Source organism: Dreissena polymorpha, chromosome 8 (genome assembly GCF_020536995.1).
Source record: "Dreissena polymorpha isolate Duluth1 chromosome 8, UMN_Dpol_1.0, whole genome shotgun sequence".
NCBI lineage: Eukaryota > Metazoa > Mollusca > Bivalvia > Myida > Dreissenidae > Dreissena > Dreissena polymorpha.
The window spans coordinates 55717237-55789325 of NC_068362.1; the positions used below are offsets into that span (position 1 = coordinate 55717237).

At 33.9% G+C, this 72089-nt stretch overlaps 1 protein-coding gene across 1 annotated transcript; it reads right to left on the minus strand.

The window, feature by feature from the left end:
- Positions 1-5203: 5203 nt before the first annotated feature.
- LOC127841364 (uncharacterized) lies at positions 5204-38918 on the minus strand. The gene is made up of 2 exons (XM_052370172.1): positions 37528-38918; positions 5204-5348 (listed from the first exon to the last, which is right to left on the minus strand). Exons 1-2 carry the CDS (start codon positions 38739-38741, stop codon positions 5345-5347), a joined length of 1218 nt encoding a protein of 405 aa, XP_052226132.1. The 5' UTR covers positions 38742-38918; the 3' UTR covers positions 5204-5344.
- Between the last annotated feature and the right edge of the window lie 33171 nt (positions 38919-72089).

Below are 72089 nucleotides of genomic sequence, written 5' to 3' on the forward strand. Positions count from 1 at the left end.
CGTACTGAATTAATTGCTTTTGTCGATTGAAGTGTTCGGAAAGAATGGCTAAAAAGTTGTATAAAAGTTATTTTTTAACCCCGTTATGCTAAGATGTATCTTAATCGTTTTGATTAAACAAACATAAAACGCTATTCAAAACCTTACGAAAGGAAAAGTTGTTCCAATTCATTTCCTTTTGTTTGAAATGAGAGTTGTGTAAAAAGTGAAGCTACAAAAGGAAGAAAAGATGTAACATAAAGTAATTTATAAATGACAAGAGACCGATTGCAAAAAGCCATATGGTCGTTGCAAACATTATTTTAACAGTTTCTGATCGTTACTTTTTTCAGACCACCATTTGCATGTCAACAGGTTTCGGAAAAACCTTCCTAAGCCGTGATTCAAATATGTGGCACGTATGCCTTAACATGCCATTTTTGTCACTGCGAGCTCAGTTTAAATGTCTCATCTGAAAAGTGCATTATAATCACAAAAATCATCCTACCGTGCACGCTTATAAATATTTGTTGTGTTTGTTAAATGCTTAGTGAGGACAGTTTCAAAATTATGAATATATCGATATATTGAATGAAGCTGTTTGCTTTCGGGATAACACCTCGAAATATTTGCTCCGTTAAGAAATGTTCCCTCAGGTCGCCAAAATCGATAGTGAAACAAATATTTTCATTTTAACCTAAGTTTCAAATATGTCACGGTACAGCCCAGAAAGTAATCAGTTGGACATATATTCTAAACAGATTTGAATGTTTCTTTGGCAAATACATATTAATTCTTTCAAAGAATATATTGATATATTGAATACATAATACTTTGTGAATGGAAATAGCGTTTCCAACTAAACCAAATGAGTTGCTGCATGTACATGATACTCTAATATACTATATTAATTATTCTGGACAGTACATATATCATATAATCACTAATTGTTGATACTATTTCATATGTGGTATTGCTTGTATTCGTTAAATACAGGCAAAGATAGATAAGTGGACGCCGTGTGATGTATACAGAATTTGTTAGAGTTTTGTTCTCAAGTCAGTGGACGTATATATCCAATCATAATATGTGATTACCATAGTAATCAATCAGTCGATTTATGATTGCGCTCTCTTCATCTTACGCATCTTTACCAAATATTTAACATCAGAAAGTAAATTTAACTTACGCCACATTTAATTTCTTTGGGGTTAATGTATTGCTTAAACAGTTAATATCTCGTGCGCTATAACTTGATTCTGGAAAGATTGCATGTTATTAATGATACCCACGCACGCTTCGTCTTTTACCGATTCTTACCTGTGTCTTCTAAGCATTGTATTTAAATGAGCTACACTATCTGCTTTTAATTAACCAATTAATTCAAAAATATAAGTGTCCTTGTGTAACAAAATAACGCATTTAAAAACTTGTATTTGAACGCACTTAATCGCGTAGCTCTACTATTCTTTATACTTTCAAACCGCATCCAATTCAAAATCCATCGAAGTATGATGCATTTATCTGCATATGTGACCAAATATATAAAGTGCCAATAGTTACAACGGAATAATAAGATATGTATAGTATACAAGGACTCTAAATAAGTGTAGAATCGTTTTTTAAATATGAAGTTATTTATATTTTTTATTTTGATTTCGATTCGTCTTTTTATAATTTAAAGACCGCTTTTATTTTCATTATATTTTCGGGTTAAAAGTTTGTAATTTTACCATCCGTCAGTATCTTAGGGATAAATATTAAGCTCAAATGCTAATACACGGCATATACAATAAGTATTAAAGGAAAATGTAGATATTATTTTACTTCTGAAATTCATTAGTTCGCACGCACTTGAGCAACATTATATACTTCACAGATTCATTTCGCCTGCATGTGTGACATAAAAGTTAATGATTTATTGGTGATGAAAACAATACTTTCTGTTTGTTTGGTTTTTGTAAAAGGGATGGACGTTGACAAAGTGCTTCCTTATCTTAATGCATTTATTCCGAGTTAATGTTAATGCACAACACGAAATTACTAATCACAGTTGTTGATAGTTTGATTATGGTCATTATGAAGTGTGTGTTTTATTTATTTCTATATTTTATCTCTCTGCGACGTAAAAGAGCATTTCTGATGCAACATTAATGTGTTAAACCTTGTCGTCCATTACGTGTGAGAGTCGACATTCAAACGAATTGTCGAATGCACTCTTAATATGAATATATGATGTAGCACGTTTCATTTGTTGACATCATGACGGTGTTAAGTGTCTTCATTTGAACTACGGTGTTGTTGCATAGAAAAAGAAATGATTGTTGTTCGTAAAGGCACTTGTGTGTAGCTCATCGGATTTTCCGATGTGTTTTATCGACCTCGTGGAGTAACTGACCACTAACAGGCTGCCATTTCCGTTTGGCATGCAAATTGTGATACATTTTAAGCTTGATTGAAGTTAGTTAATGGTGAATTGCATTTCGTAATTACCAAGTAAGCTCATAATGATAACGAAACTATATTCATTAAAAATATATTAGAGATACACTAATAAACGCAAGTTGTCTTTCGTCAAAACAAATGTTTCAAGGTGTACAGTATATGTAAGCTTTATTTCGTCTGAATGTTATTTGAATCATGAGTACAAGTCGAGATTCTGTTAAATAGATGTTATAGCATGCGCAATGAAATTGGGTAAGGTACTTTATAGATGGTATATACATTTCAGTAAGTCGATTTGAACGTTACTTGGCTTTGCAATAAGGTATATATATATATAACGGACATAAAATGTTTTATATTTCAGTATTAGACTAAGTGCGAATCTGTGTTTTGTTCCTTTTCTTTTAATCAAAACCTCAATCCATAGTTAGAAGTCTACAGGTATGTTTTCACAAAAGCGTGTACGACTGATTGTAAACCATTAGATAAAATACAGTTTTAAAAAATGTTTAATGTCCTGTGCATACGTGCTTGTTTGTTTCGGATGTTCATCATGTTGGTGAAAAAATAATGGTGAATAGATATCGTGTTTCTAATACAATTATCTTCTTAATTTGTATAGTTGTTAACAACATGTGTTGTGCAAAGTTAGCATATAAAGTATAACTAAAAGTATAATTTGCACGAAACGCATTATAGACATCTAATGATCTAGGTATATTCAAGCCACGCATGCTAGTGTCTAATCTGGTATGTGTACTCTAAACAAGTAGTCACACTTAGAAATACCAAGAACACGATTTAATATTAATTTGTGCGGACAAACAAACACATTAGCTGGCTCATTTCCAGATTATGATGTCAAGCTGTATACGAGTAAAATTGTCCGTGCATTATCATAATTAAACAAAGAATTTTGTATCTTAAATTAGTTTTTCTGAGGCTTTACACATTTATGATTGCTTGGACGTAAACATGATAATATAATGCCATTTACTCAAATTACATTGCTATAAAGTATATGTCATTACGTAATAATCGGTTGAGGACCAAACACATACAGAATGCAATATCAAATTAGTATAAATCTAAATATCGGTATAATAAACATTCAAATTTTAAGTATTGTTTGAGTTCGACGGTCTGAGTTTCATGGTTGTGTTGAAGTTAAAAAAAATAACATTAAAATTTGAGTAATGTATCAAAGGTTTATTTTTTACCTGAATTCCGCGTTTCATTTGGGTAATATGAATTGCAACTAGTTTAGGATTTGGCGAACACAATTATAAAACATTTCATGTTCACTTCAAATCTATCTTTAATATCATCTATCAAGGCTAATACGGTTATATAAATAAAACCCTTTTATTTGAACAAGGAAACTTCATTCATTTCACAAAGAAAATGTAGCACTTTTTTATTTCCATAATTATAACGACGAATTGAAAATAATATTCAGTTAAAATAAGTTAAGCATGCATTTGTACACATATTTAAGCATCCTCAATAATAACATATGTTACATTCATTATTTTAATAAATTGCTTTAAACTCACATTCAGTATTATTGTTATACATCTTAAGAGTAACTTGTTAAAATTGATATAAATAACAAATATATTTGTCCGTATTCGTTATGGTTGTACCTTTCGGAACAAAACACTATCGTTCTAAAATTGCCTTATGTTGGCATTCCTACTTCTGTCACGACTCTCAGTATTGACTCTATAAAGCTATTGCATACTAAACAAACGTAATACTTACACGTACGTCAATGAAACCCCATTTACTAATGTATGTCCCCGCCGTTGTTAATATGGCTTTCATACAGAGGCATTAACGGGATTAATGCGTTAAACAAATGTTTCCAAGCACTCCGTCATTCACTTGCTTGGACGGTCATTGGTCCGAAATAATGTCATTAGAAAGAGCAAGTTGAGCAACGGGACATTACTCTAGGATTGCAAAAAACACATTTTGATATCAGGATCTATACGCAGACGTTTGAATAATTAACGATGAAAGGTAAAGAAGAATTACTCCATGGAAACGTTTGTGTATCATGTGTGTCTTGATTTGCGAATATGAACCTACAATATAAGTACACTGAACAATAAATAATACTTTGTCAGTTATTAATGTATATTATTGGAAGTTAAGCTCTTGTCGCCGCCGGACTAGTCCATCCTGGTGGTTTTGTTGACTTTAGTGTTTTCAGAGTTAGATGATAATGTAATGATCTGTTACAATACGTAAATCTTAATATAATATTACCCAACAAAACAACAACATAAAATGATTAAAATATATAAGCCGGTAAATAATACATATATATATATATATATATATATATATATATATATATATATATATATATATATATATATATATATATATATACATATATAAACTGGAACAGATGCTAATAACAGACCTTTTACATACAAATTTATTGAATTTCAACTTTTAAGTAACATTTACGTATAAACCTTTAAATTATTGGTAATATAAACTCTGATATCCTACCGAAAGAAAAGTCGTTTAAAATATGAACGTATCTCAAGGAACACTTTTAATACAGTATGTAATACTCAATATTTTCACATCTCGAGTGCATATAGAGTTCGCAATTAATTAAAACGTGTTGATAGTTTTTGACATATCAGGATTAGAAGACGCAATGACTGTACATATCATTCCACCAAATGATGTTTTATATATCACAGTTAAAAGTATTTATTTAATTACTTCTTTTACTTCTTTTACACATGATGCGCTTAATTTTCAATACCTGCTTTGCTACTTCGTTTTGGTCTACATTAGTGCTTTTATTAAAAAACTCTCGTAGGTAATCTTTATTTTCCCATGAACTGTACAATAAGTTCCTCCAACAAGCCATCGCTCTAAAATGGCGATTTTTTTAGGTATAATACGCGGGAAACATTTCAACAAGGCCACTGTGCCTTGGCAAGAATAGAGTGTGGCTTAACCCAGCCCCGTGCATGCCGATAAGAATGTCTGTCCGTGCAATGATTTCAAGCTGTTTCTACCTTGGCAACGCGTCTATCTGGATGCCTTTCACGTTGTGAGTTGGAAAGCTTTCGCTTATTTTATTCAACAATTCGTCCTCATTTTTTATCTTTCTTGCTACGCTTCCGGTTGGATTGCGAGGATGAGCGACATAATTGTGTCGCCAGATAATTAGAATGTTTTTAACTTATCACAATTTATTTCGTACTTTAAACTTATCCTGTGCTTAGACAAAAAGAATTGTCTAAACTCTTCGAGGTATGGCACAGAAGATAGCCGATGATTGTCTAGTGGACTTTCGTAACCAACAATGCTCCAGACCATGTTTTTAAACTGGACTGGATTTTGCAGTTTGCTTACTCGGTGGACCTTACCGAACAGAGTTCGTCACGTTGCCTCAAGACCACCTTCCGGGTGACCGTCGATCCAGAGTATCGTGGCGTCTCCCGGTTGGATTTGAAAAAACTTCAACATTAGAAACGCATTGTAGAAGTCAGTCATCGTGTGGTAAAGATTAACATATTCGTACCTTGTAATAGCTATCGCAAAATCGGAATGTTTTATGGACGCTGATGAAAATGTATTCAAGTAAGTTTGTAATCCATTTTCCATCCATGCGTTAAATGCTGACTGTCACCCATAAATGAGTACTGTACCCTTTCTTTACAGGGTAACTGAAAAAATCCAGTCTTATACGTATAACACTCTTAAGTCTCTGGTTGGTGTAACACCCCAGATAGCTTCTCACCCCTTTCCGCCCTGTGCCGTAAGAAATATCACCGACCATATTTAGTAGTTTTGCAAACAGACCAGCGTAGCCGACGAAATTCCCGTTGCAAAAGTGTAAGCTTGTATTCAATACTCTATCAACGAATGGATCATCTCCAAGCATTGGCATTGCATTAAAGAATTATTCAACTGTTCCCTCTATGTCATGTCTCCTATGGTTCTTTCTTGATCCTTTTCCTCCAACACGTGTTTTCAAGTAAGGGCCGCATGAAAAGATACTCGTAAGAGAAGTGTCTGCAGGTGATGACTTCCACCAAAGCATGAGACAGGCAAATAATATCATGTTTATTAATATTCCAACACGGAGATGGAATCTTATTTTGTCACCGTAACTGGAAAATTAGTCGATGTGTTTTTTTTCTACGCGCAAGATCTTTGCGACAATCTTCGTTGACCTCTAACCTTTTCATATCACATCACTGCCTAATGTCAACACGATTTTGTCGAGCCATGCTCTTATCTGCATTACATGAACACTATGAACCTCACGTTCCTATTATCATACAGCCAATTAAATGTTACTAACATCTGATGGATGGTTTTATACATCGGTTTAAGCTTGCAAGCTAGTTATTATCATATTGTCCCTGAAAAAACAACTGATATCAACGAAATGTGACCTACAAAATGGGCTATTAAAACCAAACCAGAATATGTTGAAGCAAAATCTCTACGGATCGATGATTATACTTTGTTTGGTCAAATATTGCCTAAATAAAGAAAAGTGTATATCACATAGGAAATTACCGGTACTTACAAGGGAAATACCCTTATATTGTTTGTTTAATTGACGTAATACTGATTGTTTTACAGTTATATATTGCAAAGAAAATAAATTTAGTAAGACTGATTATTGGGTAAAAATGAAACTATTTAAGATCCAAAGGAGGTCGCAAATGTAATGGTCTTGTGGGAGTATATATAGGTTAGGCCACATAGTCTGTCACTCCAGGTTGTTTTGATAGCAGAATTAGATCATCTGCCTAATGTTTTTACGAACACCTTGCTTTATGTTTGTTATTTTTTAAGATATAACCCCTTGTATGGTAATATATGTATTACAAGTTTGTGTATTAGTTCAATACGTATGATTCAACAAACGATTAATAACAATTAACTGCCGTTTTCCTTATAATTCAGCACGATGGTTGTGTGCGATATATAATGTTGAATGATAATGAGCGGATGAACATTTATGCTAACATATCTTTCAACTATTCAGGTATTCCAATTGTGATTTCAGAATGTAACATCAAAAAACGATATATTACGGAAATTATATATTCTATTTATATATGAAACAGCTATAGAGACGTGTCTTGCAAACGTTTTCGAAACATGTTTGTGTTTTCATATATTACATCTCGTTCGCTGGATATTGAAATAAACAGTTTATATGTGATTGTTGTATACAATTAAAAAATTCTCTAAGTTGAATTTAAACATTCGATTTATTATATTTTTCTTAATAATTTAAGACGTTAATTTTTCCCTGAAAGGTTGGTGTCAATAACGGTGCATGCATATGTGCTAATTAATTTACGATATTTTGGATATACTGTGGTATAAATTTGGTTTGAGAAGAGCATTGACAGTAAGACTGCTGTTTTAAAACTTAAATGAAAGCCAATTATCGGTTTTGTTAATTTAGTTTCGTCATATTAAAATGCATTTTTAAAGAGTAGGTACTGTAATGATAACAAAAGTAGACTGGATTTATTTGCATTATAAGTCATTTTGTTTTCGTTAATAGTTTGTGTTCTTGTTTGGTGGCCTGTTGGCTTGATGTGTAAAGACATTTTGCTTTTATGGTATTTGGCCGTTTTTTGATTGCCAGATAACATGTGTAATTTGCTTATCGTTTGGTGAAAGCCAGTTTACCAGATGTGGATAAACCCAGTTGGCGCGTGTAGTTTTTTAACCAAACTTGTTAAAACGTGCGTTAACATTTACATTTTTGTTTATTTAATGTTTTTAAGATTGTACTATTCGAAGGGTATTATATATATATTGGAGAACATTAAATGTATGTTATTAAAGACCAGATTGGCTGATATGAATTAACCGGTTGGCTAGTTTTGTCCGTTGACAGTTTGTTGAAAACAGATTTTTTCAGATGCGTAAAAGCCAGTTTGCTTGCGTGTCAGTTTCACTAAAATGTCTCAAAACACATGTTGAAATTGCATTAACAAATGTTTGCAAAGTTTATTTTTTCAGTAGCTAGACAGTTCGAAGGATAAATAATGAATAGTGTAACATTAAAGTAAGAGGGCAGCTCGAAAGGTATGATTTTTTTTTGTGTAATTATGTATTAGAAAATAACTTGTTAAGATTAATAATGATGATTTTATTGATGATGATGATGTTATTAATGTTGATGATGATGCTAACGTTATGATGATGAGGAGGTATATTTTACAGTATTTTGTGAATGGATAATACTACATTTACGAACTTTGAGTGAATGAAATTATTTTAGGTTTGATGAAAACCGAATGATGTTGGTCTATACATATTATTTAGAAGAGAAAGATAGTATGGTTATGGTTTAGCACGAAACAATGAATGAATTTCTTGGTTTTGCGTTTAATTGAACAAAAACAAGTAACGGTTCAGCAACAGGGATTATTCTCAGAAGGTACATGTATTCCTATTAGAGTCACAGAAATTAAACTTTGCATCAATACCGGTTTTCTTTGAGATTTGTTGTATTGGTTAAAATTCCATAATTTGACGAGTTTTCCGGCCGACCAAGTACCTATAGCTTTGTATTTGAGTGTATTAAGCATTTTACTATTTTCAAATAAGTTAATCAAAATTAATAGGTTTTCTATTATATCAATTGAGCTCATGCTATTTCCATGGAAATTTGGGGTTTCGATCAGTAGCTTAAAGTATGTCTGTGTTGGTGAATTTAACATAAAAACAAATGTCAAGTCGGTAGTTTTAATTTTAAGAGCAGAAAATACGTATTGATTGTGAGAACATTAGTAACTTGTGTTTGGTATTTGCGCATGTTTCTTGTTGTCATTGGACCAAGTTGTTTAAGGCCAATTGGCCTGATTTGGAAAGCCAGTTGGCTTGTATGGTCAGTTGACCGTTTTTTAAAGACAGTCTATATGATGTGTGAAAGCCTGTTGGCTTGTGTTGTCAGTTTACCGAACTTTCTTAGAACGAAAGTCTCATACAATTAACAATCTTTGCCAGTTTATTGTTTGCAGTGCAGTAACTGGAAAGTTCGAATAGTATATTAAGTATTGAAGAATATAAAGGTATGGCTTATTTAGTATGTTATTATTATTACTAGGATTATGATTTTGATGTTTTTTTTTATTTTTGTTTTAATAATTTTTAATTATATAAATAATGTTTTATTATATCTGTTTTATTCTCTTGTGTATTATCTGAGTGGTCAGTTGACAGTTTGTGAAGGCCAGAGTGTGCCTGTTGTTGATTAGTTAGTTGGCTTGTGTAAGTTGACCGTACTTTCTTAGAACACATGTCCACATGGAATAAACAATATTTGCAAGTTTATTTTTGCAGTGCAGTAACTGGACTGTGTTAGTTCGAATTGTATATTAAGTATTGGATAGCATAAAGGTATGGTTTATTTAGTATGTTATTATTATTATTAAGATCATGCTTATGATGTTTTTAATTTGTTTTAATAATTATCATTAATTTTGTAAATATTGTTTTATTATATCTGTTTTATTCTCTTGTGTATTATCCGAGGGGTCAGTTGACCGTTTGTGAAGGCCAGAGTGTGCCTGTTGTTGATTAGCTAGTTGGCTTGTGTGGTCATTTGACCGTTTGTAAAGGCCAGAGTGTGCCAGATGTTGAATAGTCAGTTGGCTTGTGTGGTCATTTGACCGTTTGTGAAGGCCAGAGTGTGCCAGATGTTGATTAGCCTGTTGGCTTGTGTGGTCATTTGACCGTTGTTGAAGGCCATAGTGTGCAGATTGTGGTTGAATCATATATTTTTATTGCTTTTACAAATGTTTGTAATTATATCTTTTCAGTTAAATTATAGTTCCAGGGGTATATAACGTGATGGAGAATATTTAGGTATTCATTTTATGTATTATATTATTTATAATTTGTATTCTCGATTTGTTTTATTTGAAAGTCCTGTCAAATACAAGCACTCACTCCTATTTGTCTTTGGGTTTTTATTTGTATGATAATGATAATGATGTTGAAAGGATGACGATGATATGGATGATAATGATGACGAGTTTTTAATAGTATTTTGAGAATAGAGAAGAATAGAAAATAATAAATTTATTCAAAACAATGAGTAAATTAAATTATTCTCGGTTTGATAAATACGGTATAGTATAGTGGTATACATGTTGTTTAGAAGGGATATCATGGTAATGGTTTAGCGCGAAAATTGCACGGGTTTTGTGTTTAAGATTTAGCGCGAAAGCGCACGAGTTTTTCGTGTTTGGGTATATATGATTTGCAAATCTATTGAGTCGCCATTCGAGGGTGTATTTGACAGGCAAAAGTAATGGAAAAGGAAATCAAAGGGGTGATAACCCCGCCCGCCCGCCTTTAATGGACATATGTATATCTAAAAAATTGGTTACATTATGTTTACGTTTATAATTTTGCAATAATAAACTCAAAATTAAGTTTATTTTCATTTTGTTTTTTAGTCCATGTGAGATGGGATCTAAACAGATTTCTTCACCAAGAAAGTCGATGAGTGTATTTACATTTAAGTTTGAAGCAGCTCAGTTTTCTTGATTATTTTGTTTCATCTTTTGCTTCATATTGTGTTTTAATGTGAATTTTCAAGTTATGTGTTTTATATTTGAGAATCTCACTTCCTGGAGATAGTACTTACTGCATATTTATTGAAAACTTGGTATATTTAAATGTTTGATTTCTTACGTAATGAACGTTTAATTTTAAAAAGGTATTCTTATTTTTACGATTACTTAATTTTTTCGTTTCGGTGTCACTGGTTTAATGTTGAAGTCGGTTTAATGTAGCCTTAAAAAAATCGTCATATGCATATACATATATATTACAACGGAATACTTATGATTTATCAACATTTTTTTTCAATGTTTATGGATTTTATGGCTTGAGTGATTTGTTTGTTTCTTGTTGATGTCCGGGGTGTGTACAGGATGATTTTGATGTTTGTTTGTTATGAAGAATTTGCGCAATAAAATTTATAACGTTTATTTACATGTTTTACTAAAGAATACTTAATTTTTATAGTAAATAATAGCTGCTTATTTGTAGATTGCTCTTAAATTAGAGGTTTCGGGAGGTTATTAAGGCACCTAGACACCGGTCTTGAGCCATGGGTCTCCATACGTCCCCCTGCCATTAAAAGAATAAAGAAAGAAAAGAAAAATGGCAGTAGGGTTGCGTATCCCGCTCGCGGTTTTACCTGAATCGTTTATTTCTACCGATTATTGTATGGGGTGTACGTGAAGTCATGTTCACTTCTCTTGATTGGTGGTGGTGGATGAATCTTGCAGATGATAGCAGCTTCTTTAAACAAATTGATGTTTCACATTTGTACATTTATAATATTTAAGCAACTTAACGTGATCGATGGGCATTGGGGGCGTCCTGTGTGCACATTGGGCATCGGCGGGGATCAGTTTAGTCAAACAGTAACTCTTGATTTTATGTATATACTTGCCGACGAATTGTTATGAATAAATTTGCAATTTTTTACATGCCACACATGTGCACGTTAAGTATTCATAATTACATGCCCTACATAATTTAAATAGTATCGTTTCAGTTCTTTTGACATCTGAACAAAGATGTTACACCGTTTACAGTCGTCTCGAGACTCCTCAACTGAGCGGTGGCACATAGAACACATACGAGCGTCAGAAGAATTATTGTTTGCATTTATATGTCGAAAGTCCTGTCAAATACAAGCACTCACTCCTATATGTCTTTGGGTTATTATGTGTATGATAATGATAATGATGTTCAAAGGATGATGATGATATGGATGATAATGATGACGAGTATTTAATAGTATTTTGATAATAGAGAATCATAAATTTACTCATAACAATGAGTAACTGTTATTATCTGTGTTATCCTGATGAAGGCGTAAGCCGAAACGTTGATAAAAAGGGAAGAAAAATATGTGGATTTGTTTGATTTATCATACTATAATTAAAACTTTGGGACGATTGAACTTTATCGGTACGTGAAAAAGAATGGAAAAGCGTATAATTTTATCGTTGCTAAGCGCGCAACACCTAACACCTATATATTTCCTTAGTGTCGGGGGCTACCGCCCCCAAACCCCCGCTTTGTCGCTGGTGGTAAACAACTGCGTACCGGTAAAACTCAATCTAGCCAAAACTTTACAAACGGAGTTAAAATTAGATTTAATATATTTCTAATTTATGTTGTTTATGTATATCCTTACATAGCACTGTAGATAACCGTTTGTATCTAAATGTTTTGTTTTGACATGCATGCTAAATATGGGTCGGGAATGAAAGTTATAATGTGTTATTTTATTTTACACATAATATTCCCTCATTATCACGCGATTTTGTAAAACCAAGAGTCCAATGTAGGACCACATGCACTTCTACATTCGTTAATACTATTTAATGTCAACCGGTATTAACGCTTACACATATAACGTAGACATACTGTCTAAAATTATATTTTATAAGTCAATTTTGGCCAATAAACTATTGTTTACGATTTTCATGGTGCATGTCTGGATAAAATAAAAATGAAGTAGATTAAGGAGAATACATTTGTTGGAGCACGCAAGAACTGTGTAATTATTTAGTCGCACACAATGGAGTATGTCCATATTAGCTTAGCGCCTAATAAGCTGCTATTATTTTAAATAAATATAGCGGTTCAATTGTTTATCTAATGCACCTACCTAATTTTAATTAATTATAAGTTATATTTGGGTACGCAGCTTGCACATTCAGAATGCGAAGCTAATTTCATTTACATCGCAGTCTAAAATTACATTAAAAAATACCACGCAACGGCAATTCAAATGCAAATATTATATGTGGGCAAAAAACTTAACAATTTTATAATCATGTTGAAAGTAATTTGTTATTGCGTTTCCCTTATTAATAATGTATTTCACATTGACTTTTTTCATCCTCCTTTATGTTTTAGAAGCTGAGTTCTCGATGCCGATGTAGATTTTGTTTTAAGTTAATTATATTTTAAGACGTATCACGTTTCACGCTGCAAACGGTATATATTGGTTACATCAATTGACGTCCATCCAATATCAGACGTTTATTAATAATGAGTCTTTTGAAGTATAACATAGTAACCTGGTTACATAATTGACACTCCCTGCTTGCTTTAAAGAAAAAACATCACATTACATCAAAGCGAACGAAACTCCATTATATTAAATATTTCGCTTATCGGGATGTTGTAATCACAACCCATTTCCTCATGAGTATCTGGAATCAGCAATTAATGTTTCGAAATTGAATCGCCGTGTTTGATTAATCACCGCCTTCAGCGGAACAAACTTTCAAGCGGTCAATAGAAATAATCTTCTCATACCATAATTATTAATGTTATGCTATGTATTGTTTAAGACTTCTACAAACACACATTAAAGGCATGTGTTGTTTAATCTTGTATGATATTTAAGATAACAGTATTAGCGAACCGATTTAGATGTACATTTGCCAGACGACAAACTATAATGTCAATAACAAATACAAAATATTAACCAGAATTGTTATTTGAAGTTGTGTTTTTGCCTCAAATATTTTTGATATAAGTTCCAATCACGAGTTTATATTTTCTGCGATGAACTATAATTTAGCATCATGTTTTTCCAGCAAACGTGTATCAAAGCATGTGTATTAAAAAGATCTTATTTCGTTCTTCACAATCCAATTCAATAGAAAGTCTGTATCTGCTAGCAGGTCAACAAACGTGGATAAGCCCTATCTATTGTTTTGTTAAAAAATTAAGTGATTCAGAGAAACAAAAATGTTAGAGCCAATCGTGTTTTGCCTGATAATTTTCTTCTCAATGATAACTAACCAATACACTTTTCTCCGAATCTCTTGCTTATGTGGAGTATTGCACACACCAGTTAATACCCATTTTCATGGTAAGTATTTTATCACGCCAGAAGCATTGAATGTTATCGTCCGCAAGCTTCTTATAATGTTACATTCCGGCATTAATTTGAGAAATGCATTATACTAATACAACTTCATTACAATATATTGCATACTGATAATAACGGCGTTCCTATCAATATGTTTCTAAGTTCAAGAATATATTACGTATAAATTAGGAAATTAGGTATGCTTTTATGTATGCCTGAATGTTACAGAGAAATATTATTGTTAGAAGATTGGTGGACTACTGGAACAAACCATTAAATGTGACATTGAACTTAAAGAGATAATTCATTGTATAATGGAAACGAGTATTTAATGTCGTAAATAACATCCATGTATAGCACTACGCAAAATTATGTAGTTTAAAACATATAGTGTTGGGTACGTGGCCGTCAAATTGTCCTATTCTTTAGTTAAATTAATTGCATACATACGTTGGTTGCAGTTTTAACGCGGGCTACTTATAAGATGTCAATCGAGATATAGCACTTAATCTTAAAAACTATCGAATGCTCTACCAACGTCATCCATTCCTTTTCGGCGGTTAGTTTGTTTCTCCCTGAATGTATATATTTATTGAAACACTACAAGGCCCCCTTTTTCTGGTATATATTTTTCTATAAAGAAACAAATATTGATGAATGATAACGAAACAATTGTATATTATGCGACATTATATGTTCACCTTACCTCGACAAGAATGCAATAAGAAGTGTACTACAGTAATGTCCCGATATCGAAAGTGTGCCTAAGCATAGCGGAACATCTTGTACATCTAATTTGCACATGTTTTTCAAGTCCTGCTGAATTTGTCACACCCGCTAAAAGAGTCCAAGATACAACTTTCTATAATTAAAAAAAATGATATGTTTTGAGCGTTTATTAAAACGTCGAAAATATGAGTAGCAATAATGTATTCAATAAGACAATATTATGTTTGAAATATTATACTGTCGTTACGGTCGTTATGGCCCTTTAGGCTAATAAAGTCCAAAATAAACAGATACCCTAGCAATTATGATCAAAGGTAGACTATTTTGAACATACAAAAATATTAGTATGCCTTTAATAATATTCTTGACGAAGATATTACGAACTTTAAATCAGTCGTGATTAAAAAGATATTTTAGAAGTAGATCAGTGTAATTATGTGATAATCGTATAATTTTAATCTCATTGTAATCGTAACAAATTTACTGTGTTCTTTTTCATCTTCAAACGTGGACAAACATCACTGCTTTTTGTCCATTATCCATTCGGATAAAGAGGATTATATTCAACAACTGTAGCATACGCAATGGTACCATAATGTTTTATTTAATTGATGTTCTTGTATCAAACATACTAAGAAAACGCAGTAAAATGGTGTTGAGGTTGTTAAAAAATGGCGTAAGCCACCTTTGCTCATTTTTCAAGAGATGAAAATACATGCTTTAAAGGAATATTGAAGTTAGGTATAGCCATTTGTATTATAGCTATCAGAAAGCATGCGGTTTGTTAATTCGTTATCAATGTGGGTGAATCATCCACTATTTGCCCAGTTGCATGTTTCCAATGATTACTGTGTTATTTATTTAGTGTAAAAGAAAGATATTTCAATACGAGCCTTTCTTAACAAATGGATAAATAAAAGATACACAGTTTTAGCAATTACAGTTTTATTTCGTCTATCGTTAACAAGGATTGCTTCTTATGACCATTTGTATTCAGTCTGATTGAATAGCATATCAAGTTTTTGTGTAGGCGATTCGTAATAAACGGCTATTGAAATCAAATCAAAAACATGTTTGTGTCAAAATGACGTGTACGGTTTGCGAAGATCTTTGCCCATGTTTGAACAAAAAATATGTTTAAATCATTGCCTGTTTATATGTCTGTATTAAATTTTAAACGTTTTATTTTCACCAAATAAGGAAGCTGCGTTTACATGTTCGCGCTTAATTGTTCAATTAACACAACGAATTTGCTTTTGTCACCGTAAATACAGAATATAAGAAATAATAAGTCACCTAGCAGTCCCGCTTTCACGCACGTGTTGTTTTTATTGACATGACACGTTTCAATTTAACATGCAGTTAGGTGAAACATTTGTTTTGTTTAATAAATGTATCATTACTATAATTTTATACTTCCTATTTCTTTGCTATGTCGTGTGGTTATCCTTTAAAATACTATCGCGCATCTAACAGGTTTTAATACGAATATTATATAAAATGCAGTGAAATACACACACTTTTAGAAATAATTATAACAATGTTGCTGTTGTTAATTTCATTACACACGAACATGAAATGTCAGTTAAATCAAATGGCTATTTTTTATACACGTCCGTGTGATAAAGCTATTCGTGTCAATAATTAGTATATGTGTAAACGTTCATGAAGTCGTCGTTTGTAAGTAAATGTGGAACACGCTCTTGCCTTTGTTGAAATAATGTGGCTTTATTATATATATTAAACATGCCAGTGATCATGTATAGAGACCCATTTCAGTTTAACATTTATTGAAAACAACGTAATCATAATGAGCTGTAAGTACACTCCTGGTTGCTGCATTTTTATTTTATTGAAGATCTTTAGTTGGTTATAACTGAAAATTGTAATTTACTCTTAAAAATAAGATTTTAAAACGAACAGTCAAAATTATGATATATGTATCGATCCATGTGTTTTAATCTCTTTTGAAAGACACAACTTTAATCATTAATAAAACTTTTATTTCAACCGGTAATTCTTTTCCACTTTATTCTTAAAATTGTTTTTGAACGGCACCATTAATATTGGTAACAGTATTTCACTTACGACTACGACTTTTGTTAATGGCTATCTTAACATCAATTTGCATACACGTGTTCAGTATTTCCTTCTTTACGTCACAGAGAATATCTATATCAGATTAGACATTAATTGCAAATCTTACTTAAAACAAGCATATGATCAGGATAAGGATACTATTCGAAGAATTAAATATTTCTCGGTTCCTTCTTGAATGCAGCGAGTTTGTAAAATTGTAATAAACGCAAGACAGAAGCGAAAGCACTCATACAACGATTATGCAAACTACATCGTGATTTAAAACTGATAAAAAAATTATTATTTACCTTTTTTTTTATTTTTCGTAACGCATTTTAAGTAAATACATCCCCACTTGTGTGCTTGTATAAATATGCAAATGGATATAGTTTACAGTTTATTTTGAAGTTATTGCACATTTATAAAAGTATACTCATAAATACATTAAACCTAGATTTATTTGTTTACAGTCCCAAAATTATATGATTATGTCGATTCATCAATCTTTCGAATACATAATGTTAATTCCGAGCACCGGAAATTCGCTGACGGTGATGTTTATAGCATAAAGGAATTACTAACGAACAAACACGTTCTGTCACGTACACACTTGCTGTGTTGTTCTTGGTTTAAATGACAATGTATATATAGCGCGTACGCATACCAAAGTGCGGGCTTTCTGATAGAGCATACGTAGTGTTGCATGACAGAACAGAACTGTAATGTGTTGGAACTCGCAAACGTGATTGCAAAATATCTTAATAATGTCCGCGGTTTAACATGTAAAGTCAAGAACATTTTTTTGCAATCATCTAACTAAACTTTTCAAAAACATTCAGTTACGGGGCTCAGGAGCGATTCAACACAATTTCTTCGATGTGTTTGTGTATACACAATTTCAGTAAGTTTAAAATGATCATGAATTTGCCGTGGTGATGTGTTCATGGTTAATTAAATGTACACAAACATCGTCGCTAATGGAAATTTAAATTAATCCGGATATGGGAGATTTTGTGAAACTCTTTTAACACGCAATGTCAATTTATATAATTACAAAATGAGTTTAAATGTTCTTCAGAAAAAAATATGTTAATTTAGACTGCATAACGAACCTGTTATCGAACTTAATGAATTTGTTAATATTGTCGTAGAATATGCTTATTTAGTAACAATGATTATTTAGTATTCGTGTAATTGAAAACAAGGTTTGTTTGTAAGGTCATGTCTATCAATACCCATAGTTTACTTTATTAAAATGCATTTTCAGACTGAATTATTGGTAACGAATCCGTCTCCGGAATACCAAACTGTAGCTGTATGTCTTGTATTTATGTTTATCTTTGGTTACGCATTGACTAGGGTATTGTTCAGAAACTGAATTTCAAAATTATTTTATCGTTTTCGAACGCGGTTTGCTGCAAATAATGCTCCTGAAAAGAATAACGTAATTGAATGGATACCTGTCCGGTTTGAATTTTGAGTTTTATTCAAGTCAAGTATTTTTCGACATCAATGCGTCTGGTAAAATATCTTCCATTTACTAACACATTATTAAATTTCCGCTTTGTCTTTGCTGGAAACGGTTTTGATAAACAAACACATATTTTGAGGAAGTACTGAATTAATTGCCTCTGTCGATTCAGGTTTTCGAAAAGAATGGCTTAACAGTTGTATAAAACCTATTTTTAAATCCTTTTATGGTAAGATATATTCTAATCGTTGACAATGATAAAATAATCAAACGCAGAACGCTTACAAATATTCAAAACATTACGAAAGTAAAAAAAAAATCCAAATTTATTTCCGTTTGTGTGAAATGAGGGATGATTGTTTTGTGTACAAAGTGTATCTGTAACAGAGAGAAAAGATGAAACACGAAGTAATTTATAAATGACAAGAGACCGGTTGCAAAAAGCTATATGGTAAGTGAAAACATGGTGTTTCTGATCGTCATTTATTTTTTAGAGCACCATTTGCATGTCAATCGGTCCCATATTAGTTGTATACGTTGAGGAATGCGTTCGGATGCAATACGTTCCGAATTTTCCTAATATAATAAATGTTGTCTATTCGTTTATATCAACCGACGCAAATGTGAACAACAACATGCGTGTGTAGTTGAAAAGGTGATCTAATTTATAATGTATCGTTGAAAACAATTGTTAACGGACAATGTTACATGATATGTCGGTGTTATGGTTTTGTTTTCACAAACAAAATGCCAACTTGTCATTACATCTAAAAATTAGCTTGATATGTTAATAACTTAGCTATAATATAAAGAGGATGCGTGCATTTACTCTAAAAGTTTTCCATTTCATCTGAGTAATATGACGTGTATGCGATATATTAAGATCTAAAACACTAAGAATTTAACGGCATGTATTTGTTTGTCATTGAAATTCACTGTTTGATATTCCTTTTAAGAATGCATAAATATTAATCGGAATCAACAATACAAGCATCCTTAATAGTATATAAACAATATATATTAATTATACCAAACTTAATTACATTGTGGACACAAATAAATACAAAAACAGCAAAAACTTTTTTAAATTAAAATATTACATAAAAAAAGATCTGAAAGTGCCAATAAGTTACCGTTAAACGTCGTATTATATATTAGGTGCGCTACAAATGATGGTGCATACATATTATACTCGTTTATTTATTTTTACCAGGAACTTAATGATATTATACACATAAAGCATTGTTCTGACCACTCGTTTTAGAATCGGCTATCCAATTAAAAAATCACATATTGTATGTCAGCCCTTTATTATCTGTAAAGAAATCTAAAATTTACATTTTTTTCTGAACACTTTTTAAGATTGTTATATTATTTCCAGAAAACGGTATGCGCCGGTTTAACATTGTTATTTCAGATAAACCGACAAAATGTCAATGGTTGAATTTTCAAGAAATCTTTTAAATAAATGTTTGCGTCCGTTTTCTTAAAAGCACAAACACGATATTTCTTATGTCTGATTTTTGCATTATACCAAAGGCTTTATAATGGATTGGCATGCATATTGGAACATTTCACTTGGAAATCTTTGAAATTACAAAACGTGATCTTTCAATAAGATGAGTGATTGATGTCAACGCAGAACGAATGATGACACTGATTTAAATACGAAGGAATAAATATGGAGAAATTTTGAATACAGGAAATTTAATGTATATGGTGTATCACGCTCTGATGCATATTTAACAAGCAAATTCGTTGAATTGATATCCCCCGCCAATATGCTTCTGGACACAAAAGTGTTATATTTGACCCTCAAAAAGCATTTGTTTTAAGATACAAAGGGCCATAATTCCGTTAATAACAGATACTGTACAATGCCATTTGGCGTGCATCATTCTTTTATCCATAGATATACTCATAACAAGTTTCAATGAAATCCGCCAAAGCACTTCCAAGATATGGCTCCGGACGGACGGAAAAACGGACGGATGGAAAGACGGAAAGACGGATGGACGGAAGGACAACGCCAAAACAATATCTTTCCTCCTATGGCGGGGGATAAGAATGTGCATACAAAAGAATATATGTAGTTTAATTGCGAGTTGTTGAAAGTGCATAGTTTTGCTTAGTTCCACGAACACCGGTTTAAGAATATATAATAATACAAATATAATATTTTGTTTGATAAAACGCAGTCTGAAAAATAAAAACAACTAGCTATGTATGTTGGCCTAGGAACTCAATTTGTAATTATAAAAACAAAATTCCTTATGTAAAACACTACAAAATGTTCTGGTCAAAATAATGTAAATATGATACATTGTGGTAAACTGTTGAGTTTTGTTTTCCCTTACTACAATGTGTGCATTGCTTCTAACTTCAGGAATTAATAGAATTATGTTTACAAACACTGGGTCAATGGTTATGTTTGAAAGAAAAATGCCTTTTTTGAAAAGGATATCAAACGAAATATGTTCGAAAAACACAGCGACTAGCAATATCTATCAAATGTGTACGCATGAATTATTCTCGAAATGTATCAACATTAGAACACCGCTGCATAATCATTACTTTTATTCTTTTGTTTGTGGTCTAACATCGCCCATCTTTTGTTTTGACTAATATCCAAAGAAGTTATCAAATACAAAGTATGCAAGGTTAGTTAATTTTGATGGAAAAAGGAGATCGATTACAAAATACTTCAAAGTATGAATTTTCTAAAAAGGACACTACACAAGAGCTATTCGGTCTACAATATATGCATATTTTGTCAGTTATAAATTTATGATTATTTAGGAAGTGTTTTTTGTATCATTTTAAGTAACTGTTGCCATACATTTGTCCATTTACATAACTTGTCGGCACAATGTTTACTGTTAATGATGTGTTTACACACTTTCTTTAACATACATCATGGACTGAACGGATGAACAGACGAATATTGAGATACTCTGGCTGACGGACAAGACACATCTTTTGGTGAAAACTAACTGCCTACGCAAAGTCACAATCGACGAATCAATTTAGAGTTGCTCCCTAACGAAATACAAGGCCCATGAATAATCAATCATTATTTGTTTTATTATGTTCTTGTTCGTGAACAATGTTATAAAATCTCATTTTTAATGTAACATTAAACTCATTTTATGATGTGAAGACATACACGTCATTATTTAACGAAATACTATTTAGTTCACTGCGTCGACGTTTCGGATGTTCCTGTTTTTCAAATGGCAATTATAAGGCACGAACAGCGTTTGATCCGAACAGTAAAATAACAACAGTGTTACCATTTCATTTGTTTCCTGTTGAATCTTATAAAATATGTTTTTAAAAAGTACCAATGTCAGGTATTTATGTCACTGACAATGGCTAGAATTAAATGAGAGAGATTTAGAGAGTCTTATGATAAATTATGTTTTTTAATCACGCACTAGTTGTATTGTATGGGTTTGGGCCGAGGAATAAGCTCTAAAACACCGGATTAAGAGTCTGTTCTAGAATTTAACCAAGGTAGTTGTGTCGTCTTCTATCAAAACAATTATAGCAACTTCGTACATTGCGATCCATTATTATACCATTGTACCTTTATTCATGTATATTACACATTTCTCATCGGAGGAATATGTTTAGCATTTTCTCAAATGGTTGTTAATACTGTATATTGCCATATTCTTTCTTGGTAGGCCATTAATATTAAGAGTAAAATGGCAACAAACATTTATTTGCGCAAAAATGAGTTGTTTCGGCTTCTACAACAGTGTGGTGCATCAGTTGTCAAAGGCAACACACGTTTTTGTTGTTGTTTTTTCTTAAAGGTTGTTTGAATAAATCTTAATAGTTTTCACGCTAATTTTAATCTGTGAACACTTGATGCTTGGAACATAATATGTCTATCAAATATATTTTATGCAAATAGATGTTGTTCTTCGAAGTACACATTTATGTTTACCTAGAAGGCTATATAAAATTTGGACCCAAATTGTACGCCATAGTGGGGAACATGACCCATTCAGCCAATCGCACATTCTCGGCCCTTTCCGTCAAACATCGGATAAGTACCTCGGATGCAATAGTATGAATACAGGTTTCGGAAGCGGTATTGCGGTCCTACCTACGCGCGTCAAAATTGAAGCGAAATATGTAAACAAAGCGGTGGCCTTTCAGGAATGTTTGAATTAGCGAAGATAACCGTGTATTGATGTAAGTTTATTGAAGAAATAAACAGAACATATATAAAATAAGCAATGCAGATATTTTTCTCAGTCACATAAGTGTTGATAGTTTGATGATAATGAATATCACAAAATGAAAGTAAAAGTAGAACTGTCAAAAATGACAACATGTCAATGTGTTGGTTTTGCTGGCTCGAGAGGGCGATTACACTTAATCACATTTTTACCATAGGCTTTGTCAATGACCTTTATAGTATGGGTTGATTTGTTATTATTTAATGCTATCGTGTAACTGCATGATTGTGTATATGTTTACAATACACAAGGCATAAATAAATATACTGATTGAGCTTATAATAATCTAATAACTATTGCCGGATCAATTAAAGATTTAATACAAAATGCGTGTACTGGTCTCATGACGACTTGAGATATTTATGCACATAAAGTATCAAGATATGGGTTGATCCAGAAATAAAAAAGTACTTTTGATCTGTGTTGTGGAGGCTTTTTTTACATGACTGTACAATCTCCATGCGAAAATAATGTCATTTTGTATTTCATTCAACGATTGCATATAATGAACTTTTCTGTATATAACTTACAAGTTTAATAGGTGTTAGGTGATCAACAGGAGATGACAATGGTGCCAGAGAAAAAGGATATATATTTGAGATCTGGTCAGGGCTCCATATAAAAGTGGTTAAATGGTATATATATTTATGTCTGACCAGTGCTCAAGAGAAAACGGGAATACATTTCAGATAAGTTTACCATTTAAAAATGTTTAAATACCCCTTAATTTATCTAACATGAAAACTTGTACTATGCCTTTTTAACACTTAATTTAATGTACACATTTAACGACCAATTTGTACAGATACTACTTACCATATATTTGACTGTATTGAATGTAGGAACTAGGTAAAATATCCATTAGAAAACAGATCAGAGTGTGAAATATTCATTGCCTGAAGCTCTGACCCTGGAGCTTTGTTTATATGTCTTTAAACAAACTGATTAAAGAAAAAAAACAATTCATTAAAACAACAGAGGGAAAATCATCCCCTCTAAACAACATCATACATAATTATGTATAATATTTTTGGATCTGGATCTGGATCGGTACACAGCAGGACCTTTCGGTTTGCTCGCTTCGGGAGAGAGATGGGAGTGACTTACCTTTAGGATTTAATTTGATTCACTGAAATTCGTCATTGAAGTTACAGTATGATATCATTTTTATATACATGTACATGATTGTATCAAGCAACCTATATTAAATAATTATCAGTATAAATTACTGTTATGATTTCAGTATCATTTAAAAGATTGTAGTCAAGTTTATCATTCATATACATTCATTTTGTAAATATTATCAATATAAGTATACTAGATGCAAACATATTTGAAATAATACAGTTTGATATACTGTATATAATGTAACTACATATCAAAGCAGTCCATCAAACTATTGCAACCGAGTCACCTGGTTTGCCAATGCACCAGCAGAAAAGTCAAATGCCTTCTGCATTTTACTATTTATATTATCTCCATTAGTTACAGATACATGATTACATGTTTGTGTGTTTGAAAAAAAAAGTGTAATCTTTAATGTCATCATCTGACCATGCCATGTCCTAGATTTCAAAATCAAAGCCCTGGTCTAACACATTGGTAACATTAAAGTTAAACTGTTACCAGGCTTCTGAAATTAGTTTTTATTGTACTATGTACGGAAATCTAAATCAGGCACTGATTTTTCTTGTTTTAAGACAGTCATAGATCTGTTATGGCCTCTCGGTAATGACCCATTTTTGCTTACTTGTTACACCCTTAAAACGTTCCACACTTCTATAATAACAAAATCTGGATTAAGGTGATCTTCAATGGTACATTTACACTTTAGCTCTGTCACAAGAGTGCTGGTATAGTCAAGTCATATGTTTAAATCTAGGCCATGTCAAACTCAAAATGTCAAAGACAAATGAAGGATGCGTTCATTAATTATTGTCCCATTGTTTACTACTGCTCTGGATTTTTATATAATATAACTGATGGCCATCATGTGAGAGAAAATTTCACAATAACCTTAGTATATCAGGTAAAAAAGCCTTTCAGATAATAAGGTTGACTAGTTTTCAATGTCACTTTCGGGGATTAAACCCGCAGCCCAACCTTCTGCAATCAAAGTCGACACTATACCACTAGGCTTTTAGGAAGATTCTGAAAATGTTCGATCCCTCGACAGCAACCAAACATTAAGTAAAATATTGCCGACTCGGTTTTATTGAGTCGGTTCATGAGAGATAATGGAAGGTGCAACATCTCTCACGCCCCCTAGCCGCGCCTTAAGCGGTATTCAATTCTCAACACGAAAATGCTGGAGTCATTGTTCCCGAGAGACCAGAAAAAACAACACTTGATTAATGTTCGAAATAAAATCATTTGATTAATGAAAATTCTATTATTTGAGCCATGTCACAGAAAAAGCGCAGTATAATCAGTATCCAATTAAACTGTTGGTTATTGTCAGAAACCCGCTCTTAAGCAAACAGTTTTCAAGCGACCGCAGGCTGATCTAAATCCAAACAGGCCCAATCGCCTTAATGTCTCTTTTGCTGTGACACAGTTCATTTAACTTTAAAATTATACCAAGTACTAAAATAGAAAGAAGAAAAATACAAACCAGTAAAGAGTTTATAATCAATGTTGAAGTTCAGTACAGCTTGGTGATCTGCTAATTCCATATGATATGTTGATATCGGGTATCATAGTCATTCAATAAGTCACAAAATGCTCGAATACAATGACTGAAGCAAAATGTGACTTAAACTGATAACTAAAAATACCAGTATGCCAGTTTTGCCGTGTCAAGCTGTCAATATCCAGAAAGTCTTTCATTCACATCGAATATATCCTTTGAATTTCATCCATTGTTGTCAGTAGCGGAGATTTAGTGAATAAATAACTCATACATCCTAAATGACAGTTTATAAATAGCCAAACAAGCCGATTTATGCTGTAAGAAAGTTTTGACACGAGTGTCAACATTCTCTCAAAGGCCGGCCATTGTTGTTAAAATTTAGACCAAGCTGCATTTACCTTCATCAATGATAATCAGCAAGGTATGCCTATTGAGAAAATTTAGCTTACTCAATCGGACTGGCTCGGACTTTTACATAGGTCGCCATTGTGAAGAATTGTTTCATGAAGCAGCATCGTCAAAAACCATTACACCACATCAAAGCGAAACGAAACTCCATTTTATTTAATATTTCGCTTATCGGGATGTTTTTATCACAACCCATTTCCTCATGTGTATCTGGAAACAGCAATTAATGTTTCCAAATGGAATCGCCCTGTTTGATTAATCACCGCCATCAGCGGAACAAACGTCCAAACGCTCAATATAAAGCGTCTGCTCATACTATATTTAATAAACGTTCGTGATATGTATTGTTTAAGACTTGTACAACCACACATGAAAATCATATGTTCTATAATCATATTATTTCATAGAAAAAATAATTAATAAATGCATTCCGGCATTAATTTGAGAAATGCATTATATTAATAAAACTTCATTACAATATGTTGCAATCTGATGATAACGGCGTTCGGATTAATATTTTTCGAAGTTCAATAATACATAACGTGCAAGGAAATTAGGTATGTTTGTATGTATGCCTGAATGTTACAGAGTAATATCAGTTTTAGAAGAATGGTGGATTGCTGGAACAAACTATTAAATGCGATATTAACATTAAGATAATATTCATTGCATAAGGGAAACGAATATTTAATGTCGTAAATAACATCCATGTATAGCACTACGCAATATTAAGTAGTTTACAACACAAAGTGTTGGGTACGTGGCCGTCAAAGTGTCCTATTCTTTAGTTTAATTAAGTGCATACATACGTTGGTTGCAGTTTTAATGCGGGATACTTATAAGATGCCAATCGTGATATAGTACTTATTCTTCAAAACTAACGAACGCTCTACCAAAGTAATCCATTCCTTTTCGGTGGTTAGTTTTTCTCCCTGAATATATACATTTATTAAAACACTACAAGGCCCCCCCCCCTTTTCTGGTTTATATTTATCTATAAAGAAACACATATTGATGAATGATAACGAAACAATTGTATATTATGCCACCTTATATTTTCACCTTACCTCGACAAGAAAGCAATAAGAAGTGTACTACAGTATTGTCCCGATATCGGTAGTGTGCCTAGGCATAGCGGAACATCTTGTACATCTAATTTGCACAGCTTGTACTAGTTCTCCTGACTTTGTCGCACCCGCTAAAAGAGTCCAAGATAAAAAGAGGATATGTATTGAGCGTTTATGAAATCGTCAAATTTATATAAGTAGCAATAATGTATTCAATAAGACGATATGATGTTTGAAATATTATACTGTACTTACGGTCGTTATGACCCTGTAGGCGTATTAAGTGCACAATAAACAGACACCCTAGCAACTATAATCATAGGTAGAATGGTGTAAACCACTTTTGCTCATTTTTCAAGAGATGAAAATACATGCTTTAAAGGAATATTGAAGTTAGGTATAGCCATTTGAATTATAGATATCAAAATGCATGTGGTTTGTTAATTCGTTATCAATGTGGGTGAATCATGCACTATTTGCGCATTTGCATGTTAAATAATTCAAACGATAACTGTATTATTAATTTAGTGCGAAAGACAATATATTTCCAATACGATCCTTTCTCAACACATGGATGGCTAAACGATATGCAGTTTTAGCAATTACAGTTTTATTTCGTCTATCGTTATCAAGGATTGCTTCTCATCACCATTTGTATTCAGTCTGATTAAATAGCATATCAAGTATTTGTGCTGGCAATTTGTAATGAAACGGCTATTGAAATCAAATTAAAAACATGTTTGTGTCAAAATGACGTGTGCGGTTTTCGAAGACCTTTGCCCATGTTTGACAAAATTATTGCCTGTTTATCTGACTGTATTAATTGTTAAACTTTTTTTTCACCAAATAAGGAAGCTGCGTTAACATGTTTGCGCTTTATTGTTAAATTAACACAAAGAATTTGCTTTTGTTACCGAAAATACAGAATATAAGAAATAATAAGTCACCTAGGATTTCCTTTTTCACGCACGTATTGTTTTTTATTGACATGTCACGTTTCAATTAAATATGCAGTTAGGTTACCCATTTGTTTTGTTCAATAAATGTATCATTACTATACTTTTATACTTCCTATTTATTTGCTAGGTCGTGTTTTCATCCTTTAAAATACCATCGCGCATCTAACACGTTTTGAATACGAATATATTACAAGAGCTGTCAGAAGACAGCGCGCTCGACTAATCGAGTGCGTGACAGTATAACGTAAGCCATCATGGGGAAATTGTTTATATTCAATAAGGTCAAGGAAATAAAGTCATATTCTAAGAGGAGGAGGACCATAATTAAAACATATTGATCGCTTATGTTTTGAAGAAGTTTTACTTTATAGACGATTCTGAGTTCAGATATATTTTCCATAATCTATTGAACATTTGTAAAGACATAAAAAAACTAATACGATTTTATTTCGAGTTTGATAGCAATAGCTTGCGTGGGATGGTTGGACGGTCCTTCAAAAATAAAATAAATAAATATTTGAATTTTTTTTAACAATGTTTCAAACAAAATATTTTTTTCTTTTTGGGTGGGGTCAGGTTGAGTGGGGGTATAATGTAGGGATGTGGTCATATTTTTGTTGGGGGGGATTCTGGGCTGGGGCATGGTTTGGGTGGAGTCCATTATGGTATGTCAGGTAAGTGTTGTTTTGTCAAAGAATGAATACAATATGATCCTGAATAAAGAAGTTATGGTAATTTAAGCAAAATTTATTAATTTGACCTTAAGATTAAGGGTCATTCAAATGTCAAGGTCAAATTCAACTTGCCAGGTACAGTACCATTATGATCGTAAGAAAGTATTTGAAGTTTGAAAGCAATAGCCTTGATAATTTAGAAGTAAAGTGCATCTAAACACAACATTTAACAAAACATTCAAAGTTACTTGGTCAGAAAAGGGCCATAATTCCGTCAAAATGCCTATTAGAGTTATGCAGCTTGTCCAGTACAGTCCCCTTATGATAGTTAACGAGTGTTCCAAGTCTGAACGCAATAGCTATGATACTTTAGGAATAAAATGGACCAAAACACAAAACTTTTCCAAATATTCAATTTTCTATGTATATAAGGGGCCATAATTCGATAAAAATGTCAGGCAGAATTACATAACTTTGCCTGCACATTCCCCTAATGTCAGTTAGAAAGTATTGCAAGTATGAAAGCAATAGCTTTGATACTTCATGAATAAAGTGGACCTAAACCCAAAACTTAACCAAATTTTCAATTTTCTAAGTATAAAAAGGGAACATAATTCTTACAAAATGCTTGATACAGTTGTCTACTCTTGTTTATAGATTGGGGTCATGCTGGTAAAGAAGTATGCGAAATATGAAAGCAATATGTCAAGGGGCATAAAAAATATTTGAGGTGGTATGCAAACTTTAACATAGATTAATCAATAATATGCATATTCAAAGTGGAAAAAGGGCCATAATTCTAACCAAATTCTTGTTACAGTTGTCTGATCTTGTTATAGATTGGGGTCATGTTGGTAAAGATGTATTCAAAATATGAAAGCAATATGTCAAGGGACATAGGAAATATTTGCGGTGGTACGCAAACTTTAACATTCAAACGATCACGGGTACGCTCACGCCGACGCCGGGGTGAGTAGGATAGCTCCACTATATATATTTCATATAGAATAGTCGAGTTGATAAAATGCAGGGAAACACTCACACTTTTAGAAATAATTAAAGCAGTGTTGCTGTTGTTAATTTTATTACACACGTACATGAAATTTCAGTGGTTGAAACGTAAACATGTACATGTATATGTACATAATTATCTGTGTTAATCATAAACCAGATAAGAGGCCGCAACTTTAAATGAATTTAACACAGCTTAAATCAAATGGCTATTTTTCTATACACGTACGTGTGATGAAGCTATTCGTTTCAATAATTATGAAGTCGTCGTGTGTTAGTAAATGTGGAATACAACAGTTGCCTTTGTTGAAAAAATGTGGCGTTATTGTATATTTGAAACATACCAGTGATCATGTATAGAGACCCATTTCAGTTTAACTTTTATTTAAACAACGTAACCATTATGAGCTGTAAGTACATTCGTGGTGGCTGCATTTATATTTTATTGAAGATCTTAAGTTGGTTATAACTGAAAAGTGTAATATAATCTTAAGAATAAGAATTTAAAATGAACAGTCAAAATGAGTTTATATGTATCAAAACATTTGTTTAAATCTCTATTGAAAGGCACAACTTTAATGACTAATAAAATTCTCCTTTCAACCAGTAATTCTTGTCCACTTCATTCTTAAAGTTGTTTTTTAACGGCACCATTAAGATTGGTAACAGTATTTTACGTACGACTACGACTTTTGTTAATGGCTATCTTAATATCAATTTGCACACAAGTGTTCAGTATTTCCTTCTTAACGTCACAGAGAATATCTGTGTAAGATTAGACCTTAATTGCAATTTTTACTTAAAAGCAAGCATATGGTCAGGATAAGAATACTTTTCGAAGAATTCAATAATTCTCGGTTCCTTCTTGAATGCAGCGAATTTATAAAATTATAATAAACGCAAGACAGAAGCAAACGTACTTATGCAACGATCATGCAAACCACGTCGTGATTTAAACTGATAACTAATTTATTATTTACCTTTTTTCAATTTTCGTAACGCATTTTAAGTAAACACATACCCGCTTGTGTGCTTGTATAAATATTCAAATGGATATAATTTACTTTATTTATTTTGAGGTCATTGCACATTTATAAAAGTATACTCATAAATACATTAAATCTAGACTGATTTACTCACGCTCGCAAAAATATGTCGATTAATCAAATTTTAGAATACATAAGGTCCAATCCGAGCAATGAAAATTCGCTGACGGTAATGTTTATAGCATAAAGGAATTACTAACGAACGAACACGTTCTAACACGTGCAATCTTGTTGTGTTGTTCTTGGTTGAAATGACAATGTATTTATAGAGCGTACGCCTATCAAAGTGCGGGTTTTCTGATAGAGCATACGTAGTGTTGCATGACAGAATTGTAATGTGTTGGAACTCGCAAACGCGATTGCAAAATATATTATAATGTCCGCGGTTTAACATTTAAAGTCAAGAACATTTTTTGCAAACATATTACTAAACTTTTCAAAAAATTGAGTAACGGGGTTCAGGAGGGAATCGACACACTTTCTTCAATGTGTTTGTTTACGCACAATTTCAGTTAGTTTAAAATGATCATGCGTTTGACGTGGTGATGTGTTCATGGTTAATTAAATGTACACAAACATCGTCGCTAATGGAAATTTAAATTAATCCGGATATGGGAGATTTCGTGAAAATCTTTTAACACGCAACGTCAATTACTATAATTACAAAATGAGTGTTAATGTTCTTCAGAAAATAATATGTTTCTTTATATTGCATAACGAACCGGTTAACGAACTGTATTAAGTTGTTAAGTTTGTCGTAGAATATGCTTATTTAGTAACGATGATTATATAGTATTAGTGCAATCGAAAACAAGGTTTGTTTGTAAGATCATGTATATCAATACCCATAGTTTACTTTATAAAAATGCATTTTCAGACTGAATTATCGGTAACGAATCCGTCTCCGGAATACCAAACTGTAGTTGTATGTCTTGTATTTATGTTTATCTTTGGTTACGCATTGACTATGGTATAGTTCAGAAACTGAATTTCAAAATTATTTTATGTTTAAATCATTTTATGGTAAGATGTATCCTAATCGTTGCGAATGATAAAAAAAACACAGAACCAAGGTGCCTGTACCACGTGACTTTTTCGGCTATGTGTGGGATAATCGGATGTCAACAAACCATCGCTTCTGGTACGTTTCTGGTACGTTTCTGATAATTTCTTCATTAATTCAAAACCATTTTCAAAAAAACAAAGACGATTGTCAAAATACACAACTGTGTTAAGTTTGCGCAAAATTAATTAAGTATTTTTTCCAAAAAGTGCAACCGCGTGTTTGAAAACACACAAAGTGAAATGCTATGTGTGGTATATTTGTTATTCAATCAACAAAAACGTTCATTATAATATTGTTGAAGGTTTAAAAAATAGGGCGGACATTGTTATTCTTCATAGAGAAGCTACATATATTGTATGTTTGCGCATATATATCTGATTCGGAGTCTGTGTATAAAAATGCAATAATGCTATGTGTGGGACACATTTTTGAAATGCTATGTGTGGTATGCAAGAATATTTCCGTCAGTTCTGCATTATATCTGAACACAGCTTTTTAAGAATCTAAAACATATACTTCAGTCTGTACTGAAAATATATCAAATTAAACAAATATTACATGATGGAATACTGAAGTAAGTGTGTAATGTTTAATCAATTTATGTTTAATTTAACATCAATTTTAAATAAAATAAACTGTGAAATTGTTATCCAACCAATGGTCTTTTTTCTTAAACACGTTATGTTGAACTATAATATTTTCTTTTTTTTGACTTATTGTCTTTAAATAAATATCATGATTAATATTTCTGCTTTATTATTAAATTCGGTCTTTTTTTTAAATGAATGACAAAGAAAGTAAAAGCACTTGTTTTAAAATGGGTTTTACTTCTGTTATTTTTCAGACTTGACAAGGATTAGTCTAAGGATTTGTAACGCTTTAAGGCGCGAAGCTGTGTTAGAATTAGCTGAACACCATCAAACCACACGGAAGGTGTTATGCGGCAAGTTAATTATTAAAGCCACAGTGACAGAGACGGACCCAGCTTCATTCTGTGATGTTTACGGAAAGCTATTTCAACTAACTATGCAAAGATACCATTTAATATGTATTTTGGCATAATCATAACAAAGTGTATGTATTGATATTTGTTTATATTTATGTGGTTTTTATCTATGTTTTTAATGAAAATGATTAGATGAATATAAAATCTGATTATATATGTTAATAAAACAATTGTTTCATAACAAACAACAATATAAATCCAATGATGATTGTTTGTGGTCTATTAAGTTCATTTAGTTTCCAATATCATCTCCATATGAATATCTTAAGTATATCAAAATAAACACTTCATTAATAATAACATTGCATTATAACCAGCTTGCACATGTTACAATAGAAATTAAAGCACCAAGTACATAAACAAGTACACAGTATTCGCAAAGTAACAAATCTTGCTATACAAACAACAAATGATCTAATTAACACGTAACGAATGATCATCGCAAAAAAGTCTTGGCTTTGGGGGTTTATTATACCAAACACATATTTAATTGTATTAATACTTCATGAACTCAATTTCAAATAAAATTAGAATAACTGAAAATAGTGTAAGATGTTTAATGAAAATACTCATTCGACCCGGTCATGAAAGGGGCTGCAAGATCTTGTTACCACCGCACCAAGTAATACACAATACATGTTGTTCAATTTGTTGAATTGTCAAATGTGTTTTTAATGTATTCTACGCTCAGAGTTTTATTATTTGATTGTTTTCTTTCACTGCAATACTAGCACCATCTGGTAACAAAACAAACAGCCGTTTGAACTTTTCAACATTAACTATATATGACAACTTTTCATTGATCAAGATATCAGTACGTCTCTTGAATGTGCTTCTAAAGATACTTTAATCTCCCTGAAAAGAACAAAGTACACATGAAATAAACTGTTAAACTTAAAAAAAAATGTCATGCGTGATATATAAGATAGCACAATAGGATTTAGATACGAATACATGATTTTACAGAAAAATAGGTTTTTGATCCTTTTGTCTATTTGTTTAAATAATGCTGTATTATCTCTTTATGCTTATTTAATAACTCTCGTTACGGTCTAATATGTTTACACATTCCTGATAAAAGCAAACAACCATTAGTTCAATAACACTTTTGTAATTTTGTTACAACTATATTCACATGACACCTTGCACAAACAATACTTACGATTTTGTGTATTAAACAAGTGCCTTAGTTGGAAGTAACAATTTTCTGAAATTTAACATTTTTTAACAATCAATTTTATAGAAACTCACAAGAAAAGGTTTGCCGCAAGAGAAATATTTTCCTTCCCGTGCGTGGGTGGCTTTGTGTTTGGAGATTTCCTACTGTGTTTTGACCTCTCTACCACACTGTCCCCAAACAAATGGCATTCTACAAGTAAAAATATGAATATAAATTATCAACAATCATGATAATTTTGAGTAACATGAACGTCGTGATTATCATATTTTAAGCACGCAAAACAGTACAAACAATGTTTTATTGACCAACTTTTGTTATTTAGACAAACTTAAAATATTATTGATGTTTATGTCAATCTTTCGATTCTATAGTTTAGTTTGTATACCACACATAGCATTTCAAAAACGTGTCCCACACATAGCATTATTTCATTTTTAAGCACACACTCCGAATCAGAAGTATATGTGCAAACATTCAATTTATGTAGCTTCTCTATGAAGAATTACAATGTCCGCCCTATTTTGTTAAACCTTCAACAATATTATAATGAACGTTTTTGTTGATGGAATAAAATATATACTACACATAGCATTTCAATTCGTGTCTTTTCAAACGCGCGGTTGCACTTTTTGGAAAAAATACTAAATTAATTTTGCGCTAACTAAACACAGTTGTGTATTTTGACAATGACCGGGCTCTCGTCTTTGTTTTATTTCAAAATGGTTTTGAATTTGAATTAATGAAGAAGAAGAAATTATCAAAAACGTTACCTGAAGCGATGGTTTGTTGACGTCCGATTGTCTCACACATAACCGAAAAAGTCACGTGGTACAGGCACCTTGAAAACGCTTAAAATATTCAAAACATTACGAAAGTAAAAAAGTGTCCAATTTATTTCCGTTTGTGTGAAATGAGAAATGATTGTTTTGTGTACAAAGTGTAGCTGTAACAGGAAGAAAAGATGACGCGAGACCGATTGCAAAAAGCTATATGGTAAGTGAAAACTTGGTGTTACAGTTTCTGATCGTCATTTACTTTTTAGACTACCATTTGCATGTCAATCGGTTTCAAAAAACCCTTCCTAACAGACCGTTATTCAAATATGTGGCACGTACGTGGCCTTAACATGACATTTTTGTCAACGCGAGCTCAGTTTACATGTCTACTCGGAAAAGTGCTTTAAAATCACAAAACTCATCGTACCATGCACGCTTATAAATAAATGTTTTTTTTGTTTAAGGTTAGTAAGGATAGTTTGAAATGTATTTAAGGAAATAATTCATATACTCTTCTTTCGAGCTTGTGTTTTTACCTGTAATACATTTGGGTTAGTCGTATGTTAGTTCAATCTTTTGAAAACAGTTATTTCTTGTAATCGTTAATAAAATTAAATCTTCAAAATTAGCAGCAAAAGTAAACAGTTTCAGCTTACAAGTGTAACTTATCTAAGAATCACTTTAAAACAGTACACGGTGTAAATGCCTTACCTCTTCAATCCATTCGGCTTTTTCGAGCATAAATCATTTCGCTTATCTTGTTTACAAAAATCTTTTTGGTCAAAAACCTTGTAGATTGTGTTCCTCGCCTCTAACGCATTGGTAATTTTAAGGTATGTCTTGTTGCTGCTCAGGTCAAGACGGCTGAAGCACATGCCGGCCATAGTCATTGTGCTAATTGATAGCAGACACTACACATTTCGTTTTACATTTTATAGCAAATATATTGTGAGCAAACATGGTCAACGGATGTTTATGTGTTAACCCAATTACTGGGCACTGCCAATTACTGGGCAATGCAATATCACATTAGTTTAAATCTAAATATAGGTATGATAAACATTCAAATTTAAAGCATTGTTTGAGTTTGACGATCTAAGTTTCATGGTTGTGTTAAAGTTTAAAAAAATAACAGTACACTTTGAGAAATGTATCAAAGGTATTTATTTTACCTGATTTCTGCGTTTCTTTTGGGTAATATACATTGCAACTAGTTTAGGATTCGGCAGACACAATTATAAAACATATCATTTGCACTTTAAATCTACAAGTTTAATATTATCTATCAAGGCTAATACAGTTATTTAAGCAAAACCCATGTATCTAAACAAAGTATTTTCTTTCATTTCACAAAGTAATTGTTACACTTTTATTTCCATAATTTTAACGTCGACTCAATAATGATGTTCAGTTAAAAAAAGTTATGAACACATGTGTACACATATTAAAGCATATTCAATAATAATACATGTTCTATTCTTTATTTTAATATATTACTTTGAACTCACATTCAGTATCATTGGTATGCATCTTTAGAGTAATTAGTTAAAATTGATATCAATATCAAATATATTTGTCCTTATTCGTTATGATTGTACCTTTCAGAACAAAACACTATCGTTCTAAAATTGCCTTATGTTGGCATTCCTACTTCTGTCACGACTCTCAGTATTGACTCTATAACGCTCTCGCATACTAAACAAACGTTATACTTACCTCAATGAAACCTCATTTACTAATGTATGTCCCCCGACGTTATTAATATGGCTTTCATACAGAGGCATTAACGGGATTAATGCGTAAAACAAATGTTTCCAAGCACTCCGTCATTCACTTGCTAAGACGGTCGTTGGTCCGAAATAATGTCATTAGGAAGAGCAAGTTCAGCAACGGAACATTATTCAAGGATTACAAAAACACATTTTGATACCAGGATCTATACACACACGTTTGAATAATTAACGTTGGAAGGTAAAGAAGAAGTATTCCATGGAAACGTTTGTGTTTTATGTATGTCATGATTTGCGAATATGAACCTACAATATAAATACACTGAACAATAAATAATACTTTATCAGTTATTAATGTAGATTATTGAAAATTAAGCTCTTGTCGCCGCCGGCCTAGTCCTTCGTGGGAAAATTATAAGCAACAATCCTGGTGGTTTTGTTGATTTTAGTGTTTTCAGAATAACATGATAATGTTATGATCTGCATCAATACATAAATATTAATATAATATTACAAACAAAACAACAACATAAAATGATAAAAATATATATACCGGTAAAGAATAAATATAAACTGGGAGAAATGCTAATAACAGACCTTTTACATACAAATTTATTCAATTTCAACTTTTAAGTAACAATAACGTTTAAACCTTTCAGTATTGGAAATATAAACTATGATATCATACCAAAAAAAAGTTGTGTAAAATATTAACGTATCTCAAGGAACACGTTTAATACAGTATGCAATACGCAATATTTTCACATCACGGGTGCATATAGAGCCCGCAATTAATTAAAACGTGTTGATAGTTTTGGACATATTAGGATTAGAAGACGTAATGACTGTACATATCAAACCACCAAATCATGTTGTGTTTATATCACAGTTGAAAGTACTTATTTAATTACTTCTTTTACACATGATGCGCTTGATTTTCAATACCTGCTTTGCTACTTCGTTTTGGTCTACATTAGTGCTTTTATTAAAAAACTCTCGTAGGTAATCTTTATTTTCCCATGAACTGTACAATAAGTTCCTCCAACAAGCCATCGCTCTAAAATGGCGATTTTTTGAGGTATAATACGCGGGAAACATTTCAACAAGGCCACTGTGCCTTGGCAAGAATAGAGTGTGGCTTAACCCAGCCCCGTGCATGCCGATAAGAATGTCTGTCCGTGCAATGATTTCAAGCTGTTTCTGCATGGGCAACGCGTCTATCTGGATGCCTTTCACGTTGTGAGTTGGAAAGCTTTCGCTTATTTTTTTCAACAATTCGTCCTCATTTTTTATCTTTCTTGATACGCTTCCGGTTGGATTGCGAGGATGAGCGACATAATTGTGTCGCCAGATAATAAGAATGTTTAACTTATCACAATTTGATTCGTACTTTAAACTTATCCTGTGCTGAGACAAAAAGAATTGTCTAAACTCTTCGAGGTATGGCACAGAAGGTAGCCGATGATTGTCTAGTGGACTTTCGTAACCAACAATGCTCCAGACCATGTTTTTAAACTGGACTGTTTTTTTCAATTTGCTTACTCGATATACCTTACCAAACAGAGTTCGCCACGTTGCATCAAGACCACCTTTCGGGTGACCGTCGATCCAGAGTATCGTGGCGTCTCCCGGTTGGATTTGAAACAACTTCAACATTAGAAACACATTGTAGAAGTCAGTCATCGTGTGGTAAAAATTAACATATTCGTACCTTGTAATAGCTATCGCAAAATCGGAATGTTTTATGGACGCTGATGAAAATGTATTCAAATTAGTTTGTAATCCATTTCCCATCCATGCGTTTAAATGCTGACTGTCACCCATAAATGGGTACTGTACCCTTTCACTACAGGGTAACTGAAAAAATCCAGTCTTATACGTATAAAACTCTTTAGTCTCTGGTTGGTGTAACACCTCAGATAGATGCTCGCCCCCTTTCCGCCCTGTGCCGTAAGAAATATCAACGACCACATTTAGTAGTTTTGCAAACAGACCAGCGTAGCCGACGAAATTCCCGTTGCAAAAATGTGAGCTTGTATTCAATACTCTATCAACGAATGGATCATCTCCAAGCATTGGCATTGCATTAAAGAATTCTTCAACTGTTCCTTCTATGTCATGTCTCCTATGGTTCTTTCCTGATCCTTTTCCTCCAACACGTGTTTTCAAGTAAGGGTCGCATGAAAAGATACTCGTAAGAGAAGTGTCTGCAGGTGATGACTTCCACCAAAGCATGAAACACGCAAATACTATAATGTTTATTAATATTCCGACACGGAGATGGAATTTCATTTTGTCATCGTAACAGGAAAATTAGTCGATGTGTTTGTTTCTACGCGCAAGATCTTTGCGACAATCTTCGTTGACCTCGAACACTTTCATACCACATAACTGCCTAATGTCAACACGATTGTGTCGAGCCATGCTCTTATCTGCATCACATGCACACTATGAACCTCACGTTCCTCTTATCAGACAGACAATTAAATGTTACTAGCATCGGTTTAAGCTTTCACGCTAGTAATTATCATATTGTCCCTGAAAAACAACTGATATCAACGAAATGTGACCTACAAAACGGGCTATAAAAACCAAACCAGAATATGTTGAACCAAAATCTCGACGGATCGATGATTTGACTTTGTTTGGTCACATATTTCCTAAATAAAGAAAAGTGTATATCGCATAGGAACTTACAAGGGAAATACCCTTATATTGTTTCGTTTAATTGACGTAATACTGATTGTTTTACAGCTAATTATTGCAAAGAAAATAAATGTATTTAACACTGAAAAACTAATTTCTCTTTCCGGCTTAGAACCATATCCTACGCAACTTGTCCTAAAGTATTTATTTGTGAAACGTTTAAAACGCGTTACACTTAATTTCAGTAAACCGGTAATTATATTTCTTGTCAATGTACTGAGGTCCTTTGTATACACGAAGTGTACTGATGTTTATCTCTAGAGAATCTTAAACGGATTTAAAACTCAGCACTGCGAATAGATCCACTTCATGATTCATCATCTTTTGTAATAAATACATGTAAATTAAAAGCTATTTAACTACATGCAATACCGGTAGTGTGTCTTTCTTTTATTAAAAAAGTCACACGTTTCTTTGCAGTTGAAAATAAAAAAATCAAACAGAATAGTGAACATGATCACGAAAGAAACAACAGGTAGACAATTTATGTAATGCCGTGTGTTCAGAGTGAAGAAAAATAAGCCTACAGTAAACCCACGTACAACTTAAATTATGATAATCGATGAAACTATGTCACAGTTAATATAGTTATGTTAAATTACGATACATGTAATTATACTAGCTATTAATTGCTCCTGTGTATTTGAATTAATGTATAATATAATGCAAACATTATTTTATGAATCTGGTAGCTTTTGTATAATAATTTTCCAAACTTTGAAGAACGCCTTTTAACATCTCAATCGTTATACGGCAACACTTTTAAAAAGTCAACAAATCTAGCAAGAGGTCTTAATTTTTGATTGCCCAAACGACTGTATGTAATATATAAAAACAACAAAATAATTACCTTATTAAGAAATTAATTTATACTGTAACGGTCAAGCCTTCGTCATAACCCACTGCTACATTACAGATCGACGTTCCGTTCAAGCCTTGGTCATAACCCACTGCTGCAGTACAAAACGACGTACAAGTCAAGTCTTTGTCATATCCCATTGCTGAAGTACAGAACGACGTACCGATCAAGCCGTGATCATAACCCACTGCTGCATTACAGAAGGACGAAACGGTCAAGCCTTTGTCATAACCCACTGCTACATTACAGAACGCCACACCCGTCAAGCCTTGGTCATAACCCACAGCTGCATTACAGACCGACGTACCGGTCAAGCCGTGATCATAATCCACTGCTGCATTACAGAAGGACGAAACGGTCAAGCCTTGGTCATAACCCACTGCTGCATTACATAAGGACTAAACGGTCAAGCCTTTGTCATAACCCACTGCAGCAGTACAGAACGACGTACCGGCATAACTCACTGCTGCATTACAGAACGACGTACCGGTCAAGCCTTGGTCATAACCCACTGCTGAAGTACATAATGGCGTACCGATCAAGCCTTTGTCATAACTCACTGCTTCAGTACAGAACGACGCAGACAAGACGCACGATTATAATTTACAAATTCGATTATGGAAACTGACTTAACTCGCTTTGGTCGCACGACTGGCAAAGACACCTTACGTCTAACGCGACGAGATACGTCGGCTATGTCATGTGAGGTGAAGTTATGGGTATAAATAAATTTTAAAAAATATATAAATATATAAAGAAAATAATGCTGACTACTGGGACACAATCCTGGACCACATAAATGTCTCTATCAGAACGCTGCTTAAAATGATTTAAGTAATTCGCATAATGTGTGTATATAGACACGAGTTCATTAGTTGGTATGTTACATGCGCGTAAATGTTGACTTTGATTGCGTACTTTTTGGATTTTCGGTAACAATCATAACCACTGTTACTGATTCTTAAACCAATTTTTAAATAAAATTAAACGTTTATTTGAATTATCTAGTTTTACTTACAAAATTTTATTTCTTCAATGCTTTACTTACACTATGTTTTGGAATTTGTATCATAAGTTCGGAAAATTTTCAAAACGTCAATCTTATAAAAGGTCGTGAACATTTCGCTTCCAATCTACCAAGATAAAGCTTACGAAGACACCACATAGGACATACACACCTACTTTATCACTCATACAAATGTTCGCAACCAGCGTTGTGTGACCTATTAGACGATTTCTAAACGTCAATAAATGCTATTTAAAACCTGCCTTTTTTATCTCCGACGCAACGAGATCTGGGCAAACACATATAACAGACGACATATTATGTCATGTTAATGAGTCGAGTAATCAAAAGTTTCCAAAACTTCACAATGTGTAATTTTCAAATGTTGTATAAAATTATTTAGCATGTGAGATGCATTAACCTGTATTTCCTTTTTGTGTATCGCGACGTCGTCTCTTCATGGTATTTTGTTGTTGTTATTTAAACAAATGACCGTATTTACAGAATAGTAGGTGATTATTTCAAAGTGAATTATATGCGACACGAGCCTAGCTAAAAGTCGATGAAAGGCGAGAAACGGAACGGGTCAAACGAGGGTATCTGACGATTGAAAGCTAGAACACAGTTCTAGTTAGTTCCTACGAGCAAAATAAAATATATCGTCACGATATTTCTTGAACATGGGACAAGGGGCGTGTAAAATATTTCCATTAAGGAACATGTTAGAAGTTAACCTTTTTCTAGGGATAGCAACATATATTCGAATAATTAACAATATTCGAGTATGTGCTATTGTTCGAATACCCACTATTAATTACACATATATGCATATATTTGTAATTATCGGGTAACGTAAAATGAAAATCACGTCATTACGCATACAGATTTTACGTTACGGCCATGCCAGAAACAACATCATTAAAGCAACCAATAACGTTTGACCACAGCGTGGTTATTACGTTTTGTGATATTAACTGCTATATAAGTGTACATTTTGATAAAACAGAACATTAAAATGGTAGTTTTTCTCATTTTGCTGTGCTTTCAATTTAAATAATGTTCGTTAAAATATAAGAAATAGCGAACACCACTACGAACCTTTTTTCCTTTTAGTGACCTACAAGTCACCCCCTGAAACATATCAAATATTTAACACGGCCAAGGACCTTCCGCATTGTGGTCACCTCCCCAATCTCAGTCATCGGCTTCGGTCCGCTTCTTCTTTGGGAGGCTGGTCTGTCACTCAACGGCCGTTTAATATTGTTAAATTTGTTCATTTAACATACACTGGTCTAAATAAATCATTTTGTTTCATCTATGAGTTTCGAATGTTTTCTTCGTGTGCACGTACATGTCATTCGGGCTTAGTGTATTCGTGTATTCACACATCAATAACAAAACATATAAAGTTGTTTTCCGTACGACTATCAAGCCGCATACTTCTCACTGATTTAAAAAAAACGACACTGTTATTTTCACACACGAATTACATTATCTTAATAAACATGAAACCATTGATACAAAGCAACATACAGCAGGGTTCAAAGCCTCTTCCATCAAAGTAACATAAAAAAGCCAAACTCGAGGATATTTGATTCGTCGCTTAGCCGTTGCTTGCAAAAACTAATTGTATAAGCCAATGAAGATATAAATGAAGATAGGTTGCAATTTTCAAACCCATTTGTCCGGGACATTGGAACATTGGAATATGCATGTGTGCCTTCTAAAGTGTTGACCGTGTTACGCTAAGCCATTAAACGAACACTGCCACGCCCCCTCTGGCGGCCATGTTTTTCAATGATCCAAAACCATGTTCAAACGTGGCCCAGATATAATTAGAACACATGTTTTGATCATGTTTCATGAAGATTGGACACAAAATATTACCTTTAGAGTGTTAACAAGGTTTTACTGAAGCTATAGCTGATAACTGTCTAGCCCCCTGGTTGCAAATTGTTTTTCAAGGAACCGGAAACATTGTTGGAAGCTAGACGATTTTTCATTATACCGAATGGTCTAACTAAGTTTCATTAAGATTGGACATACATGTGACTTCTAAAATGTAAACAAGGTCTCAATAAAGCCATATGGAAAATTGCCCTGCCCGATGACGGCCATGTTTTTTCAACGGACCGGAACCATTTCCGAACTCGGCCTAGTTATATTCCGAAAAAAAAGTTTTCTTTTTCGTCTCATTTCAATACAGCACTCCTTCTAAATATAATATTTTTGCCGGCGCTTATTGGTTGAGCGGTGCCAACTGTTCAGAGATTCTCAGTTTAAATTTTTTTACATTGTAAGTGTTTACAGATAAATAAAGGGGCCAATGACAGCCACAGGAGTAATGGTTTTGAAAACTTCTACTGTGGCTGCCTCATGTATATGGGGAGGTAGTGAGTTCCACTTGATAACTGTCCTTGAGTAGAATGAGTATTTATAAGTCTTTTGAGGTTTGAGGTAAACGAATGGTTACTGCTGAGTATGGATTTGCGGTCAGCAGGAACCTACATGGTGGATAATTTTATATAGAATGATGGAGACGGAATGTTGGTTTGCGTGTTTTAAGTGTGGGCAAATTGAGAGTGTCTAGCATATTAAATACAGAGCTAGTGTTGTAATATTTACTTGTATCGAATCTGTCTACACGGCTTTGTACTTTTTCCAGTTGCTTTATTTGAGCTTGTGTATGTGGATCACAGACAGGAGGAGTTGTCTAATTTAGGAATTACCACAGGGGCCAGAAAAAAAAAGTATATGTAACACAATGAAAAGGGCACCAACGCAATCCTACTACAGGACATGAATTCCAACGCACTACTACACAGTTCATATGTTTATAGCCAAAAAGTCTGCACAGATTGACAGCAAAATAAATTGTCTCTCAAACGGTACCAGTGTCATTCGATTCGAAGCAGTATTAAACTGTCCACATGGCCTCAAACACGAGAAATTGTCCAAGATTTCGGTCGATGTAGCTAAGCCTGTCCACTTAAGTTAACACTAGAGGAGTCCTGTTAGGCACGTAATAAGCGATTTCCCGATAAATTGTCTATAGCTCCATATAAAACACATCCAAGGAACACTGTCCACGTCAATAACTCGCTCTGTCTCCGAATATTAGCCAAGAAATCAACTCGTTTTCACACACAATTATTCTACACGTCAAAAGTCGCTATTTGCCGGCTTGGAATCCTGCACTGCGCAGATTTTGGAACGCGTTATTTGATTGGTTGAAATTGTAAAAAGTTAAAAGGTAAGATAACAATGGACATAAAACTCAAAATGTTTTAACTTTTGCAAAATTTTTAAATCCTATATTATTAGAAAACGATTTAAATATGAAAACGATTTTTGCCATCACTTAAACTGTGTTGTTTGATATAAACATGGAAAGGGAACCAGCGCAGCAACCCTTGCAGGGGAACATCAGAGTAATAATAGCGGCAAGATTGAAAATTTGACAGACCTCAAAATGAGTCTTGTAACCTGGTAATGTGAACTTAACAAACAATTTGTCCTTCCCATATTGATTATTTAACACATTGCCCATGATATAACGTCTTTTCACACCATTGCAAACAGAGTAGAATCAGATCAGGCAATACTGTGCCAAGTGCGGTTTAAGTCAATGTAATACTTAAGCTAAGTGTTGTTAAATTTATAAGCAAAACTGAGCTGTGTAATGTTAAATTTTATGCAAAACTGAGCCAAGTGATGTTAAATTTCTATGAAATACTGAGCTAAGTGATTTATATGCAAAACTGTGCTAAGTAATGTTAAATTCCAATGCAACACTAAGTGCTGTGAACTTCAACAAAACTTAGCAATGAATTGGTCGACCTTACGATAATATTAAGTAATGGCTGAATCAACCTATGTCTACAATGCAGAATGATTTTGTTATGTCAGTGACTCTGGTTCAATGATGTATCATCGTTTTGACAATGTTTCATCTTGGCATTTTCCTACTAATAGCCACTCTACACTGCCTGTAGGAGCTTGCCTGGTCAGGGTCTAGTCAGTTTGCACCAGCATGCCCACACTTTCAAAAACGGTTATCTGTACCCATTAGGTTTTCAAAATGTGGGAACAGAACTAACAAGATGTGTGTGCGACCCCACCCCCCATATAATTGACCTTTAACCTTGTAGGATGACCTTGACCTTTCACCACTCAAAATATGCAGCTCCATGAGATACACATGCATGCCAAATATCAAGTTGCTATCTTTAATATTGCAAAGGTTATGGCCAATGTTAAAGTTTTACACAAACCAACAAACAAACAGACAGGGCAAAAACAATATGAAAAATGTGGGTACTTAAGATTTGTTTGCTAAAAATGACTTCATAACATAATATTTATAACATAATATAATGGGGTAAAATACTTAACTAAACACATGATGATAAAACATCAGAATATTTTGTTAGAATTTGCAGCACAAAACTTTAAATTAGTTCTATTATATTGCAGATAGCAATGTAGATCTGGTTTTTTATACACCATAAGAAAACCCAGTGACAAAAGAAGAAATAGCTAATTATGAGCAATGTTTTCCTTTTGTTTCTAGGCTTTCAAATGTCATCTGCTGCAAGATGCAAAAATGCTTCTGCAGGGAGCAAAAACTTAAACATCATTTATTGCCAGGTCTACATAAATATGATAATTCAAATAGAATGTTCATTAGAAAATATCCAATAATAATAAACGTGTAAATCCTATGTTATTACTTATGATATCAATCATTCTAATGAGAACCACCAATATAGGATTTAACTCTTTACCAAACGACGCATTTTGGACTGTCCCAAATTTAAAGAAGTTGCAGACGACAATTTAAATTATAATGGAATATGAAAAAATAGCTTTGGAAGGGTAGAAATCATCGTCATAGAAGGAGAAATTGCTCAATATGAACAATTCCTCTTTTGTTCACAATGATTTCTAGAGTTGTCAGCACCAAACCCATAAAATCCCGTTTTCGTGTGGTAATAGAACAGTATCCAGATTTAGTTTGCAAATCCAGATTATTTGCAAACTTATATTTTTTATTTATTGAACAATTGTAATGACAGTTTGCATATTTGCAGGGGGCATTGAGTACATACATATAATTGAAAAAAAGAGTTAAACTGTTTTTGAAAGTAGAGTTATTTGATGATAAAGTTGCCATCTCCCGTGGGATCCCACAGCCACAGGTTGTGAACAATTGTGTACATGTATTATATGTACCTGGAGCTCCTGCAGTTGAGACTCAAAATAAGAATTTTAAATATTAAGAGCTTAATTCTATGCATTAATCTCTGAATCACTGAAAAACATATTTTAAAAATTGACAAGGTCTTATGCCATGTGAGTCAACCAGAGTACCTTTTAAGCCCCACCTATATTGTATTGTCTGCACAAAAATCAATTAGATCTATCGTTAAAGTACCTATTCTCGAACCTTACCTTTTTTTCGAACCCTTCATTTGTTTACATTTGATACGCATGCATGCACACGCACTTCGTCACCTTTTTTATGTACAGTCAAGTTAACATTACCGGATCATTACCCATAGCGGATCACTTTGATGTTCAAGTCTGCGTAAAGAGATAAATAGTTGACATTTTTAGAAGATTTTTTTCACACAGCATCTTCAAGGCCTGTTTTTCAAAACGCATTGATTGAATCGTTATCTGAGCTACTCTTTGTCAAACATTTCGACATGTTTTGCTGACATGTATATACGACTTTGTTGACTTTTCCGTCTCATTTCCAAATCGAGGTTGAACATTATTTGCGGCCACATGCTATAACTCTGTTGGAAAGTAAAAAGTTTACGCAATAATTTAAAGGCCATTTAATAGTCTTTCTGCCTGCAAAAGTCCATTTCAGTTTTGATTCCTGTTTAAGATTTTGCAACACCTTAAATGAATTGAAGAATTAGGGCAATAACAGATCAAGCGTGATAATATGCGTATTGATAATATATTATATTAAAATATATGCAAATCATGTTGATTCTTTCAATAAATGAACTCAATCTTAATGTTTTATTTATGCTCCCTGTTCAATATCGATGATTAGATATGATTCAAACAATTTACATGGTTTATAACATGACCATATCTTTTCGATCTATTTAGGATTTTCAACAGATAATTCACACAAGAACGTCATGCCTAAAGTGTAGATAAAGATAACATATAGAAAACAATTAATAACAAAAACAATGAATATAATTTATAACTGGCAATGTAACTTGGTCATTGTAAACGACACAGTTCATGTTTCAACAGTTTAAATAGCGTGTTAGGTGCTCTCCTGAATGGTTTCGATCACGAGATCTGTTATGGCTACAACTGATCCGTTAATGCATGAATTTTGACGCGAAAAAAGTATCACAAATACATTTTGCCTGCGCTTAAAAAAAGACTATGCGCTAAAACAGTAAGCAAAGGTAATATTTAATCTAACTGGTGTAAGAGAAGTCTCAAAACATGTATTGCTTTTCACCAGAACAACTGTATTACACTACTGATCCGGTAATGGTAACTTGACTGTATATGTAATTTGTTTATGCCGACTTGCACGTAGCGGCAAATCAATGAAAATGCATTAAAAAAAAATCGAATTAATAGATTAATCATAAAACACGTAAAAATCGTAGTATTCCTAAATGCTTTTTACATATGTAATGATTTTCATTATAACAACTTATAAAAACATGGTCTTATTCTCGTTCTCAACTTTGCTTGACAATTTACACAAATCGGCTGCTGTAAAAAGTCACGTGACCATGGTCAAATCATGGGGTGAATTAATTTTTAATGATGTACACTGAAGGGTTCGAAAGCAGGTACTTGTTGTTTGGGCGGCATTGACAGTTTTACATGATATGGTGGTGCTGGAAACTTGCAAAAAATCTGTAATAAAAAGAGGATTAACATAACAATTAAAGTTGACAGCCATGTAGAGACAAGTTCTATGTCAAAAAGAGTTCCTATTAATATGTTTCACTATTTTCAATCTTAATCGTCACTATATTTGACGTGTCGAAAATTAAGAGGTTTTCTCCCCAGACGTTTTCTTCCTGGACGTTTCACCAACATGACCATTTTCCTATTAAATAGATCTAATTATAATTGTTGTTATAAGTGCCTGAAATTTAACTTTTATTAATTGAGATCATTGAAAAATTGAGTAAAAGCACAGCTTTGATGTTCTTTGATGGTCGTTTTAAGTGCAATAGTATGTTAAAAATTTAACTATTATTGTATTATTGAATTGAGTAAAAGCACACCTTTGATGTTCTTTGATGATCATTTTAAGTGGAATAATATGTTACAAAGTAAACATTTATAATTATTGAATTCATTTTGGTACAAACTAATTCAATTATACCTATATATACTAAAACATTTTACACTGATTCATTCTCTTATAGGATTTACTGCAATAATATAGTATTATACATACATATCATAGTGATAGACATTTTCGATGTTTGTTAATTGGATATAATATTCATATTCCATTTTGATGTCTACCGGTATATATCCCTTCATACATTATTTTTTTCCATCGAATTTTTTACATATTGATTTAGTATGTCATCAAGATTATCATACAGTATAATAAAAAGTTGGACACTTATATGTTTAGTTATGCAGACTATTTACTATTGACTATTACTATTTACTATCCCATTTAAAAAATAAAAAATTGATTTAATCTGTTGCCATAAAAATGGGACAGCATTTTAATGTTTTCGCTAATATTAAAGTAAAACCACACACCTAACATTATACAATATATCAGGCACTTATGGTGCAATATACAAGCGTTGATTAGATGTAGCAAGTATATTATACAAGATAACAGCTATCGTATAACGGGTACTTATGGTGCAATATACAGACCCTTTAATTAATCACTATTAGTTTAAACCTATTTATTTTAGCTCAATTGCATCGAAAGCCTAAGGCTTATATAAACGCTCTCGAGTCGGTTTCCTGGGACTAGAACCAGTACTTGGTGTGTTTGGGAAGATCTAAAGAACGCTCCCACGGTGGGGATCGAACCCGTGACCTCCCGGTCGCTAGGCGGACACCATATCCATTACACCACAGCGACCTCAAATCACCATTGATGAGATTAGGTGACATCTTTAAAGAGGGATAGTCATTCATAAGATGAGATTAGCAACTTAGCACATTATCATACACAAACATTTTTAAATAGTTTATCACTCACTGTATTAATTATTATAAATGAACTGATTTGAATTTACTTAATTAATAGTATTATCTATGGTAGTCATAGATGCATCTGTTGTATTTAACAGGGGTGGTTTCAAAAGATATGTTACACTTTCGACATCTTTTTCATTTGTTAATACAAATGAATCTTTCATATATTTTCATGACAAGAATGAAAGCTGTTGTCAAGTCAAAAGTCAAAATCCTCTTTTTTCACTCTCATATCATAAAATTTATAAAAGTTTGTCATTTTACTTCATTTTAAGTTTGGTATGTTCATTTTGAGATTAAATGTCAGCTTGTGTATGCTAATTTCGAATAAAATAGTTCACAAAAATCTAGGTTTATTGATATTGTTTTCTGTAAAACCGATATATTTCATATTTTTGCATTTAAAACAATTTTTGTTACTTCGTAAATTTATTAATTTTTCCTTAAATTACACAAATTCATAAAAAAATTGTTTTTTTTTTGCTTATAAATATTATTAATATCATTGAGTTAAATTAGTAAAATATGATAAAGTTTTGATTACATTTGCTAAATATACAATTAATAATGATTTATCGTGCAAGGGAAGTGCAATTCTGTTTTAATTAGTCATAATTAGTTATTATTACATATTAAAATATCAGTGACATCCAATAATTTGATGATATACATATGAATGCATGAACAAAATACAATTGTTGACAGTAACATAGTTTATTTATTTATCATATATAACTGTAACAAGAAAAACTGTTGTGAAATAAATATAAACGTGATCTTACCATTTTTCAATTTACCAATTTACCCTATTTAATTGGATTAAAAACAACAAACAAGTTCCACAACCCTGCACAGGTTTACTCAAACTGAAATAAGGTGTTAAATGTGTATTCAAAATGGGTCTGAATTACACATTATTCTAATCTTGTTTGCATTTGTGCTCCCAAATGAGCAACATTTATAAGATACACAGTAAGATTTAGAGAATATTTCATTCATGCCACTAGTGCATCAACATGCACTTACTAATGATCTATAACATTCCGTACACAGTTTATCAAATGAAAAATGAATTCTTAAACCAAAAAAAAACAAAACAGGCTGCTTCATAGATAATGTTAGTTAAAGACTTCATAAACAAAATAATCAGTTGATAAAAAATCAAGATTATACTTCAAATAAACAAGTATAAATTTATTGGGGGGGAGGGGGCGGCTGCACTAAAACTAAAATGGGGGGGGGGGAGGAAACGTCTTGGGGGAAACGTCTGGAAACCGTCCCAGAATGGGAATCGAATACTGGTTGCTGGTGTGACTGCACCAAATTGGCCTTTATTATCAGGCGATCAATTACTCGTAAATGAAAATCTACGTTGGACACTTTTTCGCATTATAATTATAATTAATATTTATTATTTTAACTATGTTGTATTGTTTGATTGTGTGCTGATCATCATACCCATAGCCGGGGTTGGGGCTGCGTTGGGTGCATTCACACCCACATTTTTGCGATCAGTCACTGAGTATGGTCAATGAAAGTGAAAGTTCATATACAAATGCTCAATAACTTCAGTCTCTAAAGACAGATAAAAAGTCACCAGAATGCAGGCTTTTAAGTATCATTTTAAAAACTGTTTAGGGGGTGGACCTCCAACCCCCCCCCCCCTTGATTGCAAGATGTGGCAGCCTCTCCCGCACCTATCCCCTTCGCCACTTTGTTGCTCAATTAACTATCGTTAATGGGAAAATTCGCATCCCCTTTTCAAAACCCTAACTATGGGCCTGATCATAATGAATTACAACTAAAACATTATATGTATTTATATTTCAGCACTTAAAAAAATCTTCTTATCAGACGAAGATCTGTACCATATATTATTGAATCGTTGTATAATACCTGTGAAAAACGCTACACAGTGGTGAGTAATTTTCAAATAAAAGGGAACTTGCTAACATACTACCAATTGGAATGTGTTCAAACTAAATGTCTACTGTACTGTTTTGGGGAATAAAAAGCAACCAGACACACACGTATATTCAGTTTTGTTTGCAATAATTTATTGGATTTAATTGACAAAATTATATAGCCTGTTTATAAAAATTAGTGTGTACCCATAAAAAGAGTTTTTTTTTGTTTTGAAAATAAGCAATATAAAAAGCATTAGTTATGTTTAGTATAAAACACTGCAAGATAAGAACAATTAACTATTGCCTTTAATAAATTGTATTAACTGAAAGATTTAGCCATGTCTAAGAGTTAAATATCATATAATAACGAGTAAGAGTGTACATTAATGACAACAAAAGCCTGTTTAAAAACCACAGTGGGAAATGTTTGCCTTGCTTTGGGGAAAGATATATAATCTAAAAGGTAGGGAATGGGGCTGAATATCTCCCAATATTTTTGCTAAAAAAATCTTCGGGTGATGTGTTCCACAAATTTTATTAATTTTCTAAAACAGTTAAGAAACTTAGAGGGACTATGGTAAAAAGGTACAGACGTAAACATCTAAAATCACTGTTTATTATGGAATGAGTGATGTATTGGACGTCATCATTGATGACGTTCATTCGAACGAATGATAAAGGGGGCTAAGTTCCGTTAAGCTGAGGCAAATCACTGCGATTTGGGTCTCTTGAAAACTGGCCGAACACGTTTGCTGAAATTTGACATGTATATGGACAAGAATGCGATCTACCTGTTGGCGTAGGCGTTATACCTGGGAAAAATCAAGTTTTCGAGTATTTTGTGTTGAAATATTTTTATGGGAAACGGCACGCGCGCATGACGTCATGAAAAGCGCTTAGGCTAGCTTCCATCTTGTTAATAAACAAAGAAACAAAGTTACGCGTTATTAATTCAATAAAAGTTAGGCGTTTAATCGATAAACAAAGACGTAATAATTGTGTTTGAATATCAATCGGAAGTACACAAGTGTGTTTTTTTAATAAACATCACATAAATCAATGTGTTATTCAACGTATTGTGAATTTGTGTGCTACGAGTTGAAGAAAGGTTTACGCGGCTAGGCTTTCCGAGATAAATGTAAGTACACACTGGTATTAGAATGGTATTCTATTTATCCGATAATATCTATTACATTATTAGGGTTTAATATTTTATTATTAAATCAATAAATAAACGTGAGCAGCAAATCAATTAATTTCGTTTGCAGTAGTGTTGTGGCTGACCTGGAGAGTTGCGTCTGACCCATCGGAAGCGCGTTGCGCATGCGTTTAGAGGGGACGCCGAGAGCCTGTCCGACTGTTAACGAACGAACACTCAGTGAAATTAGCTTGTGATTATTGTTATTAAATCGTTATATCTTTTAGCACGTGTTAAGTTTTACCTGGAAAATAGTAAAGATACATTATTGGCGACGAGGCAAATACTTAAAGAACAGCGGGATTCCGGGTAATTCAGAACTTTTTGCATTTGCCAGTTTGGCAACCACGTGCTATTGAAACATCGTATTTCACAACTGAGATCGTCTAGAGTACGTTCGTCGGTGCAGATCGACCAGCACAGAGTATTTTAAAACAAATTTGAGCCAGTTTGGCAGTATTAATTTGTTTAAGAAGTGTTTCTCTTGAAAAGAAAATTGTTGCTGTGACGTCACGAGTTTATGAGCACACAGGTGAACATGTACTAGCCGTTTTCGCAGTTTGCGGAGGCGCACAGGGGTACGTCGCAGTTTGCGCACAGGGACTTCTCGCATTTGCAGTTTTCGGGGGCACACAGGGTGTTTTTTTTTTTTTTGCAGTTTGCAAACAGATACTATGCTGCAGTTGTAAAGACGGAGGGAGTTGAACTTGGCTGTTCGTATACTTATGACCAGTTTGGTTGGTATGGTGGGCTTTTGTTGCAGTTAATTAAGTGAACATTGGTTAACAATATTATTCAACATAATTTGGTTTAAATACATCGTTTGGACTATTTAGGTATTAAACTTCTGCAGTGATCCGAACTGTAAGATGCAATAAATACACAGAAGTTTTATGCAAGGCCCGGAATTGCCTTGATGATGTATCTGAAAAACAAATAGCTTCTGATATTAAAAGCGGAATCAGTAGCGGTAGATATGAAGATGAAGAGCAGCAGCCCATTTAAAAACGATAAGAAAAAGCAGTCAAGACACGATGAAAGGCCCTGTAAGCCCTCAATTTATAGCCAGGGGGTTGAACAGCCGTTGAAGAAACAATTCAGAAGAAATGAGAGCAGTGACTCGGACAATGAATCAGCGGTGCGGGTGGAAATGAGGCAAAGGGGAAATCACTCCAAGACTTATGATCATTTTAGGCGTCGTCGGTCACAGGATAGGGTATCAGAGGAAGACGACGACAGTGGCTCGGGAAATGAAGACGACAACAGACGGTCAGTTCGTAAACATTCCCGCTACAGTCATGCTCCATCTGGTGGTAGGCCATCACAAAAGCCAAAGCACAGGAATCACTCCAGCGACTCCAGTTCGAGATCAGGGTCAAGACACGGTGTTTCAAGGAGGCGGCATCGTCATGTACAAGGTCGTCACAGGGCAAGGTCATCACAATCAAGGTTCTATTACAGTTCCAGTTCAGAATCTGATAGTTTATCAGAGAATGAATATCACTCTAGAGTCCACGGTGATCCAAGGAGGCAGCCAAAGAACCTACGATATGATGGACGAACCAGTTGGCTGTCATTCAAGCAAAAGTTCAACAGCTATCGGAAAGTCTACAAATGGTCTGATCATGAATGCCGTGATTACCTGAACTGGTGCCTCGAGGGGAAGGCTCTCGATTACTTCACTATCGAGACGCATATGGGAGAAAGTTTTTCTTTCCGTGACATTATGCGAAAGATGGAAAGGCGCTTTGGTTCAAAGGAACTACCTGAGACAAGTAGAGCTAAGTTCCAGCAGGCTACACAGCAACCGGAGGAATCGTTAGAAGATTGGGCGGATAGAGTGTTAACTCTGGCAATACCTGCTTTTAGGGAACTTCCAGATCAGTTTGGTCAAAGGGAGGCAGTTTCAAAGTTCTGTCAAGGTTGTATTGACAGTGAAGCAGGGAAACACGCCTGTTTTGAACGACCACGATCTATTCAGCATGCTGTTGATCTGGTACGACACCATCAGTATGTCACTCAAGTGGTGGATGGCAAGAAGGCTAAGCAATATGATCAAGAAATAGCGGTCAATGCGGTTCAGTCCCCGTGTGATGTGAGATTAGAAAAACTGGAAAAGGCGATCGAGCAGCTGACTTGTAAGTTTGAAGCTAGTTTAGCATCAAACAGTGCAAGCAATAACGAGGATATGACGTTCCCACAGAGGACTTTCAGATGTTTTCATTGTAATGGCAGGGGCCATATAAAAAGAATTGTAAGGTGTACCAGGAATCCCTTAAATCTACGTCTGAAGGTCAAGTGGCTGAAAAGAGTCCACAGAAGACCCAACTCCAAAGGGCCGGTAGCGAAGGCCAGGCACCGCAGCCCGATGTAGCAAGAGGCCATTTGTTAGTGCCGGTTGAAGTGCAGCAGGATGCTTCATCTGGATTGGCGGCTGAAAAGGAAGGGGGCAAATCCGTGTCAGCAAGTGGAGTGGAGACCATAGCAGTCATGGTTGTGACGGCAGGGTCTTCGTATGTGAATATGTTGGTAGGAGACCGTCAGGTTAGGGCTCGGGTAGACTCTGGAGCGGATATATCTATACTGTCTTCAGCAGTCTATGACCAGTTAGAGCGGAAACCAGGCAAGGTCAGGGAAATCAACATGCAGCTTGCTGATAAGAATTCGGTTCTCAAAGGATTTGTGACACAGCCTTTACACGTACAGCTTGGAAAGCAGTCTTCCAGGGAAGGGGTATGTGTAGCGCCAATCAGTGATGAGATGTTGCTGGGACATGACCTGCTGCGGCACTTCAAGGCATTGATTGATCTGCACTCGGACTGCCTTTTAATCAATGGCGAAAGTATACCTTTGAATACAACATTCAGAGATAAACCGGTGGTAGCAAAAGTTATCATGTTCAAACGAACAGTGGACATAGGTCCGGATTCGGATATCCTGTCAGGAACGCCAATTCCGAGAAAGGGTCATAAAAAGTCATCGACGGCAGTTTGCCCGATGGATGTCAGTTCTTCCAGCGGTGACAAGGTAGAAGCTACTGTTGGGGTCCAAGAGTGTCACTTCTCGGACAAGAAGGCAGAAGGTCATACCGAGTCCTGGGCGGTTGGATGTCTACCTTTGGTAGGGGTCGAGGGCGATCAGTCCGAGGATACAAGTCCTGTTCGGAGTCGCACGACCACCAGAAGAGACGGGGTCGAGGGCGACCAGTCCGAGGATACAAGTCCTTTACGGAGTCGCACGACCACAAGAAGGGACAGTTTGTCCCAGATCCAGAAGAGCTTGGAGAGCCAGCGCCAGGTGGATAAGTGTACAAGAAACCACACCTGTCGTGTCCCTGGGTGTGACAGCGTGGGGGTTAAATTTGAAAAGGTCCATGCGCCAGCAGTTTACGATAGACAGTTGGCCGATCCAAGCGGCCAGTTAGCTCATGTTTTCAATCGAATGGAATCGGCTAGTCAGCCTGATTCATATCCGTGGGATCCGGGGGGCGAGCCGTTCACTCAGTCGTGTCGGGTGTTGGCTGGAAGTTTTTCCCAACACCCACTTTTGTTACAACAGGAGTGAATTCACGCTCCTTACTTCACTAGGCCCTATCATCGATTTCCGGCGCCAACGGAAGATGGCGATGTGACTGCGATGTTGGCGGAACCTCAGGGGGTGACAACGCAGCACATCCTGAAAGTCACCACGAGAAACGCAGTCAACCTGTCTGATGCGATCTCCACAGGGCAGGTTGCCCTGTAGATCTACCTCGGAAATCGATGGTCCCCAATATACGCCAGTTTGGCAATCCAGGATTGGCACAACAAACCACAACCAGATAAATGGCAGAATATTGTTTCGGGCGGTGGTACCTGGTCCGGGGAGCGGTTCCAACAATAAAGACGGGGGGAGTGTTGTGGCTGACCTGGAGAGTTGCGTCTGACCCATCTGTTCTGTTCTGTGTTCTTCTTGAACCCCCTTTGTAGAGGAACCAAACAATCGTTTGTAGACAGTGAATAATCCTCCACCGAATATAAACACTATATTACACGTTCACACTATTCACTCCTTAAATCACACACCTTTCACTAGAATATAAGTCTATCCACTAATCGCGAATATATGCGACTTAGAACTGTACGCGCGATTTTTCATTAGTTGTTAAAATATTAAATGAGATAAAAATAAAAATAAATCATTAAATGAATTTACGGAAGGCCGGAGAGTGCTTCTGTACATACATTAGAATTGTATTGCCTTCAATAAAAATACCCAATAAACACTATTGCCAGTTTAATTAAGAATTATGCCCTTCTTTAGTTTGTTTTTTGTGTGTGTTTGGTACGGGGTGGTCGCTGGCTTGCATTGGTCACCAAGAGCAACTGACGTGTCCTGTCCAGACCGTACAACAACCGTCCACAATGCTTCTCAAACTCGTGAAATTCTGAAGACAAATGGGTTTTCAGGAAAGTCTTTAAAGTTGGCCAACTGTTGATGAGTATGTAGAGCTGTTCGTCTACGGGTAAAGTATTAAATGAAGTCTCTGTTATCGCCCCCCACTGTCGTTCTATGTCTACCATAATTGACTGTCTAACACTATGTAGGGCACTACACTTGAGCACAAAATGTTCTGCGGTTTCGTTCTCTTCACCACACATCTGACATGTTGGGTTTATGTCATACTGGTTAAAGTTCTTACGTTTTGTTTGGAGCATGTAAGTCCCTGTGAGTAACCGTACCTTTGTTTTTAACCGTTCTGACTCTCTGGCCGTATATTCCAATGAGAGCAAAGGGAGAATCTTACCAGGCACATACTTATCTTGTCTCAGGAAAAACAATGTAGAATATAAGGGTGTTAAACTGTCTATTTGATCACTCCAGTAGCTATGAACCGCCTTGAGTACACGTGTCTTCCATTTTCCCTTCTTGGGTGTGTTGTCAGCTAAGTCAGCAACAGTCCCCAACTCGTACTTCCACATTATATGCTGAACTTGTATGAACCAGGATGAGCTGTCAACTGATTTAAAGCTAATCTGACGTTCGAGTAGCGCCCACTCAATACTGTTTCTATCTTGCGAGCATATAGTATGTAAGAAGGTCAGTGCCTGTATGTGAATTTGTGCTTCGATCGGTAAAAGTCCGGATAGAAGATATACTGCCGCATTGGCTGTGTTGTCTGGTAGTCTAAGAATTTCTTTAACAAACTTTCTTTGGAATGCTTCGAGACAGTTTATAATGCGTTCAGGAGGTAATAACAGTTCCAATCCGTATAAAAGCACGGGAAGAACATAAGATTTGTAAAGATGAATTATGGACAGTACATTTAGTCCCGCTTGCCCTTTGTAACCACTACCGAATATACTATATGCTTTCCTTCTTGCTTTTTTAAAATTTTCATCCACATTAGCTTTTTGGTTGTTCAGCATAGAGTCAGTTCGTATAATACCGAGATGTATAGCTCTTTGCACAGATGGAATTTCGTCATTGTTCATGAAGAGGGGAGTAGACACGCCCTTTTTACGTTGGTGACTAACATGGATATGCACGCTCTTGGTAGGCTGTAACAGGTATCGCTCCATATTGGCGAATTCTGCTGAAATGTTTAACAGTTCCTGCGCTTCATTGGCCGTTTCGGCACATAAGCATATATCGTCCGCACAAGCACTGGCCGAACAGTTGACGTCACCAATAGTGGATCCCACCCTGGCTTCTTGTAGGCGATCAAGCAGCGGGTTAACGTAGACCTTGTATAGGTCGGTGCTCAGTACTCCACCCTGCCTAACGCCCTGCTGAACACTGAACTCAGCCGAGACACGCCCCTTCCACTTAACTGCACTAGTGGAGTCCCCATCGGAAGCGCGTTGCGCATGCGTTTAGAGGGGACGCCGAGAGCCTGTCCGACTGTTAACGAACGAACACTCAGTGAAATTAGCTTGTGATTATTGTTATTAAATCGTTATATCTTTTAGCACGTGTTAAGTTTTACCTGGAAAATAGTAAAGATACATTAGTAGAAACCGAAAGACGGAAAGTAAACAAACCAACCATCAAAATGGCTGACGACATAGCAACGTAGGAATGAACGCTCACAAAATATTTACAAAATAAGATCATCATAAATGATGTAAAGTGAACGCTAGTTAGCTATTTTGTAGATAAGTATACGATCCAACGAAAAAACAATAAAATTTGACATAAAAAAACACCAGTGGATATGGAAATCATCGGCGTTTGAAATAGCAGACGGCGTCGACCAATGGCTGCCAATACAGGTTCGAAAAGAACGCTCGAAAGTATTAACAAAATAACATAGATGATGTAAAGTGAACGCTAATTCGCTGTTTTGTAGATAAGTATACGATCTATTGAAAAACCATAACATTTGACACAAAAACACCCGTGGATATGGAAATTTTCAGCGTAACGAAATAGCAGACATCACACGGCGTCTCATCTGGGTCTACGCTGTTTGCCAAGGCCGATAATATAATGAATGGAAATGCACAAACTCAGTAACTGGCAAGCATATATGCATTAGTAGGTTGTTTCGTGATTATTCAGAAACGACTACATAATTCTTTTGGTTCTGCCAGTGCAACTTAACAGAAATAAGTATAAAAAGTTTCTACACCTGACAACAATGTGCCAACTTAATACAAGGTAAGTTGTTTACATTATTTAAAATATTGCAAGCTTACAGTACTCAACAATAAACAGCTGGTACAATGTAATGTCATCGTTTTAATTTTAATAAGCCCGTGGTTAATTACCCTTTTTAATGTTATGGATCAATGCATCTCTAACACCTTCAATTGACTTGTTCATGAAAAATATACACCCTCAGTGCATGCTATCCCATACACCATCAATCACTTACTAAGGCTCAAATGGTCATTCTCGGCTCGGGTACTACTTACCGGTACATGTACCCCGGGTACTCTTAACTTTACTTATATGTTCCCCGGGTACGGTAAATAAACTTAAACATAACCGCAAATATTATATTGTATCCGAGTTGTATATCCGCCAAAAATCCAATGTCGTTAAACATGCTACCGATAACGTAAAACAATATTGTTTACCTTAAACAACCTTCTCTTTTAAAAAATCTGCATCAACATGCTTTTTAGTTTGAGTGTTGAGAGGACGCCGTAGGAATAAGCAAGTAATCAAGAATACGTCTCTGTTTCTGCTTTTATTTCCTTCATGTATAATGACGATAAGGATTGACGACTAACATCGACAACAATGATCACAAGCATTTACGACTAACACTGACAACAAGCATTGGCGACTAGATGTAACATTGACGATTCTCTACAATAAATGAAATTAACAGTAATAAATGAATAATAAGATTATAGTACAACAGATATGCTTTTCAAAGTATAATATAATAGCATACACTCATTAGAATAAGAGGTTTCATAAATAACAATTTGAAACATTTTCAATAAATATCGAAATATCTTAAACAATATTTATTACACAGCATTAATTAATTGTTAAAACATAATATAAATACCGAATATGGTGTTCCCCATTTAACGGACCTTGGTAACCAAATAATGTTTCTTTTAAAAAATCTATGACGGTAAAAAGTGAACGTGCGATGTCGCGGAAAATATTATACTTGACGACGTCATACAATGACGTGACTTTAAACAATTTAAGATTTAAAATTAAATCACCTTATTGATTTTAACAATGAGTTTTGATAATATAAATGCCATTTAACAGAAAATTTACATAAATGTAAACATAATTAATTTTTACAAAATAGCCGACAACAACCGATTTAGTTAGAAAATTCCCGCGTACGTTTTAGTATATTTACCGTACACAGGGTACGAGCCTTACTAACTGTATTATTATTATATCTCACCAACTACAAGGTACCTTTACCTTGTTGTGTTTATCAACCTGGAATTTATGTAAAATCCGGCTAATTAGTAACAGATGTGATACACTGAGATAAAGATATTGCCTTAGTCCTTATGTATTTGAGGCTGTTTCCATAAATAATTAAGAAGTAACTTTTTACAGCTTTAAAGATTTTTTTAAAAATAAATAACTCAGAAAAAAGTTTATCAATTACAGAATAATTATTGATTTTATATAAAATGGCTCCTTTGTAATGTTTAAATGCTACAATTTTCAATCGACCAGTAATGACCAGTATTGACCGGTTTTAACCAGGTATTGACCGCCGGCCCGGTCAATACTCAATTGACCGGTCAATATGCCAACCCTGCATTGAAGCCTAATATGCATTTATCTATTATTATTTGGGCACAAATAATTTTACCGTGTGAAGACCCTACATAAAAATGCTGATTTTTTTCTTACTTGGTACCTGGCGACACACATTTTCAAGTCTATTTCATTAAATTTGGCATAGATATTTATAAAATTGGCATCGTATGAACCAGTAGTCATAGTATAAGCAACATTGAAGCCTAATATGCATTCATCTATTATTAATTGGGCACAAATAATTTTACTGTGTGAAGACCCTACATAAAAATGCTGATTTTTTTCTTACCTGGTACCTGGCGACACACATTTTCAAGTCTTTTTCATTAAATTTGGCATAGATATTTTAAAAAATGGCATCGTATGAACCAGTAGTCATAGTATAAGCAACATTGAAGCCTAATATGCATTCATCTACATGTATTATTATTTGGGCACAAACAATTTTACCGTGTGAAGATCCTACATAAAAATGCTGATTTTTTTCTTATTTGGTACCTGGCGACACACATTTTCAAGTCTATTTCATTAAATTTGGCATAGATATTTATAAAACTGGCATCGTATGAACCAGTAGTCATAGTATAAGCAACATTGAAGCCTAATATGCATTCATCTATTATTATTTGGGCACAAATAATTTTACCGTGTGAAGACCCTACATAAAAATGCTGATTTTTTCTTACTTGGTACCTGGCGACACACATTTTTAAGTCTATTTCATTAAATTTGGCATAGATATTTTTAAAAATGGCATTGTATGAACCAGTAGTCATAGTATAAGCAACATTGAAGCCTAATATGCATTCATCTGTTATTATTTTTGGCACAAATAATTTTACCATGTGAAGACCCTACATAAAAATGCTGATTTTTTTCTTACTTGGTACCTGGCGACACACATTTTTAATTCTATTTCATTAAATTTGGCATAGATATTTTTAAAAATGGCATTGTATGAACATATCGTCATAGTATAAGCAACATTGAAGCCTAATATGCATTCATCTATTATTATTTGGAAACAAATAATTTTACCGTGTGAAGACCCTACATAAAAATGCGGATTTTTTTCTTACTTGGTACCTGTCGAATCACATTTTCAAGTCTATTTCATTAAATTTGGCATAGATATTTATAAAAATGGTATCGTATGAACCATTAGTCATAGTATAAGCAACATTGAAGCCTAATATGCATTCATCTATTCTTATTTGGGCACAAATAATTTTACTGTGTGAAGACCCTACATAAAAATGCTGATTTTTTTTCTTACTTGGTACCTGGCTACACACATTTTCAAGTTTATTTCATTAAATTTGGCATAGATATTTATAAAATTGGCATCGTATGAACCAGTAGTCATAGTATAAGCAACATTGAAGCCTAATATGCATTCATCTATTATTACTTGGGCACAAATAATTTTACTGTGTGAAGACCCTATATAAAAATGCTGATTTTTTTCTTATTTGGTACCTGGCGACACACATTTTCAAGTCTATTTCATTAAATTTGGCATAGATATTTATAAAAATGGCATCGTATGAACCAGTAGTCATAGTATAAGCAACATTGAAGCCTAATATGCATTCATCTATTATTATTTGTGCACAAATAATTTAACCGTGTGAAGAACCTAGATAAAAATGCTGATTTTTTTCTTAGTTGGTACCTGGCGACACACATTTTCATGTCTATTTCATTAAATTTGGCATAGATATTTATAAAAATGGCATCGTATGAACCAGTAGTCATAGTATAAGCAACATTGAAGCCTAATATGCATTCATCTATTATTATTTTGGGCACAAATAATTTTACCGTGTGATGACCCTACATAAAAATGCTGATTTTTTTCGTACTTGGTATCTTGCGACACACATTTTCAAGTCTTTTTCATTAAATTTGGCATATACATGTATATTAATAAAAATGACATTGTATGAAAATGTCGTCCTAGTATAAGCAGAGAAGCATAATACGCATTCATCCATTATAATTTGGGCTCATACAATTTTACCGTGTTAGCACCATATATCAAGTTGCAGATTTTTTAAATATTCGCCACATACCCAAAGGCATTTTCATTAATATCTCAGAAAAATAGACCTATATATTAATACACATGGCATCTAAAGAACATTTTATCATAGTTAAACATGGTTTCAAGCCAACCTGGAAATCAGGGAAAACCTGGAAAAAGACTTTCACTTTCACTAACGCCCAGTACAAATATATGGACAGAATGATTTTTTCACTTACCGGTATGTGGGTGTATGTTGGCTCCACTTCACAAGATACAGTCATTGTAGTTTAATTGAAAAACGCATCTTACAATGTGAGATGAGTTCTGGGTTCAATATAAAGAAGTGAAACTCCAGCTGCTGGAGCAGTATTGAATTTTTATTAAAAACAATTAGTTGGTCCTTTATTTAAGGCAAGTGACCGATTGCCCAAACAGTACAAAACAGCACAATACAGCACAATACAAACCAACATAAACACAAAATATGAATAAAGCTGGGGTCACCGCCTTGGAACGGTCAATGCAAAGCATTGGGGGTTTAAACCTGGTTATAGAGCGCTCAACCTCACACTTGGCCCAGCAATATTCATAATACATTTAAGTGTAAATAAAATTTAACGTCATAGCATTGTAACTCAAATTAAACAATAATAAAAGGGAATTAAAACGCATTCAATTTAATTACTATTTAATTACTCAATTGCATTGAAGATACAAGAGTAACAGAATTACAACTTTTTGACGAACGATCAAATTAAACTATTAACAATTGTCAACTACATTCCTTCTTTATAGAAAAGATTTGAGAATGTAGAATCATAGAGTTAATATCTCAGATAATCATCGCGCAAATACAGGAAGAAGCAGCAATAATGGGTGTAAAAATTCCATATTACATAGCTTGGTTGTTTATGTGACTGCTAAACAAATTAAAAATAATTAAATCAAACAAGAAACGCCTATCAGAGAGAAAATATAAATAAAATGGAATGGAATGCAAGCCCCAGCAGTGCCCTATCATGTGTGATATACAGAGCCATTATGATTAAATATACACAGTTATCTTTTTAAACAATACAATTAAATATAAGAAATAATGTTAAAGGGGCATTGCTGCTTAGCCATTTTTGGGATTGTATTGTGATTTTTTGCCAAATTTGACACTGAATAACAGGGTTTATATACATCCCAAGCATAAATGCTTCTAAATTTGTAAAAAAAAACAAGTCGAAGTGTGCAGAATATTAAAAATTTGCAACTTTATGATGTCTAAAGGTCATTAAATGCCACTCAAAGTTTACATTTTTTGTACAAAATGACCCATTTTGTGCTGTCCATTATTGGTTAATGTTTTACGCTGTCAGGTCCAAAAACGCTCATTCTGTAGCTTGTTTGGACTATAATCTATAATGTGGCCAAGTTTCAGCAGATTCGACCCAGTGGTTCTGATTTTATACGCCGTGCCTAGCTTTTATTAGTCCACTACCGGTTTCACCGGAGGGGATTTATGGTTTGTGCTCTGTGTGTCCGTCAGTCAGTCAGTCAGTCAGTCAGTCTGTCACACTTTTCTGAATCCTGCAATAACTTTAAAAGTTCTTAATACTTTTTCATGAAACTTGAAACATGGATAGATGGCAATAAGGACATTATGCACGTGATTTCATTTTGTTCCTATGTCAAAAATTCTTGTTTCTATGGCAATAAATAAAAACATAAAATAAATTCTGACAATGGTGGAGCCGGTAGGGGACAAATTTGCTTGACAATAGTCTTGTTGAGTATTACTCACTGACTTATGCATATGCGCTCGGCTGTTTTCGGAGAATACCTGAGGTATTGTCATAGCCAGCTCATCGTGTCGTATCGTTTCTTTTCGCCGTCCGGCGTCCGCCATGCTAAAACCTTAACATTGACCCATTGTACCCACAATTTTCGTACCCACATATTTTTTCGTAACCAAAATGTTAGTACCCACATTTGTTTAGTACCCAAAATTTGTGTTCCCACATTTTCTTACCCAAAATTTTCGAACCCACATTTTTTTAGTTCCCACTCATTCCATCCCGCGAAACCCTTAAGGTGTCGCAACCCTAGTAAATAATTACATTATTAATGTTTAGATTGAGTATATTTTCTGAGGAAGGTATTTTGAGAAATTCATTTTGTAAATTGAGTTTTGTTTGTTAAGTCCTGATCTGTATTTAATTTTGTTCTTATTGTTACTGCTGACTTCAAAATTATGTGAATGTTCAATGTCATCTTAATGGACAGTTAAAATCATGTTATATCCATAATGACCTTCCAGCTATTAGTTAGGACTCATTTACATGTTCCTTTTTTGCCCATTTCTCATTGTGTCTTGTATATTTTATGTCATGTATTGAATAATGATAAAATAACATCACATTTACTATTTATGAGATATTTTCAATTTAAAAGTCTTTTTTAGCTCCACTAGCCAGAGGCAAGCGGGTCTGATGTCATGGTCCTGTGTCCGTCGTGCGTGCGTACGTGCGTCCGTGCGTGCGTACGTGCGTTCGTTAACTTTTCCTTTAAACATCTTCTGCTCCTAAAGTACTGGTCCAATTCTGATGAAATTTCTCAGGAATGTTCTTGGGGTAAATCTCTTTCAAATTTGTTCAAATTATGTCCCTGTGGTCAAATTTGACCCTGCCCTGGGGGTCACAAAAATGATAATTTGCTTATATAAGGCCTATTTTGTGAAAACTTTCAAAATCTACTCGTCCATAACCATTGGGCCTAGGGCTATCAAATTTGGTATGTAGAGACATCTAATAGTTCTCTACCAAATTTCTTCAAATTATGTCCCTGGGGTCAAATTTGACCCTGCCCCAGGGGTCACAAAATTGAACATATGCTTATAAAGGGTCTATTTTGTAAAAACTTTACAAATCTTGTTGTCCATAACCATTGGGCCTAGGGCTACCAAATTTGGTATGTAGTGAAATCTTATAGTCCTCTACAAAGTTTGTTCAAATTATGCCCATGGGGTCAAGTTTGACCGTGCCCTGAGGGTCAAAAATTGAACATATGCTTATAAAAGGCCTATTTTGTGAAAACTTTAAAACATTGCTTGTCCATAACCGTATGACATAGGGCTACCAAATTTGGTATGTAGTGACATGTAATAGTTCTCTTCTTAGTTTGTTCAAATTATGCCCCTGGGGTCAAATTTGAAACTGCCCCGGGGGTCACAAAATTTAATATATGCTTATAAAGGGCTTATTTTGTGAAAACTTAAAAAGAATTCTTGTCAATAACCATTGGGTCTAGGGCTACAAAATTTGGTATGTAGTGACATCTTATAGTCCTCTACCAATTTTGTTCAAATTATTCCCCTGGGGATAAATTTGACCCTGACCTGGGAGTCACAAAATTGAACATACGCTTATATGGAGTCTATTTTGTGAAAACTTTAAAAATCTCTTGTCCATAAACATTGGGCCTAGGGCTACCAAATTTGGTATGTAGTGAAATCTTATAGTTCTCTTCCAAGTTTGTTCAATTTATGCACCTGGGGTAAGATTTGACCCTGCCCCGGGGGATCACAAAATTGAACATATGCTTATATAAGGCCTATTTTGTGAAAACCTCAAAAATCTTTCTGTCCATAACCATCCGGCCTAGGGCTATCAAATTTGGTATGTAGTGACATCTTATAGTCCTCTACCAAATTTGTTCGAATTTTATCCCTTGGGTCAAATTTGAACCTGCCCCGGAGGTTACAAATTTGTACATATGCTTCTATAATGCCTATTTTGTGAAAACTTTAAAACATTTCTTGTCAATAACCATTAGGCCTAGGGCTACACAATTTAGTATGTAGTGACCTTGTATAGTCCTCCACTTAGTTTGTTCTAATTATGCCCCAGGAGTCAACTTTGACCCTGCCCTGGGGGCCACAAAATCGATTATATGCTTATATAGTACCTATTTTGTGAAAACTTTAAAAATCTTTTTGTCCTGAACCATAAGGCATAGGGCTACCAAATTTGGTATGTAGTGACATCTAATAACCCTCTACCAAATATGTTCAAATAATGCCTCTGGGGTCAACTTTGACCCTGCCCTGGGGGGTCACAAAATTGAATAAACGCTTATAAAGCGCCTATTTTGTGATATGTTTAAAAATCTTCTTGTCGAAAATTATTCAAGCAAGGGCTACCAAATTTGGTATGCAGTAACATCTTATAGTCCTCTACCGAGTTTGTTCAAATTATGCCCTTTGGGTCAAATTTGACCCTGACCCGCGGGTCACAAAATTGAACATTAAATACGCTTATATCTTGCTTATTTTGTGAAAACTTAAAATATTTTTGTCCTTATCTCTGGGACCTAGGGCTACCATATTTTGTATGTACATGTAGTGAGATATAGAGAATAACAGGTTACTGCCTGATCGTTTTGTAATATATCAGGCGAGGCTTAGAATAAAATAACGGCAAGGCTTGCCAGTACTGCGCGTTTTGTTTACTGTGGTGGTTGTTCGTAGATATTGAGGTTCTGCACGTTAAGTACAGCTCCAAAAAACATGTCATTTATTGGATTTCGGCCAGGAAACTGTGCCTGTGAAACTGCCGGGTGGGTGGGGAGAGAAATGTGCATTTCGGAAGTGTTGACAGAAGTGCATAAAACAGATGGAATTGCAGTAGAACATGTTGCCAAAAGGTTTGAACATCTTTTTTGTGTTTGTTCGGAAATTCCACTGTAATTGGTTATTGACTGTACGTTTTTGTGTCCTGTTATTTGCATGATTTCGGTGCGTGCGATATTGGAATCCCTTAGTTTTTGAACAAGGTGTTTTCTAGCAGAATGATAACTTATGTTTTTTGTTTTTTCAAAACAGGCCTCGATTCCCATAGTTTTCAACATCTTGGCAATTTTTTTTCACCAAGTTTCTGCCGTGATTAAAAAGTGACTAAAATACATTTTCCTTGTGTTTTTTTTTATAGATTTTTTTGCTTTGCTTTCAGGCAGTCACGTTTGAGGGAAAATCTGGACTACTGCTCCGGAAGATAGAGTATGGGTACTTTGCTCTTTGAAGTTTCCGTCAATGCTTCCCACAATGCTACGCAATGTGACAGGCTCGTATTCATCATCATCATTCTTGCCAATGGAGAGCGGATATGTGGCAAGATATTCATCTAGATGGTCGACTGATAAATTGTGGATTGCCTTCGTTTCGCCTTTCTTGGAAATATATTTTTGAAATCGACTGACATCTGCCAGTGTTTTCCGGATAGTGTTTTTGTTATCTTCGGCTTCAATTAATTGTTGTACATCTTCGGTTGTTATTTCTATTGCGTCTGATATGTTTTCACTGTTCTCAGTTTTTGATTTTGTTTCAGTAAGGGATTCTAAATAACTTTTATTTAAATTGACATTTGCATTCGTGATTTCATCAAATGGTTCATTAAACACACTCGGATTTATTCCAAACTGATTGGCAAAGTCTTCCTCAGACATAACAACTTCCTCCATTAAACCGTCCCAAACAATGTCAACTTACCTCCATCCACAAAGTCTGACATGGTAATGTTTATTTATTGTATTTATATATGTGTTTTATGTTTAAGTCCTTATTTTCAAAAGAAATTAGCACTAACTGTTGGCGTTAAGTACGCGATAAAACATATAAGAATAAAAAATAAAAAATATAACAATTAATACAAAAGATAACTATTGATTTCCTCAAGTGAATACGTTTTCCAAAATATTCGCACCAATGCGGAATTTATTCAAGACAGTTAATTCGCATAAAACCTTATAACATAGGAGAGAGCTGTTTATCATTTGGAAGTCATGTCCCAAAATGTGTTTTAAATGGAACTTAGTTCCAAAAAGGGGGGTTAACGCGTTTTAATTCGAATATAAATTAATGCAAAGACATCAAACGCGTCGAGATAATAAAATTATATTGATTTTTGTTATAAAGACGGACAAATCAGTATATGTATTAATGAAAAATTACAAGGCAATTAATGCAAACAATGGGAAAGTATTGACCCACTGAGAAAAAAATACGTCAGATTACGACTAATGCATAGCAGTATATGTATTTTTAAAGTGCCATTCGACGATATTTGACAAGTACGTTTAAAAATTATTGGTGAGGCGGGGAAGGTGGAGGCGGGCGTATATTAATAACCCGATACGGTTAATACATGGACATTAATTACAAATGAAATAGAAATAGATGAAATTTAATTTTATTTAAAAAATATTTAATTTTTAATTTAATGGTGTTTGCTTGATAATTTTATGTAATGCTCGTTGATACCAATGTATATATGAGAAAAATTATGTTGTACATTCTGTGTTATACACAAAGAAACAGGTACAGGTTTCTCAACTGAATATCTGCTGAAATCCTACATTTAAATTGAGATAAACTTTGAAATATTTCAGGCCGTGGTAAACTTTCTTATTGAACAGTTCATGTATACCTTTGCCATAATCTGAAATTGTTTTAACGTTTGTTTTACAATTGTTCATATCTTCTTATATGTTCTCCTTTAATAGTAAAATTGCGGAATATTGGTCAAGTTCGTAATAAAGCTGTGGTTGATGTTAACCAGGATAATGTTCATCACGAAAATCCCAAAAGCATGGCTTATATTTCACATATGTGTCGTATATGGACTCCATATCAAGCATAATGTGGAGCATATGGATATATTTAAGTTATATTAGTATTTACGTGCTGAGCTATTTGATAAATGCATTATGGTACGGACTGTTTAGAATATATCTTTAAAATGCATGTCTGCCAATTATTATATACGTTCATGCTAGACTATATAGTTTCACGCCACTTCTCGTAATGATTGGAGACACCGGATGGATTCCAAGTGTATACCGACGTATGCTTTCTATGCTATGGTACTGGAACAAGCTCGTGCAATTGGACGATCACAGAATCACCAACAAAGTGTTTATTGCTGACTATAATAGTCACACAGAAAACAATAACTGGACAAAAGATTTAAAAGAGGTACTCAGTACAATCGGTATCTCAAACAATTTCGTTAATAAAACAGTGGTAAATCTTTCGCAAGCAAAATATCAGATGCATCTTTATTATGCCAATAAATGGAGCCAGGATATCCAGCATGTTCATAAATTAAGGACTTATTGACTCTTTAAGTGTACATTCAAGATTGAACTTAACCTTAAAAAGAATGAACGATCAATGTGTTGTCAATAAAGAATGTGTATTCTTCCATTAAGGGTTGAAACTGGACGATTTTTATGAGAACCTTTAGAACAGAGGTCGTGTAGATTGTGCAACGGTGATCGTATAGAAGATGAAGTACACTTTCTGTTTTAATGTAATACTTACAATGATTTACCGCGCGTTCACTTGGCAGATATATCATCTTAGCTGAAAAAACACAATTGTATTAGTATACTTAATATACTTATGTCCTTTTTTCCACAAAAACTGGTTAAATTTATTCGTAAAGCATATTTAATAAGAAGAACTGTTATTTATGAACAGTTCTGAATGAGTATATCATCGACATAAAATCCTGTACAATTCTTTTTATTTTTTATTTTTTCATTTTCATATCCGTTATATATTTTATTCACATGTACCAGTGTATATGGTGCTACTGTATATAATTAGAAATTTTAGTTTTGGTGACTAATATGCCCATCGGGTCGAGTGCAAAACACATTTATATATATATATATATTAATATGATATTTTGTTGTATTGCACATGTCACAATAATAAACAATTTACTTACTTACTTACATACATAAAGTACGTTAGTGACATGATTAAAAAATCGCAAGATATTTGCCTTATTGTTCCTTTCTTTAAATTGTGATATATGCTTGCAAGTTTGCAGGTATTTCTTTTAAATATATGTTTTTCCTTATTATTGTATACAGTTTGTTTAAGACACATGATGTGTTCGCAATATGGTAAATTTAATTTTTCTTCAGATTATATGCCAAATTGCATGCGTTCCATATTTTATTCTATATGTAAGAAATATCTTAATATTCAAAAATGCATTTCTATTGTAACATTATAACACATGTCGAATTATTTTCCTGCTTTCTAAAATTAGGATAGAGCTTTGTAATAATCGTGTTATGAATAATTTACGATACTTTCTTGTATGGTTTGATAATTACATTTTCTTTAAACTAGCTCTAATTGCGTACCGTTTATACACAAAGAATATACTAATGTAGAAATTGTATACTAATTAAAAATGTATTTGTCGCCTAACTAGAACACATGATATAAGGAGCTATATTGTATTACTTCCAAAAAAGCGCAGGCATCAATTTACCGTCAGTGCATCCATTAATGTAATATCAAAATAATCGAAACTACGAGAAACATAGTAATTTGGATAGGCCGTTTACATTATGCGAACATTTGTTGAAATTTATATGTTTATTGCATATATAAAAAAAATAAAAATCTATTTCGTACTTACTTAGTAAGGATTGCTTATTTGATAAGTTTTAGGAATCAGTCATATCCAAACATTTTGACAAATTGGATGTCAGTTTCTGTAACGGTGTCGCATATTTATAATTATCATTCCCTTTGAGAAGTCAATTTAACTTAAACTGTATGCACTATACGCAAGAAGGAAAAATCGACCAAAAATTAGTTCGTTGAATGTCATGCGTCTGCTTATTACGTCTTAATAAAGTATTGGGTGTCTAAGAAACTGAGATATCGGCTGCTGATGTAAGTGGAGTATTTTGTTGTTTACATTTTATAAGACCGATCGCTTCACATTTCGTGCACTTCATAACGAAAGCTTTTGGTAACAATGCTTGACATCTATGCATTGGGTATTAGACACCAATGGATGTATAAAGTGTTAAAAATGTGCATGACATTTGCCTCACACGCACTTGCTTCGTTAAATTTGTTGGTAATTATATAGATGTATTCGACATCCACTGTTTGCGGGCGTGTAATCGTTGGTTGGAAGATGTTGGTATCTGGAGTATGGTCGTTTTCTAAATCGTAATGTAAGATATACTAGCACACAATTTCAACGCAACCGTACCCTTGTACCCTGTCAATACTTTACTATACAGTAGTATACTACTTGCATTACCTCAATCTGCCAAATAAAACATCTGTTAAACACTGTAGTGCGACTAAATTATGTCAAAGAGGGATAATTTTTAAACGAATTCGCTTTACTGTCCTTCTGTGCAGGGCATTGCTTTCCGCATAACTAAAGCTTAACTGCCTGATAATATTGTTTTGTTCCTCTTAAAGTTTGCAATTGTGCTTTAAATCGATAACAACGACCTTTGTAAGGATGCATAGAATGACCATATGAAACTTGTTTCAAGATGGAATTTTAAGGAAGATTTCATAGATTCAAATTAAAATGCTTTGTGTTTACATAAGCAAACTAACTCTTCTGAATAAGTAAAATGTTAAAA

Excerpts from the sequence above, each read along its gene's own strand:
- LOC127841364 (XM_052370172.1), bottom strand. The coding sequence starts at position 38,741 with ATGAAATTCCATCTCCGTGTCGGAATATTAATAAACATTATAGTATTT.